Source organism: Rhyacophila brunnea, unplaced genomic scaffold, assembly GCF_057557595.1.
Source record: "Rhyacophila brunnea isolate RB1 unplaced genomic scaffold, BYU_Rbru_1.0 scaffold_9, whole genome shotgun sequence".
NCBI classification, from domain to species: Eukaryota; Metazoa; Arthropoda; class Insecta; order Trichoptera; family Rhyacophilidae; genus Rhyacophila; species Rhyacophila brunnea.
In genome coordinates this window covers 43,611,666-43,679,237 of record NW_028233361.1, presented here as the reverse complement: position 1 = coordinate 43,679,237, position 67,572 = coordinate 43,611,666, and the positions used below count along the sequence as shown (strand labels likewise).

Sequence of the window (67,572 nt, the reverse complement as noted above, 5' to 3'; positions counted from 1 at the left end):
CACTTTCGCGCCGATTCGGCTAATTAAACACGTGTTCCCATATAATGACTGTGCGATAGCTAAATCTAAGACTCCTGTGCAAGTGTAATTAATGATGTAATCCAACCAATGTCTGAAAAGTTAATGTAATTAAACGTCCCTGCGCAGGGAAATTGTCAAATCAAAGACGTGTTTTATCTTGAATTATATGTCCTGATGTCCACACAACCCTCAATCAAGGTGATGCTCGTGAAGAATGCTGCCAGCATACATGTGAGTTCTCCACCCATTCTTCCCGGTATCAGTATGTATAGTGATTTTTCGTATTTTCAATTAAATTCACTTGAATTATTGAGTTGTCGGCACTCGTCTACACTAAAGCACTAATCGTGACCCCCTTTTGTTGTATCATGGGATCTTTTGCTATATTGGATAAATAGCCGGTTTTCTTAGTCAAGAAAAACACTAAAAATAATTATAAAATGCACGTGAATTATTATTTAATTATACCAATCATCATATCACATCCAATTGAATCTCACAACCACATATTTTACAATTTTAATAGTCTAAGTAAAATTGTGCCGCAGGTGACTTTTTTTACTATTAGGGAAAATTTGTAGTGCATCTCACTTAACTGCTCGACCCGCCATACCAGTTCCCCAGGCTAGAGCCCTGTCAGTCCTCTGTGGTGCCGGAAACCATGACATTATTAACCGTAACCCATCATCCCTATTAATATTTTTAGGGTTTCTATGAAATGAAATAGTCTCAAAACATTATATAACTTAAGTTATCTATGCACTTGGATCCCTTTAATGGCTCCGTTCCTCAATAACACACTTTCCTGTAAATAGATAAAATTGCTTGAGAGCGCATACATGGTGGATAGTGTCAAGTTATACATGCCACACTGAGGCAATTCGAAGTTTTCAGGCAGGCAACACCGAAAAATGGACTGAGCAAGATGGCGGCGATGAGAAAAGGAAGTCAGACGTTTTTTTTTGTGATTGGCGTATCGAGCGAAGTTAATTAAAACATGATTAAGATGAAGACAGTTTTTTTGTGGGGGGGCTTACATGTTCAACTACGATAGAAGACAGACGTGCCTGAGGTCGGTTCGCAAATTTGCGACCGTTCCACAATGGTGGATCGTCGATTGAGTACCGTGTACACTAAATATCACCGGCGATTACTTTGGTCCACCGATGTAACAAAGGAAGAACCATAAGCTGTATCATTCCATTATTTATTAAAACCCTTCCGCAAGATTGCCGGGGCCGCATGTTTTTCTCTAGATAGTGTTTCATCCGCTCTTAAATTCTTTTGTTACGCCTGTGTAATACCATCTGTCAAAACATTCTATACGAAACAATATAACCTCTTTGTTGAACGTAAACTATCTTTTATTTGCTCCTAATTTCCTATATATATTATTACTCCAGATTTCGGAGTTGGCGCCCATCTTACTTGTTATATCTTTTGCTTCTCGATTATGGTCCACACAGGGTATGAATTCCACCGGAGGATGGAGATTTCGGGGTAAATGGCACTCGAGAAACCTTACGGCCCGAGTTATTAGTCTCTTATATGTGCTAGCTGGTATTTATACATTGTAACTTATCTTATTATATTCTTTACATACCCAGCTCACATCTTTACGTGACAATAGCAAGCATGCTGCTGTAATTCGGCCAGGCTTAGTTTGAGTGAATGGCCAACTAATTATTCTTTGTAAAAAATGTCTGCAACGATAACTCTTCACAGCTTTTCTTTATATGGGGTGGGTGGAAGTAAAAGGCGCACAAAATCATGATTGTATTTTATTAGAAAATATTTACAAATCATCACAAGAGAATTTTTCAATTATAGTTTCTTTAGTTTCTATAAATGAACATCACAGGCAGTTGTGAGTTAAACAAACAATTTTGGTCTAAAAAATTGGATAATGGGTGTTACACGTTCTTTCAGTTAATTCATTATAACTTTGCTTTACAAAAATACTACAACACACTATCGTAATATGGACACTCATATATGAATAACGTATTATTATATTGGTAAAATAATAATATTTAATAATTTTATTAATATTAAACATTTTTCTTTAAAAACCGTCTTCAACCGATATTGCCACACTAACACATGTACAGATTATAATATGTGACAAAATTTACAAGACTTGAGAATGTAACATTCCATATATTGAACATACATAACTCGAAAACACCTCAGATATATTACCAACTAGAAAAAATCACATTTGAAAAAAAATACGATGCTCGACGGGATTTGAACCTGTATATCCACTGGTATTGCACCAATATGCTTTAACCAATTAAGCTACGAGAGACGCCGGTCAGTAATTAAGGTAATTAATATTCCTTGATTTAAAACACAAAAACTGATAGTCAATAATAACGCAATTTGATAAGCATTTCATGCGATGATTTAAATTACTCGGGTACTGTATTATATTCAAAGCTCATAGATAAATAGTATATATTTTCATTCAAAGAGGAGTCTCCTTTAACACTGTTTGATTAAATCGTATACAAAGTCGAGATCCATTGAATTCCAGACAGACATAAGTCAAAGAAGTAAAACATCACTCAATATGGCATTAAATACAATGAATAATAAATGCAAATTATAATATGTTTGTATGTTAAGTATGGCAATATACTGGGTATCTTTATCAATTCTTAAAGTCAACACTAATAATATATTTACAGATAAAAATACATAATTACATTAGAGTTTCAAGCATCATTTATTTAATAACAATTAACTATTAAAATAAATCGCACCGTGAGTGTAAAACCAAGACATGTGCAAAAGACATATTTTGGAGATAGGGTTTGAAGTCTTCATTTTGTTAGAACAAATAGTTACTAAAAAAAAAATCAAAATATTTGGTTTATATCTACATTATATTGCATGTTCTTTCAGTTACTTCACTTTTACATTATCAAGTTCACGACTTTTGCAGTTGTTTTGCATTTAATCTCGAAATTGAAAAATTTGCAGATGCCTTGGTTTTACACTCACGGTGCGAAATGATTAAAAAAAAACAAAGGTAAAGAATTTTTTATGGATTGTAGGCATCTAAGAAAAAGGGCATTTATGTCATAAATTTGCTGTGATTTATATTATGCTGATGTACTTATTTTATAAAGAATAGTTACACTCATACCTTGATTTACATGGAAATTTTTATGTCATTTTGGTCTTATATGAGTTTGCAAAATAAAAATTGATCATAGGTAGTTCGTTCATTTCAAGCTAATATCAAGTGATCAAAACAAACTAGAATTACTATAAACATACCAAAAAATGTGACGTAGTTAGAGCGAAGTTGAGCGAGAGAAAACGATGCAATAAGCTAATAACGGTAACAATAATATCACACATCCGACCATGGCCGACCCTAATAAGATTATAATATGGGCCTCCAAAGCGTGGAGGTTTGTATTAACGGCCCACATGCTCGTCGTAGGTCAAAATTGAGTTTTTATTGTATTTTCAAACCATGATCCTGGACACTCCTTAAACGTTGTAGATAATCTATTTATATAATTTTGAAGCCTTATTATCCTTTATAGTTATTTTAAACATTTGATGATTGCATAAAGTAGTTTTGTTACATAAAATAGTATTCTTTTAAACCTCTCGCTCTAATGTTTTAGAATATAGTCATATTTCGGTACATAACTGTGCAGTGGTGTTAAGATTTTTTACATTTATTAATTTTTAAACGCATTTATAAAACCATTAGTATAATTTATTACGAGATAATTTTTGTAAAATATTCACGATAAAAAATTATATTGATAATCTCTGTGATCCCAAATTTGATAAGAATTAGGCATTTTATTATTCAAAAAATCGGCAAGATTAACACATTTGAAGATGATTCTAAAGATACTTATTATAAGCTATGTCTTTGACCATTCAAGTGTGATAAACATCTTATGAATAATGATTGCTTTATAATAATTATTGACCTAAGAATAAGGTAGTGTTTTTTTGAAATACGCCATTTCTTTTGTCATTCCCTAGAAACTCAATTTTGACCTTCGACGAGCATGTCCCCCCTTAACAGATTTTGTTTTTACGAGAAATGGATGTCAGCCACTTGCTCAACCTATTAGGTCCATACTGTGACTAATACACAAATTGAAAAACAATATGTGTACTTGCCAGACCCAGGATTCAAACCTGGGACGCGATAGAACGACGCTTGTGCAGATTGCGATTACTTTTACTGGGCATGAATTACATAGAGTAAATTTAATTATCGTTACTGCTTTTACATGAATCCTATTACACATAATTTTCTCTCGCTCAGCGTCGCTCTAACTACGTCATATTTTCTATCAAAACTATTAAACCTCACGCTGTGGTAAGTTTATAGAAAGCTTTGTATGATAATTTTAATATTTTTTTACTATGTAGTTGTCATTTATGCAGAACGTATCTCCGTCATAAATCAAGAAATGAGTGTATTCCAGTAATCTATCGGAAACGCTTTGTTTGACATACTTATTCATTAAAAACTAGTGTAATGAAAACTATAATGCCCTTTGATTCACAATAAATAAATTTATTAATAAAAAACAATTTAGTCTATTATATAAATACTATTCCAAAGTTCAAGTTGAGACATCTGCGTTATTTGATAATATTTCTGATTGAGTATTTTTCTTTCAAAGTTATCAAATTATTATTATTTTTTGATTAAAATGATCTAAGTACTATTCATTTACTCACAGCAACTAGTGACATATATAATTAGAAGTACAATGTTCAAAATTATATAATATACTCCAGTAAATCAAACAAAACAGAATATTCAAATTTATAAAACCTAAGGTAATTTCTATAAGCGCTTCGGTATCGAGAGGTATATAAAACCAAAAATCAAAAATTTGGTGACAATTGCATTCCTGCACTGAACTTTCAATCCCGGAACTTTGAGATTGGTATAACATTGATGAAAGAAACAAATTTAAATAGTAAACAATTACCGTTTCTATGGAGACCTACTTGTAAAGGTTTCAATACCTTTTGATATGCAATATGGGTGTCTTACAAGGAAAAAATAGATGAATTTTGTAGATATAAGTTGCGATTATATTGAGATGCACATCGCGTAGTGTCACGGCGACAAATTTATTCTATGGTTTCATCTTTTTGAACGAACACAATCTCTGTAAATTCAATAAAATTACAGAACCCAACCTGCAGACCATAGATAATAGACAACATTCTTATAGAAAATACATAGTGCCAACCGCTAATAACAAAAAACATGCGATTTTGACATGAGCCGAAAATATGTAGGCATGTAGAAAATGATAAAAACCATTCATTGAGTCATGCGGGTGTCGATACAGTGCCGTACGCGTGAGGTGACCTCGTTGTTATTCTGGTGATTTCGGCTGATTTTGCTAACTGACAATGTTCGTTTAAAGGTTCAAAATATGCTATGGGATGGGAGCATTAAACACCAAGAAAAGCGACATTACACTTTTTTTCTCCGTAGCAGCAGCTTATTGTGACAGTACGTGACGTGCATCAAAATATATTTGGCGCTATAGAATCGTCCGACCGACTGGTATCAATTAAAAAAATATATAAAACTATTAAAATTTACCTTTTAATACAGAATTACTCATTATATACAAATTAAATAATTCACCAGTAGACTAAGCGGTGACAAAAATGCAACATTCATAGGTAATTAAAAAATATATAGATATTTTATAATAATGACAGGTAAGTACTTACTTAATTAGTGTTATAATATTAATGCAGTATATTTAAATCGGTGGATAAAATCAGTGGTAGAAATGTACATAAACAAAAATTCTTAGTAATTATAGTACTATATTATAGTATATATTATACTATATTATATTATAGTACTAATTATGTACACAGTTACCGATACGTTGAGCTGTAACATCTTACCTTTACCACCTATCATTAAAATCATGCTAGTATATCGCATTAAGAGATCACACTTGTACAGACATTACATTGACAAGCAAGTCAGACGACTCCAATGTAAATAAAAAGCCTTCAAAGCAAAACAACGTGTCAACCAGATTAGGCCATAATGCCGGTATACTGTAGAGCGGAGGCTGGCAATCGTTTTTTAAATGGAGATATAAGGCACAATTCACTGCACCCTAAGTCATGCACGTATTGGCCCTATCATCTGACTTGCTCGTGAATAAAGTTCCTGCATTACACATACTGATAAATGAACCCTGAAGATTTTTGAAAGAAAAATTCCCTACCATATTTACGAGTCAATACGGGACGGCGACAATTGGAAGAAAGGATACAATGCTGAGCTATGGTATGAAAATTGTAACACAGTTAACTATGATTGGGAGACTGCGCTGCCTAGGTTATATACACCGTATGAAACGGCAAAAAGGGTAATAATGTTGAGGTATTCAATAGGGCGCAGAAAATTCACTGGCTAGATAAAACTACTAATGATTGCCTTATACCTGAGAGTATCAAATTGGAAAGTGGCCACTGTGGATAAAGACAGGTAGAGAGTTATAGGGATGGAAGCCAAGACCCACACTGGGTTATCGTGCTACTGATGGTGACTATGATGATTGAAGTGTTATGTCCATGAGTTATTAAATAAGTAGGCCTTCATGATTTTTAATATGTATAGGATAGTAATAGACCTTCCAAAACAATGATAATTTTTGTTTCGCCATTAAGAATTGAATTGATATTTGGACAGATTTATACTTATACTACTCATTTTAATAGAAATATGTTAATCTTTTCAATTTTATGATCTATTCTTCATTTGGTACAACCATAGAGTTTAGACTCGTAACTAGAAAGTGTTATACGAATTTGTTTATAAAACACTTCATGGTGATTTCACAATGTCTTTATTCTGGTGGAATTGGCAACCGTGAAAAATTTATGTTCTGTACATTGGCGTACAAAATTGGTTCACAATCGATTCATTACAAACTGGAGTTTCTGTGGGTTGGCAACATCTGCATATTATTTAATAATTTATGGGATTGACTGTAGGCCTAAATTTGTGTTGAAATGCAGAAGAGTTTGTGAATGCAGGTGAAAAACAGTGAAAAGTTTACTGCAAATGACTTGCAGCTATTTTAATCATAAACTTTAGTAACCAATTTTTCATCTTAACTTTCATAGTGCTACAAACTAGGAATTAGTAGTTTTGAGTAATGGCTGATCAAAGTTTTGACTCACCTATACTGACTTGTAGAAAAGTGATAAAAACATCGGCCATACACGGACAACTAGTAATTTTTTCGAGTTGTAATTTTGTGGAACTGAAGAGAAGCGATTAAACTTGAAATTTTTGACTTATTGTATTATGGAACTGACCCATTGATAAGTATATATGTTTCGTAAATAAATACAAATTGTATAAAACTCTCCCGTGCCCAATATTAATGTATGGATCAGAATGCTGGGCAGAACAGAAACAGAATGAGAGAAATATTGAGATATATTTGAGAGGATAGTTATCATCAGCCTGAATCTATCCACTGCTGGATGAAGGCCTCTCCAAGCTGAATTCACTTAATCATTTCATCCAGCGGCGAGAGGAGAGTATTGAGAAGAATATTTGGGGCTGTTCAAGAAATTGGAGATCAAGGTATAATGAGGAGCTGTACACAGCGGGGGCTTTATGGGGGCGATATGTCATATGCCACGTGCATAGAATGCCGGAAGAGATATCAGCAAGGCGGGCTATGTATGCAATCCACGAGGGCTAGAGGACCTGGACGGCCGAAACTGAGATGGCGAGACTGCGCCATAGATTTAAGAATGCTCAATTCAATTTATTTATTTTACATATTGTGGACATTACAAATTATAAGTTTAAGACTTTCACAACATGACATGAAACCGGCGCAGGATCGTCCAGGATGGAGGAAGTTTTCGAAAAGAGATCAAGACCTGCCAAGGGTTGTAGTGCAATAAATGATGATGATATAGGTTTTTTCTTGACACAAAAACAACCTGAAGTGCTACAGTTTTCATTATTTTTTAACGATTTACGCCAGTATCAAATACAAATAGGCCCTAAGGATGTTCATAATAAATTATTTCTCACAACAGCAATTTATTCAACCTAATTATCCGTAACTCCTATTTAAAGCTCATGCGGGCATGTAGAAAATTGAATTTCCGAAACAATTGAGCAACAAAAAAAACAACAGCAAAATGCAGAAGTTTTAGTGAACAAGGGATAGTCAAAATGGTATTTCTTGTTAATCATTGGAAGTTTTGATTTAAGTAATAATAACTTATCATTATCTTGGTGGTGAACCGATCTATTCCACATTTGAAAATTTTACGTCCTATTACACAATATTTTTCAAAAAAGATATTTGGTAAAATAAAATAATTTTTAAATACCTATGCAAATGTGAAGTGGTCAGTTCACCACCAAGGCAAACATGTATTCATTCCTTTTATGAAAATTTCTATTCACCAATAAGAGGTTTTATTTAGAATAACATTGAAATTTAACTACTTTACATAAAACATAATAATGTTGGCAAACCTATTTTGAGAGTATGTAGTGAGGGATACCAACATAGGAAATGTATGGTAAGAAATCGTCTTCAACATTATTAATTTTATAATGCCATGACCACTCGACCACACGTAAACTTTATCCTTTGTTTTTATGTGGACATATAGAAAATATATTAATAATTCATGCAAAACATTCAGGTTAATCTTAACCTTGTCTTATTGGAAAAAATGCCTTGTGCTTCCAACAAAATTGACAAAATCATGAAAGAAAAATAAAATGTTTTGTACATAGAAACATCTCATGTATCACTGACGGCAAATGTTTGTTGGACGGAACCAATGACATTATTAATGGACGACTCACTCAATACAGTAGCTAGCAAGTAAATTCGCACATGTATAGGTAGACGTCACGCAATTTCCATTATGCGATACCACGCATCGGGAATTTATAGCAATATCACCTTTATTGTAATGGCGTTAGAACAGTGTTTCTAGTGTCAATGTTCATTTGAGCGAACCGAACCATTCGGCAGGCCCGACAAAAAGCATCGGAAATTTATAGCAATACCACCTTTATTGTAATGGCGTTAGAACAGATTATGCCATTCGGCAGACCCGACAAAAAAGTGAGTGTCATTTTTTTTCCAGGTGCTTCGTCCATATTAATGTCATTGGACGGAACGAAAAGAATTATATATTTTGTGCACCAATTGACACAATATAGGTATAGGGTACCAGATGATGAATGCGTTTTGTACCTTCTATATGAGAATTTGGATTTTCACCAGGGAAATAATAGGAACTGAAATACCTAACGGGTAAGGAGAAGTAGGCAACCGATCTCGAGTACGAAAGAATACGGAATACGTCGAATACTGACAACTGCTCTCGGTTTATGCATTGACACTCATTTAATATTGGTGCATTACACATACTATTGCACGTCTATAATGCGTGGTTCATTTTCGTAGGCCACTCGCACATTAAAAACCCTGCATCAAAATTTACTGTATTGGAATATAGTCTATCGGAATTATATTTATTATCTGTTCTGTGATTTTCACATTGTAATTTTAATTAGATGGATACCAATGTCCCTTGCAGGTGTTGGTTTCAAAGTCGGTTACCTCTATATTCCGCCATTTTGAGACAATCGAAAAAAAGGGTGAATATCTGAATGTTTAAAGTTGGTTGTAAATTATAAAAAATGGCAGCTGATAAATATAACTGACTTTGTAATCAACTTCTGATGTTTAATTTTGTTTAACTAAGTAACAAATGGAGCTACATTTGATATTTTATGAATGTACATACATGATGGAATAGTACCTAGGTACTTACAGAATCAGAATTTAAAAAAAATGGAGGTAACAGACTTTGAAACCTATAACCTAAATTGAATGTTTCATTGACTTATGTGCGAGGCCATCAAAATGAGAAAGCTCTACCTGCGTGCTGATATAATATTATTGAAGGAAGCACATGAAATTGAGGAAACCAAAGAGATTGAACTAATATAATAGAGGACGTAAAAAAAACTAGTGATTCCAGAACACATTTAAGAAGAACGGTTGAATTGGTAACTATTTAATAATCTTTGCGTTGGTAGCATTAAACACAATATTGTTTATGAGCAGAAGGTGACATGCTGTCGATGTCTTACTTTGGTTGGTTACTAAGAGCGCGATGCAGAGTACAAAAGTTATACATCTAACTTAGGCAATGGAAAATGGCATCTAAGATTGCATCGCTTACCCCATAAATAAAAATCGTCCAGTAGTAGTAAATTTATGGTAAAGCGTCGGCCTATAGTGTCGTGGGTCCCAGGTTCGAATCCTGAGTCTGGCAAGTACACATATAATATTGTTTTTCAATTTGTGTATGAGTCAGAGTATGGACCTAATAGGTTGAGCAAGTGGCTGACATCCATTTCTCGTAAAAACAAAATCTGTTAATATAAATCTCCACTTTGTGGAGACATGGCCGGAAGAAGGAGAACTAGAAGGGACTGAGTCACTGGCAAATGAGATGACAAGTATACAAAAATTAATTCATTCATTCCTGCAAATATGAATGTGAATAATTTTGATGGAATGTTTTCCATTGTTAACATCGTAACTGTGTTATCAACATGCTATAGATGAAAATGTCAATAATTAATAGCAGTTTATAAAATAGTGTTGGCGTTAAAAAATATTTCACAATGCCTGCTGTGCATTTATTCTGTCAAATAATAATTGATAACACAGCAATAAAATTATTCAAATTAGGGTTATTGAACGTTTTTCATAATTTTGGCCACAATTTCTCAGTTAAAAATATATTAACGAAGTAATTACTTAATATGTAATCAAATTAAAGAAAATCCATTTTTTTAACATTTTCAATAAAAAAATGTATGAATCCTTGAGTACTTGAGTATCATTTAAACATTCTTAGTACCTATACAGTACAAGATTCTGAATGGTATTTTAAACTAAGTGTGAGCAAGTAGCGTGCGAAAAAATTAAGTTGATGTGCGATGGCTTGAAGAACTAGAATTCCCTCCTCTTGCGTTTCAGTATTCATTCCCCTCAGCATGAAAGCGTTTGACGTTTCTTATATCTGCGTGGTATCAGTCATTTACACGTGTTAATAATGGCAAAAGTTTTGAAAAGTGACAGCAGGAAGATTATAAGTCATCTTATCTCATACTGTGAAGAAGAAAAAGGGCAAAATCCTTTTTGCCTTCAACAATGTTATTGAAAGAGTTGCCGAGATGACAGGTACAAAACAGATTCGAAATTTTAATGTTACCATATAAAATTTATCTTAACCCATAGCTTACGGGCCGCACAAAATTAATTAAAAGGGCCCGTAAACATTGTGTTAAGTTATTTGGAAAAAATGTATGTTATCGTCTATGTAAGTTGAATACCGCATATGAGCCAATATGTTCAAAATAGGTATTTTTGGCGCTTTCGGTTAAACGGCACAAGCCGCATTGATTGGTGCACTCAAATTTTGAAATTGACCAATAGACTACTTGCATTCGCTTAAAATCAATACCACGTATGAATTATCCATACTAAAGAAGCAAGCAAGATTGCGTATATCCGTAGATCCAATACAGTGGACGAGCGGAGAGTTGCGGCAATACCGCATATTTACAAAATAATCCTATGGCAATTAATTTGCACAGACTCATACGATAGTAAAAATATAAAATATAAAACAGAAACAGACACAAAAAACTGTATGTAAATTTATTTTTTATCTTTTTTATTAATAAAATTGCAAGGTTTTTTGTCCCTCCTGAACATTTTGACAATGGTTCTTCCGCGGTATTGAACTTACATAGACGTTATTGTATTTGAAATTTGCGAAAATATATACCTATTTAAGGAAGTGGGAAATAATATCTTCCAATCCTGGCAATACTCTCACAATACTTCAATATCGAAAACAATACGAGCGCCGCCGCGAAGCATCACATTAAACTTTTCGGTCTCTAAGACTAGAAATCTATGCATCGCATTCTTACGTACATACTGTTATTTGCAATTTTACATAGCTACATAATCATTCATTGTATAAAAAACTTTTAGGCTTGTAATACAAATAATATAAGGCATTTTTATCAGCAAAAATAAAACTGAGCATAATTAGTGTGAATCGTATTAGTTATTAATCTGCAATGTGACTTGCAGCTGATTTAAGCTTTAGGAATCGTGCTTTCAGAATTACTGTCATATATTAAAATCCTATTTAGATAGATGAAGCCGTTTTGGTTCTTGTTTATTTAGTGAAAGCCAGCAGCAAAACAATTGTGAAAATAGTCGATATCCTGGATTACTTGTTGGATTAGATTATCGTTCTTGAATTTTGCTGAAATCGGCTTTGAAAATCGCCACTGTTCACACCTGGCTTCCAGGAAACAAATTTGAACCAGCGTTTCTTCAATATCTTCTTGATAAATGGTTAACATTGTGTTTGTCATAACTATACTCCATAATGTGCAGAATCGAGGAAGTATGTAAGACCAAATCTATCATATTAAATCTGTCATTTCTTTGTACTCATGTCTGTAAATATAATCTTTGTAATTACTTATTTATGGATGTCATACAACTTTTTGTAATGCTCGATTTTAAATTATGTAGGTACATCTATTGGCATTTTTTTTTAAATTATTATTAGTGACTGTAAAATATACTTATCATCGTATCAATGAGAACATACAAGACAGGACTATAAGTGAGCTGGTACTCCTGGACCACAGTAAATAATTGACAACAATAAGACTTAAAAATTATGCAACATTTACAGAATATCTATTAATATGTATATAATATAAAACACTAAGGAGAAAGAAAGGTGAAAAACCATTGAAAAGACATGCTCTCATTAGTAAAATATCTATTTATAAAATTAAAATACCTAAGAGATAAAATGACCTTGTCGGTTGGAAGATACTGAATATACAATGGAAAATTTTGCTGTTTCTATTATAACTAACATTAATTGATTTTGGCATAGCTGGCTCGTGTTAATGGAAGAACTCCTTGAACTTTAGAGTGATTAACTTGACAAGTTTGTTTTGACGAAGTTGATGTTGAATATTCATGAGGGTGTAGTGAAAACAGAAATTATTATAACGAAACCGTCCGTCCACCGGTCGACTGGCGAAATCTCGTCCCGTGGAAGCACATCTTGAGAAGTCTGGGGCGTCTTTTGGTAGACATTATTGAGATATATGCACAATAACTACACGACTTATCCACTGCCGCACCGTTCAATATCACAATGGTTAGCCCAAAACAAACAGTTCCCTACGCCACTGTAGCAAATTAAAAACACCGCCGCTATGAACAAGAAACTGCAAATCGCACACGGTTTTCTCTCGAGGAAGAAGCCGATTAGATACAGCACCATAAACATAACATGGGTGTGCATGAGAGCTGCGTTGACCGGTTTCGGTATCAGGAGGACGGGAATTAGCCATTGTAGGCAGTACATTGTGTTGAATGGCGAAAACACTGAATTTCACACTGTTCATATCATTGTATGTCGTCGTTTCGAATTCTACGGATGGCCAATAGTGTCGTATCTATGTTGGCAAACAACATTTTCAATATCAGCCGACACCTGAATTTACAATGACATCCGTCAGACAGCTAGGCAACCATTTACGCATAGATAATATACGTACATTTACGAACTTCAACTCAGTGTTGCCAAGTCAAAATTTTTAATTTCAGTAGAATGTGTAAAAAAAATTCAATAGCTTCGACAAAATATCAGTAGATTTCTGTTTTAGGAAAAAAATTTCGCCGCGAGCCGCAGGTTCCCTATTTTTCATGGTCGGCTCGTTTTTTAAGAAAAAAATTTCGCCGCGGGCCGCAGATTCCCAAGTTTTCAAAAATGGATAGTTTTTTTCCCGGCGGGTGGGAAAAATGTGAAATGAAGAAATATCAGTAGATTTCAGAAAATATCAGTAGATTCAAAATTGACAAAAATATCAGTAGATCTACTGAAATTTCAGTAGACATGGCAACGCTGCGAGTTCAATGACAAGTAAAACAAGGCCTTGCAGTAAATCATTGCCAGAAATATAATTTTTGAATAATTGTAAAATTGAAAAAAATACCTAGGCATACCTACCTATCTAAATAAAATGTTCAAATTACTCTTTAAAAATAAGCTTAAATTAACCTATTTAGATGACATATTATTTATAATATTTAGAAAATATATATTTTTTTTTCGACCATGTCCGATCCTAATAGGATCATATGGGCCTCCACAGAATAGAGGTTTGTATTAACAGATTTTGTTTTTTACGAGAAATGGATGTCAGCCACTTGCTCAACCTATTAGGTTCATACCCTGACTCACACACAAATTGAAAAACAATAATGTGTACTTGCCAGACCCAGGATTCGAACCTGAGACCCACGGCGTGATAGTCCAACGCTCAAGCCGCGCGACCACCGTGGGTGGATACCGGACATAAATTTCAATCGTGGCATAATCTTACTCCATTTTACGAAACGGTAATTTTCCATCCCTCATTTATGAGGTTTCTTTATTATCTAATATGGCAAGATTTCTATTGTAATCGTGAAAAACATAGACTAGTGAAAAACGAGTTTTGACGTTTCGGCGGTTGACGTATTGTGGATTGTCATTGTTCGGATGATTGTTCGGTGTGTGGTGTGTAGACAAAAACTTATTTATTTTGTTATGAATTTGTTGTCGTGTCGTCCGGTGGCTGCCGACATACAGTTATTATTCTTTAAAGTGACGCGACATTAAGAAGTTCAAGTGCCATGACGAATAATACACGAATTTTAATTAATGTTACTAACAATCAGTGATAATAAATGGATTCGAATTCTAGATGTAATGGTAGATAAATGTATTTAACCATTCTTTTATAATATTTAGAAACATATTGTATATGGCGTTTAATCCATTTTTTCTTTTCAAATTCGCTAATATTTATCGTATATGTATTATTAAAATGGATTTCAAATGCATATCATTTATTAGCTGATAAATGATGATTTCACTATTCCTGGTTTCGGATAAATACACCTACTTACTTATTAATTGTCAGAAATTGAGAAGCGTACTTTAGGTTAGTACTAAGTTAGGTACTTACAATTATTTTGTGCAATAATAAACCCCATTACAATTTATATAGTTTTGCTTAATCAGAAAATATAGATTAAGTAGTATTGTGATTTATTTTCATCTCTTGAGAATGGTCTCAGCAATGAGCCCGAAACATTGAGAAAAGAAGGATGAAGAAGACACGCCAACAACCCAAAAATCAAATACAATACCATATATGAGGCGTCTAATTACAAAAAGCGATAAGTCTACAATTAAATATTTTCAGGAAACAACGTTTTTATGTTTCTAGCTTCAATTATTTGTTTTAACGTGAGATTTTTTTTCCCGTTGTATTCTATGTCGAAATTAGAACCAAATGGCAATTTGTTTCAGCCGATAAACTCTTAAATGTAATAAATATAGGCAAAATAAAATTGGACTTAGCGCTACTTGTACTTCACTTTTTAATTTATCCCGCATAAGGCACATATTTCCGTGGCACTGTCATAAGTTTACCAGATGCTAGAGCATGGGAGACGCCCTTTTCAATATTGAACGTTCCCTTATTGGTTGACATAAACACGCGCGAAATCAACCAAGCTTTAAATAATATGAAAAACGGACTTGGCGCTTTTTGTAATAAATCGAGACTTAAAATATTTTTTTTCGTAGGGTTATGTCGCGTTTTGAAATTTATAGATCAATACATATTGTGTAAAATTATACAAAGAATACGTGCGTATTTTTTTCCTTATTTTGACCAAATGTGGACTTATCGCTTTTTGGAATTAGACGCCTCATATTATTTATGCTTGAAACAGAAACATGTATTTAACTGCTTTGTATGACAAGATATATGTACGAATGTTATTCCTAAGATCGGACTAATTATAACACCTGTCCATATATGGTGTATAAAATTTTGTCATTTTCATAATATTAGTAGTGTGTACCTATAATAAGTACCAACGAAACGTACCTTTTTGTCATCCAATTGCAGGTAATGATTTGCAACACACGAATTATTATTGAAATAATTCAACATACGAGCCGTATGTTATGCTAATACGATCATATATTTATGGGGCACCAAAAATATACATTTGGGCTGCATGGTTTAGATCAGTGCTTCCGAATAGTGGGCGATATCATCATGGTGTGATCCAGTGGCGAAGGGTGACTTTTGGAAAGAGGTAGGCTGTGGAGATCTGATAAAAAGAACATACTTGTCAAGTATACTTACGAGAAATAAGAAGATAATACGATATTACTAGTAATGAATAGGTACACACTAATGAAAACGACACACTAATTTAATGAAACTTCAAAAATTCACTGACGACATTAAATTAAGCAATCACTTTAAATTACGTATATTTTCAAAACATTTATACACATAAAAAATCATTAGATAAAAGTTCTTTTTATTTTTACAGTCTGTATTTATTAATATTCGATTAAACACAATAGAATTTTTTTTTTTAATTATGTAATTATGAATAACTTATTTAGTTTTAGGCTCCGCGATCGGAGCTTACCTTACTTTATATAATTCGATAGACTGGCCGGGGCTACGTGACGTAAAGTCCATATGAAAAAAATTGACAATTATTTGAAACATAATCTGACCTTTATTTACGTCAAGACAGATGGCGTGCTGTGGTTTATTTTTTAAAACCTTTGCAGACTGTTTTGTAATTATCTGTGTAATATGTACATTCCTACACATGCATCTCTCGTTGGCAAAATAAATTATTTTATAGAATATATGAATACGTGTATTAAATAAGGCTCTAAGTACCAAAAAGTAGTATTGCCTGTAGTTACAAAATACTGAGTCATTGCAGTAAAATTTCATGAAGCAGACCTTTTGAAAAATGTAGTTTTACAGTGTGAAGCAATCACGGCAGCTTCTATAATTTTAGGTATTAAGAACTCGCAAGTGTCAACACACCATCGTCAGCTATTTTATATTGAATGCCGTTGACCACTGCAGTGCTACTTACACCATTATAAATAAAACACGCCAATGGACTTACAACGTCGACAGGTTTAATTATGTTGCTGTATTTTTTTGACTTGCTTGAGGCACTTAGACTATAGTTGAAGTTATTGGCGTAGGTATGTAGAACATTTTTCTATAAAAATGTCAGTTTTTATGTTTTTGGTACTTAGCGCCTTAATTAATACACGTATTCATATTATAATCAAGTAATTATATAAATAAATCAATTTGCAATTAAAAAATATTTTTCTTAAGAAGGTAGGCTTCAAATAATCGCCTAGTATGGAGTCTTCGCCACTGGTGTGATCTAGAGGGAACTGTAGTAGCCCCAGAAGCATTTGGGAGGCTTTGAATAATGTTGGTAGTGAAAGCAAAAATAAAGTAGAAGAAAATTTTGAAAAACTGCATGTCAATTAAATTTGTAATTATTATAATATACACAAATGCTAATTTCTTATACAATACGCGCTCACGTCTACCGACAGGTCTTACCAAACAAATTGTTAGAAGGTGAACGTGTCGGCAGGATTATGTGCATGTTATTACTTGTGACACCATAAATAGATGATAATATGTATAAAATCTATTTTAGATTGTGTCCGAATTTTGTGACAAGCAGTTAACAATAGTAACAACAAGTGCAATAAATATTTATGATCTTTTATATATATTCGATACATTTGATCTTACGGATTAAGCATCGGGGCATCTTATTTATAACAGAATCTTTCTTTACCATATTCCGTAGGTAGAACAGTGGCGAAGAGTGGAGGTAGGCTATTGAGATCCGACAAATAGTGTACACTAAACGTCAGTCATATTTATTTGTTATCATTGAACTAGGACTGCAAATTGTAGATAGTGTTGGAGACTTTTTAAAAATCAATCAAACCCTGCCTAAACCAAGCCATAATAGATAATAGTAAAAAAATATTCATGTATCTATAAAATATCTAAAATTATGTCATTAAATCATATATAATTTATAGATAGAAGAATATTTTTTTATCTATTATGGTTTCGTTTAGGCAGAGGGATACTTCACATGAATTAAAAAAAATATCCAACACTATCTGCAATTTGAACTCTTAATTCAATGAAAACAAATAAGTATGACTGACAAAGTGTACCCCATTTTTGTCAGATCTTCACAGCCTACCTCCACTATGATAGTTTGGTTTAGGCAGGGTTTAATTGAATTTTAAAAACTAACCACCAACATCTGCAATTTGTATTCTTAGTTCAATGAAAACATATAAGTATGACTGACAAAGTTTAGTGTGCACTATGTATGTCGGATATCAACAGCCTGCCTCCACCCTTCGCCACTAGGTAGAAATATAGATACATAAAAGAGCGCAAATTTATCACTGCATTTTTCTGTTTATTTGCTTAAAGAAGGTAGGTTTCCAATTGAGTATTTTTTTTATTGAAAGAGGGGGTAGTGCACCAATATAAGTTTAGTAATCACTGCTGATGATAGTTTACCATTTGCATACTAATATTTCAGTATAAACATTAAACCATTCTGTGATACAATATAAAGTGTGAATTCTTCACTGCAATCATGATTCCTACTAGCAACGCAGAAAGTGATTTGACCGAAAGTGTCAATAGTGAGAGTGGTCATGTTCGACATGGTGTCTTAATCCGAAAACAGTTCATCTACGGGATGGGTCACATCCTGAACGACATGTGCGCATCTATGTGGTTCACGTACTTGTTGGTTTATTTCCATCTGGTGCTGGGCTTCGATGCCACACAGGCGGGGGCGGTACTGCTAGTCGGGCAGGTGGCAGACGCGCTGGCTACCCCCTTTGTCGGCTACTTCTCCGACACTTCGCAGCCAGGAGTCATGTGCGGTTACGGCAGAAGAAAAACGTGGCATCTTTTTGGTGAGAATTTAATTCTTAATCTTTTGAAGCAATTCAATGTTTACTTTGTTGTAATTATTAATGATATTCTGATATGTTTTTTAACTACACAAACCCTTAAAAGGTCGTTATATCACGTTTATCCATGATATTGTGATATGTTTATTAACTACACAAACCCTTAAAAGGTCATTATATCACGTTTATTCATGATATTGTGGTATGTTTTTCAACTTCACAAACCATTAAAAGGTCGTAATATCACGTTGATGTCACCACTTTGCTGTACTGCCACTTGTAGTTGCTGATGGAGATGGCGAGTTTATTGGATCGGCTGTTGGACAATCTACTGAAGACGGAAAATGGTCTACAGTAGCGAAGAAGAAGCGACCAGCGGCTGTCCGTGGCATCTTAGGCGGAGGAGTGAAGGGGAGCGATGTAGTTAAAAACTACCACTTCTACCCATTTCACCCAGAGACGTCTGCTGCGGATATGTCTAATTATTTAAAAAAACTTGCAAATTGTAACGCCGAATTTACAATTGCAAAGCTAAAGTCAAAAGGGGACTACGCATCTTTTAAGATAGGGATCCCTGTTAAACTGAGTACGTTGATTCTAAAGCCTGATAATTGGCCACGTTACTCATTCATTAAAGAATGGGTGTCAAAAATTGAAACACCACGGCTGCCAACCAGCTGACTTAACAATGAAAATAATAATTGCCCAAGGCAATTATTGTTCTACTACCAAAATGTACGTGGCTTAAAGACAAAAGCTGTCGATTTTTTGAGAAATGTTTTGGCTGACGACTATGATGTCATAGGGTTAACTGAAACATGGCTTAATGACAGTGTTTTTAATCGCGAATATTTTGGAAGTGAGTACTTAGTCTTTAGGAGGGATCGAGATTCCGGCGCAGGCCACAGGCAGGGTGGAGGCTGTCTTTTGGGGGTTAGAAGCATGGAGGGGTTGAAGGCCGAACGTGTCCATGCTTTAGAGACTCCAAATGAGGACCTTTGGGTGAAACTAACCTGTGATGGAGTCACTATTTACGTTTGTGTTCTATATTTTCCTCCAGCCAGTGACGTGGAGGTGTATAAATGTTTTGTTGAGAATATGCTATCTAGTGTCAACTTGATTGGAGACAGAAGTATTATTGTGTTGGGAGACTTTAATCTAACTTCAGCGCGCAACGGTGAAAGGGTCAATAGTGACCTGGAATTTATGTGCGCTGTTTTTGGATTTTCTCAGTACAATGATATTTCTAACTCTAGTAATGGGCTTCTGGATAGGGTATTCAGCAACATCAATTTGTCAGTTTCCCGATGCATGTCCCCTCTTGTACGGGAGGATGACTATCATCCTACTTTGGTTTTTGTGCTCAGGTTTCGGTCGATTCGCCCGCTGCGAACTGACATACCCTCACATGAAACTGATCGGTGCAGGGGATGGAAGTTTGAAGGTGGAAACTTCGAGCTACTTTACTCATTAATGAGTGAAGTAGATTGGAGTGAGTTGCTCGGGATTTGTGATGTAAATGAGGCGGTACAATTCTTTTATAATACTGTATATAATGTGTTTGATGAATGTTTTTCAAGGAAGTCGCCATGTCGTGGTGGAAGGCGATACCCGAGGTGGTTTTCTCGAGAGATTATTGGGGACATTCAGATCAAGCATTGCTAAGAGTGAGGCAAGCTGTTCGAATGGCCTATCGAACATATATGGAATCGGTAGAAGATTGCATTCGTGAAAATCCCAAATCGTTTTGGGATTATATTAAATCATTAAGAAGGGATGGCGGGTATGCCGATTCGATGAGTTGGAAAGGCGAAAAGGTGACCGGACATGGAGTGGCAGAAGCATTTGCTGGTCACTTCAGGTCTGTCTACGCAAGTAGTATTCCTTATTTGGATGTTGCCTCTGCGTCGAGACAGCCATCATGCGGTGCCCAGTCCATTGATATTTTTCCAGTTGATGAGAGTGATGTGTTAAAATTTATTAAAAAACTAAAAAATACTCACTCTTTGGGACCTGATAACGTCCCTACATTTTTTTTAAAGGGGTGTGTTGATTTTGTCAAAGGCCCACTTTCATATATTTATAATCTTACAATGGAGACAGGTATCTTTCCGGAAACGTGGAAGATGTCGAAGGTTACTCCAATCCATAAGAGTGGTACAGAGTCATCAGTGGAAAATTACAGGCCGGTAGCTGTTCTCTCTGCACCAGCAAAAGTTCTTGAGATGATCATGCACAACATGATTTCTCCAAAAATTGAGTCATTTATAATAAATGAACAGCATGGATTTAGAGCAGGCCGATCAACGGAAACTAACCTGATGGTATTTACCAATTATGTGTCATCGGCCCTGGATAGAGGTCACCAGGTTGACTGTTCTTACAATGACTTCTCGAAAGCATTTGACAAAGTCGATCATGATGTCCTGATGGAAAAACTCCAACTTATTGGATTGTCTGATCGATTTTTGAAGCTATTCGGGAGTTATTTTAGGAACCGTCAACAATACGTATCGTACGGCCTTTATCAGTCACAGACCTTTAACACATTTTCTGGTGTCCCTCAGGGCTCAAACTTAGGGCCGTTGCTGTTCACGATTTTTATAAATGACATAGCATTGGTAATAAAAAAATAAAAAATGCTATGTTTTTGTTGTTCGCTGATGACTTGAAACTCTTTTTGGAAGTTGTCACCTTGGACGATTGTCGTCAGCTCCAACTTGATATAGATAATATATTAGATTGGGGCAGGCGTAACAAACTAGAATTCAATATTGATAAATGCAATCTTTTGTCGTTTACCAGAGCCTCAAAAGTGTTGTTTTTCCAATACTCGATGCATGGCAGAGTTCTGTCACGAATATCATCTGTAAGGGATCTTGGCATTACGTTTGAGAGTAAACTGACATTTATTAGCCATATAGTTACCATTTGTAACAAGGCGCTTAAAATGTTGGGCTTCGTCATGCGTACTTCCCGGGTCTTTTCAGATGTTACGGTATTAAAACTTTTATTTAATTCTTTAGTTCGAAGCAGACTTGAGAGTGGGTCTATTGTTTGGGCACCGCATCAGTTGAAGTATGGCCTTATGGTGGAGAGGGTTCAGAAGAAATTCTTGAGACTCCTTTATTTGAGGTTGTACGGATACTATCCGTGGCTTTATCCAACTGACTTTCTCTTAGGCATGCTTACATACTGCAGTTTGCAATTTAGAAGAAATCTTTATTTAGCTATGTATTTTTTTCGACTTATACGAGGTATAAATGAGAACTCTGCCATTCTGGGCAGTGTTGACCTGTGTGTCCCTGATAACTATCTTAGAAATAGAGAACATCAGTTGTTTATTCTCCCAAGGTGCAGAACCAACCTGCCACTGGTAATGCCAATTGGGAGGGCGATAACTATGTTCAACGAAATTGCTTCGGGTGTTGATATATTCCACCTACGTGAAGATGAGTATAGGTGGACGTTATTTTATAATTTTTTAAAATAGGGTCTGCTTAACTCATCCGGTGTATTTCCATGTGCCTATATAATTAATATTTTTGTATGTACATATTTGTTTAATAACATATTATCTATCTCTTTTTTATGTCATGTTGTGAACGTCTTAAACTTATAATTTGTAATGTCCACAATATGTAAAAATAAATAAATTGAAATTGAAAATTGAAATTGAAATTGAAAAATTACTGATTGGCAAGTACAGTTTACACATGTACAATAAAGACAAGAATATAAGATATAAAAACGAGTGAGATATTTAACTCGAGGCTCGGCGATACTGAGTGACAATTATTCAATCGTGATAGGCTATTTATTGAATCCCTCACGATTAAATATTGCTGACACTGACTATCCCATGCCTTTCGGTGAAAAATGCATTTTAACATAATAAATATTACTGAGGTAAAAGTTCTTATTTGCAAGTGGTAACTAGATTCGTGTGAAATTTATATACTTACTAAGAAGATGTACGTAATAAACAATCTTATTTTTGCCGTCAGCGTTTCTCACTGAGTAAGCACTGACCGATACTACTGATGGCCTGTGAAAAATGTATATAAAAATTATTAAATAATATTTTCGCGATCGATTCGTATGTCACGGATTTTGCAGACAATGCTTGGTTCTCACATGACTCGTTGATCGCCACATAACTACTTATTATACTTAACTAATATACTGTAGGCCATCTCAAACAATTGTATTAAAAACTATGACACACACACTCTTTTATAACTTGAGAATATTACACAAAGTCTATAAAATTATTGAAATTTTAGTTAGACAAAGATCTAACTATTTTCCTGCTCTGCAATGAGCGTACCGTGCATGAGTAAGAGGAAACTAAACCTTAGTTTAAAGTGCGGGCATTTGCATCTTCTCTTTCTCTCACTCCTGTGGCAGGCTGTTAGTGATGCAATACAAATCAAGTGATATGACGAGTTCACATGGATAATTATAATAATGACCTTCACATAAGCTGCTCAAGTAAATAAAATAAGAAATGATTAATACTTCCCTTTCAATACTACAAAGAAATTATATTGCTTATATTACAACTGAATATACACAATTTCCACATTTTCACGACTTAATTTCTATAGGCTTGTATAGGGCAATCAACCAAAATCCATCCCACAATTGACGTGTTGGTTGCCTGGTATAAGAGCCGTTTCACACGAGACACTGCATATATACATAAATGAATAGGTGCATTCTCACGGAGCCACTAGTGTCTCGCATTCATTTATGTGTACATGCAGTGTCTCGTGTGAAATGTCTCTAAGTGTATATTTAGTTAAGTACATACATTATCTTCAACTTCAATTAGGTATTGAGTTTGTAATGTTAGTGTAAACTCCAGATAGTGATTATTGCAAATGTTTCCATTTCTTACTAAATGATTAATTATAGTATTGCACTTTTCCTGACCGTTATCAAATTGTCATTTGTAGATAAATAATTATGCAGTAATATTGTTTTAATAGTTTTATAATGATATAATAATATATAAGAACCTAAAGATGGGTACTTGATACAATCTTCGATTGAACAAAGAAATAGTTTGTTTATCTTTGTGTTCAATAAGAATGTCTTTTGCACTTATGATATTATGAAATACTTAGTGATTTTGCATTCATAATAATATAGATTGTTCTTCATTGGTAACAACTTATACATAGCTTTCTATGATTTCATCTCACATGGAATTTAGAAACAAATTGTTTTCTACCAGTGGCGAAGGGCAGTAAAAAACAGTGGCGAAGAGTGGAGGTAGGCATTTAAGATCTGCCATAAATGGTGCACATTAAACTTTGTTAGTCAAACATACTTGTTTTTATTAAACTAACACTACAATTTTCATAATATGGTGTTGGTTAGTTTTTAAAAATCAATTAAACCCTGCCTAGACCAACCCATAATAGTTTTGGTATATTTTGGGCGATACGACCAAATTTTGCACACTTTTTCATTCATACATATTTGTTTTCGTTGGATTAAGAATACATATTACACATATTGTTGGTTCATTTTTTTAAATTAATAGATTAAAATATTAATCTATCTATAGAATATTCAAAGTTATGTATGATTTAATTGCATAATTTTAGATATTCTATAGATATACGAGTATTTTTTGTCCATTATTTATTATGGCTTGGTTTTCGCAGGGTGTAATTGTATTTTAAAAACTAATCAACACCTTCTGTAAATTGTAGTCTTATTTCAATGAAAACAAATACGTATGACTGACAAAGTTTGGTGTGCACTATTTATGGCAGATCTTAACAGCCTACCTCCACTCTTCGCCCCTCTTTTCTACTATAACTAAACAACATAATGAACTTCAAAAATGACATTTTTGAAGTTTGGGTGTGTTGGCAAGTTTTCGGTCAGTTACGAAAACGGCAGCCCATATTACACGTAGCAAATCGTTAACATTACTTTCAATATGAATTATTAGATTACTAACAATATTAATCGCGCATTACTATGTCATCTCATCTGATTCACTGTTCTGTTCTGAAAATAATAATCATCGCTGTCATCCGACTCCTCACCAATGTTTATCATCGGGTTTTTCATAATGTGTGTTTATCCCTATAGCACTTATCTGTATATCGTGCCCACAGTATTTTTTTCCATTTATTCGGAGAGATTAAGGAATAACCGATCAAAAATTCTATGTTATGTCGTATTTATCGATTTTTTGCCTTCCCATATTACTCACTGAATGGTGCTAATAGGTACGTCAGTTGCTTCGTTTGCCGATTTAACAATATTATAATTCAAATTGTACTATTTTTTCATAACATTACAAACAGTGATTTCTCGTGCTTGCCTTTGTAAAGGTTTTTTGTAATACCCCGATCAAGATTGGGTATTCATTGTAAAACTGTAAATATCCTATTGTATTGTGTAAAACAGATTTTTAACACGCAGACGCAGCATTTACACACCTACTCTATGCGCAGGTCTAAAAGCGAAATTCGTGATGTAAGTGTACCATAATCTGCTTATCTTGGACCTGTGATTCCCATCTGGGGCTCCGCAAGTAGTGTTAGTAGTTCTGCGATAATATCATCATCATCATCATCCTAAATCTATCCACTGCTAAATGAAGGCCTCTCCAAGCTGATTCTACTTCTCTTGGTCCTGTGCGTTGCGTTGCCACTTACTTCTTCAGAATTTTATCATTTCATCGATCCAGCGACCTCTAGGTCTGCTTTGCGGACGTTTTGTACCTCTTGGGTACCACTCGATGACTAGATTTGTCTAAGGATTGTTCCTTCTTCAAGCTATGTGTCCAGTCCATTTCCATTTGAGGCCATTAGCGAACTCTATTACATCGCAAACTCTGTCTAACTTTGCACTCCGGCTTTATAATGAAAATAATGTAACATATTCTTAAATATATTTTTTACATAGGTATATTATCTACTTATTATATACAAGTGGATATCCTTTGATCTAATTTTATGCGGCAAAGAGGCATATTAGCATAGTAAAAAGTGCAAAGCATGACAGTAATAGAATGACATCATTTCAGCTTAAACATTATAATTTGGATATTCCCCATTATCCTAAAAAAAATGACAAATCACGAAATATAACATGGTAAATGAGATGTATAACTGCTCCTTAGGTGGATTGTGTGGGTATAATGTGATATAGGATTAGGGATTCCAATCCCGGGATCCCGAGCTATTTTCGATCCCTATGAATCCCGGGATTGATAAACATAATCCCGGGATTTCGGGATTGATTTTTTTTATCAATTTTTATGGAAAATTAAATAAAAGCGAAAATATAACAGAAAAAATACTTTTAATAAAAAATAACTACATTAGAAATAAACTGAGTCTGAATGAAGTTTGATTTATAACCCATGTGTAGGTTGCCAATTCATTTTATTTTTTCACATGAATTATTAAAAATTGAAAGATTGGAAAAAAACAATGCTTCGCACTATTAACAAAGTTATTCCACCATGATATCATACGTTTTACGGCAGTTTCAGATTTGGCTGACTAATTAGATTTATGAAGCGGAAAGGCCATAAGTACGCCATGATTATTTGCTATACTATTTTAAATCTCGCTAATCCATTCATTAAGTCTTTACTATCAGAAACAGTAATCTCCTATTAAATTCACATTATTATTTATATTACAATATTATTTACTCCGTTAAACTTGTGTATTTGATTGGATTGAATGTATACAATATCAAAAATAAATGTCTTAAATACTATAAATTATACTAGATTTATTTTTGACCGATTTTATCAATGTTATTTGTAAATATAAAATTTTTATATAAACAATGGAAAAAATGCCAATCCCGGGACCAGTCCCGGGATCCCGGTATTGTCAAATTGTAATCCCGAAATCCCGCGATCAGAATTTTGGCTCGGGATTGGATTCCCTATATAGGTGATTTTTATTTATTTATAACACAGAAACACTTCGGGCCCACGTTGGTCGCCAGTTATAGTATGTTATAGTTATATATAAAATAGAAACACTTTCGGTTTTAGTGTTTATTCAGAGTTCACAGAGATTAATCAACTATAACAGAGAATACTTCAAACAGTACACGAAAACAGATTAACAATATAAGATGACTCGCTCGACCAAATAACCAGATGAACTTGCCAAAGGATTAGTTCAGTTCAGGTAGGTATCACATTTGACAACTAGATACCCCACTTATCTCTAGAAATGAATCTCGATAGTGTAAAGTGCCTTAGTCTCAATATAGAGGACATGTATGATCAAAAGGGTCAGAGCTAATCAGACTAAACTGACTGGCTGTAAGGCTGTGAGAAATCTGAGAGATCTACAGAGTCAACATAGAATTAAATCCTAATCTGTCTACATAGCGCTTGCGGCATCCAGTTAATGGGCCGTGCCATCTATGGGTCTCTTTTCGTCATGCTATAGTGACTAATTTAAGCTACTTGTTTACTAGTCTTTTTGCGTCTTCCACGTCATGTCGTAGTTCTGTTTTATATATTCTGTACATGGTAATTTGGTAGAGGATGCCGGAATCAGATTTATTTGAAGAAATGATAGGCTGGGTTGAAACTCTATCTCTCTCTCTTTCTCTCTCGGAATTCGCAGGTCTAACATTGAATCATTACCTGATGAGAGGCTGCATGATCCATATCAGTAGCGAAGGGTGGAGGTAAGCTGTTAAGATCCGCCATAAATAGTGCACATTAAAATTTGTCAGTCATACGTATTTGTTTTTATTGAACTAAGACTACAATTTATTTTTTAAAAATCAGTAAATGTACCAATTATCGGCACCAGTAGGAAAATGTGGTCATGGGATTAAAATAATAGGCTCAGCTTAAATATATTTGTATATTTCTTTTTTTTTGTATTTATATTTACAAATATTGTTAACAATAAAAAAGTTCAATATCAACAATATTTTAAGTTTAATATTATTTTTTTTATGTTTTAACAACATAAAATTGGTCCTATTATCGGCACCTGAATTAAATTTAGGTACTAATTTCCGGCAGCCTATGTTCGTATTATCGGCACAACTAAACTTATACAAGGAAATTTCTATAAAGTAAGTTTTTTAAACTTAACTTAAAACTTAAGTTTAAAAAATATAGGTACAACAATTACTTTGTAAGTAACATTTATATTTTTCTTCATTCATACTTTGCTACAATATTTAAAACAGGACTATACCCTACTAAGTATATTATACTTAGTAGGGTATAGTCCTGTTTTAAATCCGTTTTTGATGTTTTCCTTCTTTGTTTGATCCAAACAAGTTTTGAGTAATGGAGCAAAATCTTCTCGCAGCAGTTTTGAATTGTTATTTTGTATCTTCCAATTGAGGATCGAAGTTTTCCATAAGCTTTTAATGGGATGAAGAAATGTTGGGAGACCCTTGTTGTTATAGTTGGATGCCTCTTCAAAAATAGTTTGCACCAATGTCTTCCAGGTATGCCACCAGTGAAGCAATTTGCCTTTTGTAGTTCTTTCACTAATAATGCTACACTCTCTATTAGTTGGGGTTATTTCGTTACTGGAAAGCCAATTTTTCCCATATGGTGATCCATTCAACAATCAGTTGCTGCTCTTTTGCGGTCAATATTGTTGGTGGTCCACTCTTTTTGTCCAATGATGATTTGCCTAGAACCTTATCCTGGATTGTGGATCTGGGCACTCCGAATTTTTTGGTAGCTGCCATTGTGGCCATTCCTCCTTTAACAGCTTCAATTGCATCTTGAAGCGACTGCCGGCTGTATAATTTTCGCACCTTCTTCATCCTTAAAATAAAAATGTTTCAATTATCGGCACCCTTCGTGCTTATAATCGGCATGCATTGTAATCGTATTTTATAAAGTAAACTATAATTTATATCTTATTTTAAAAAGTTTTAAATTAAGAAGGAACAGTATTTCTTCCTAAAATCTCTGCTACTTGTGTAATTAAAAATAATTTAATAACAGTATTTAATATTTTTGCATAATGATCGATATCTCTTATTACCGGCACATTATGTGCTAATTATCGGCACACCGAATTTTCAAAGTTATTATTCAATTTTAAAAGATTATTTCTGATTCTCCTGATATAATTAGCCAGGAGGTTAATTAATATTTAAATAATTTAAAAAGATTTTAAAATATTAAATTATTTAATTTCTATCCAACAATATCGCGCTTTTAAAAGTTTGTTTGCTTGTACCTATTATCGGCTTTTTGCCGATAATAAGAACAAGTGCAAATCGTATCGGTGCCAATTACCGGCAGCAAAATTTACTTGATTTTTAGATAAACTAACCAAAAAACACGCAAAATATTTTACACTTTAGGCAGAAAAACAAATTAAATATTAAAATTTAACCTTACATCTAATACTTCAGTTTAAAAAACGTTTGAAAATGCTTAACGGCCCACGTGCTCGTCGTAGGTCAAAATTGAGTTTTTATTGTATTCTTTATTATTTATTATAGTTTGTCAATTTATGGCTACGGCCGTATGTTGTAGCTTAACTACTAGGGAATGACAAAAGAAATGGCGTATTTCAAAAAAACACTACCTTATTCTTAGGTCAATAATTATTATAAAGCAATCATTATTCATAAGATGTTTATCACACTTGAATGGTCAAAAACATAGCTTATAATAAATATCTTTAGAATCATCTTCAAATGTGTTAATCTTGCCGATTTTTTGAATAATAAAATGCCTAATTCTTGTCAAATTTGGGATCACAGTGTCCAGGATCATGGTTTGAAAATACAATAAAAACTCAATTTTGACCATCGACGAGCATGTCCCCCCTTAACACTAGATATTCGAAATGTTTACTTACTTGTCAAGCTTTTGCCTCAAATATTCCAGTACATCTAAATCACTCGACGTGTGGCAGGAAACAATTGAATTTCAGAAAGTACTTAAGTACAAGCATGAAGCAAAAACTTTATCTCTTTCTATCGCAAAAGAAATGTGGATTTCGGATAACACATTCTTACAGCCATAGAAGTCCTGCCATTCTTATTTTTTGGAATTTCTTCTAAAATTGCCGATAATTAGAGCAGTGACGGAAATTGGTACATTTACTTATTGGTTAATTTTTTAAAATTCATTAATCCCTGCCTAAACCAAAATATAATATATAAAAATATTATGATATCTATAAAATATCCAACTTAATTGCATAATGTTGGATATTTCATAGATATACGAGTATTTTTTTGACTAGTAGATATATGGCTCGGATTTCGCAGGGTTTAATTGAATTTAAAAAAAACTCACTGGCCTCATTAGTAAATTGTAGTACTATTTCAATGAAAACAAAGATCTACGCGTGACTGACAAAATTTTATGTGCACTATTTATGGCGGATCTTAACAGCCTACCTCCACCCTTCGCCACTGATCCATACACAATTGTTAATTCGTGCAGTCAAACAGGCACCTCTCATTAGTGAATACTATTTGTAGATTAAATAAATTCATTTCTTATAATATTATGTTCTCCGACACTTATGAAAAACATTTTTGTTTCTCTTTAGGGACCATCTTCGTGCTATGCGCTTTCCCGTTTATATTTTCTCCGTGCGTTGGCTGTGAGAATGCCCACCCTTGGGCGCAGTTGTTCTACTACAGTGCGTTCGTGGTGGTATTCCAGATCGGGTGGGCTGCCGTGCAGGTTAGCCATCTGTCACTTATTCCAGAGCTATCAGCTGACGAACATGAGAGAACTCATCTCACCGCAATAAGGTTTGTTTATTAATTAATTTATGACTTCTTAGTATTTCAATTCAGTGACAATATATTCCAATTTGCACAACTCCACATTGTAGGAAAGTAATACGAGGGTGGGTCAATAATTCCTTAGAAAAAAGCATTAAAACAGTTTTTATTTTTGTATTTTTTTTTTATTTCTCAACATAATCTCCTTGGAGCTCAATACACTTGGTTAGACGTTTCTCAATTTTTTTTAAACCGTCAGAAAAATAAGTTTTCGGAAGGTCCTCAAAATAAGCATTTGTCCGATCGATGACTTCTTCATTTGAAAAAAAACATTGTCCACTTAGCCATTTTTTTAAGTTTGGGAAAAGGAAAAAGTCACTGGAGGCTAAATCTGGCGAATACGGTGGGTGGTCGACCAATTCGAACTTCAATTCTTCAATTTTAGCCATTGATCGTAAACATGTGTGAACACGGGCATTGTCCTGATGAAAGAGGATTTTTTTCCTGTTTAAATGAGGCCGTTTTTCTTCAATTTCGTTTTTTAGCTGGTCCAATAAAAATGCATAATAATCCCCTGTTATTGTTTTTCCTTTTTCCAAATAGTCAACGAAAATAATTCCACGTGCATCCCAAAATACAGTAGCCATAACCTTACCAGCTGATTTTACGGTTTTCGCCTTCTTTGGACATGGTTCGCCTTTCGCAATCCACTGCTTTGACTGTTCTTTCGTCTCGGGAGTATAGTGGTGTATCCATGTTTCATCTACAGTCACAAAGCGACGAAAAAATTCATCCGGATTGCGTTGCATGAGCGACAACAGGGCTTTAGTGGCCACCACCCTATTGCGTTTATTGTCGACTGTGAGCAAACGCGGCACCCATCTTGCAGAAACTTTTTTCATGCCCAATTTGTCATGTAAAATAGAAATGACGCTACCTTTTGAGATCCCTGTAACCTCAATTATCTCACTCAACCTTAATCTTCCAACTTTCACCATATCGTGGATTTTATTGATCATTTCTGGTGTAGTCACCTCTACAGGACGTCCTGAGCGTGGTTCATCCTTTGTTGATGTACGACCACGTTTAAATTCATTTAACCAGTTATAAATAGTTGCAAGTGAAGGAGCAGATATGCCGTGAACTAAATCCAACTCATTTTTTATTTCCTTTGCTGTTAACCCTTTTATATTAAAATGTTTAATAACAGCTCTAAACTCAATTTTCTCCATTTTTGTAAACAAGCAAATTTTTTTTTTAAATGTACGAAAATAAAAAACAACAACCCGACCAATCTGATTGAAACTTCGCAGCATACTGAATCGGTAGTGCCGCTGCATGAAAACAAACCGCTTACAGTACTAGTCGCGCCACCTGTCGGCTTTTCTAAGGACTTATTGACCCACCCTCGTAGCTATTCCATACGAACAACAGAACAAGAACATAACCTTGTCTGACTCCAATCATCACACCAAACTATTTTGTAAGTGTCAGCAATTCTGGCATAGCAATCACCACCTTATGCAGGGGTTTATTGTGACGATTTTAGGAAGGATACTGTATCCGCTACGACCTAGAGTAGACCGACAACGTTGTCATCACAGAACAGATAATATATAGAATACCGATAAGCTATATTCAATACGCCGCATATTGATGCAGGGTTTTGAATATGTGAGTGTCCTACGAAAATGAAGCACGCATTATGTACGTGCAATAGTGTGTGTAATACACCAACATTAAATGAGCGTAAATGCATAAATCGAGAGCAGTTTTTAGTATTCGACGTAAAACGTATTCTTAACACGTGTGTAACCCGGATTCTTCCTTACTCGAGTTGGTTACCTGCTTCGCCTTACCCGTTATGTATTTCAGTTCCCATTATTTCTGAGTTCCCTGGTTGTCATATTCAACAATTCTTACATGGGACATTCAAGAAACAATTATTGACAGGCTGCATAATAATTTATCTTGCGAATATAACTAACGTTATATGCAATCACACTAATTCCTGTATGGTATACTCATGGGCGCCGGCAGCGTGGTGCAAGGTGGTTCAATTACACCACCTTTGATTCATTTTTTTCCCAGATAATTATCTAAATTTTAGTTTCTCATTTCATTGATAATACTCACACACATACCTTCATAATATACTCCATATGTAGACAACGTTGCCGGCGCCTATGCGTAGGTAGCAAAAATAATGTGCATAATTTTGTCAATGTAAAAGGTACCGACTGTGATGAACGAAATATTCTTGGTTGCTATAGTTTAGGTATAAATTCATCATCATCATCAGCCTGAATCTATTCACTGCTGGATGAAGGCCTCTTCAAGTTGCTTTCACTTCTCTCGGTCCTAAGCATTGCGTTGCCACGTACTTCCGCAGAACTTTATCATTTCATCGATCCACCGGCCTCTAGGTCTACCTTGCGGACGTTTTGTACTTCTTGGATGACTAGATTTGTCCAACGATTGTCTCTTCTTCGAGCTATGTGTCCAGCCCGTCTCCATTTAAGGCTTTTAATAAACTCTATTACATCGCATACCCTTGTCTGCTTCTTTATCCACTCATTCCTCTGGTTGTCCTTTCGCGTTATGCCCAGAATGCACCTCTCCATACCACGTTGTGCTACTCTAAGTTTCTGGATCTCTCTTTTACTTAGGGTCCATGTTTCACACGCATATGTGATCACGGAAAGCACAAACTGGTTGAACATTTTGCGCTTTAGGCACAGTGGAAGGTCACTTTTGAAGACATTATTCAGGCGGCCAACAGCACTCCTGCCTAGCTTTATTCTGCGAACAATTTCATCAAATATACATCCATCTATAGATACTTGTTGTCCCAGATAGATGTAGCTTTTCACCTGTTCGAGCTGGGTGCCATTGATGAGGATCTCTTTTTCGCCCGCAAAGCAGTTGAACATGATTTTCGTCTTTGTTACATTTATTTTCAAACCTACTTTGTTGCTTACTTCAGCGAGTTCCTACATTCTGCTTTGGAAGTCTTGCGAGAAAATTACTATGTCATCGGCAAATCGCAGATGACTCAGGTATTCTCCATTTATGGGGATCCCTTTGTCATTCCAGTCGAGTTGCCTGAATAAGTCTTCAAGGGTAGCTGTAAATAGGTATAAATTACTAGCCGTTTAAGCGGTACCGTTATAGTAAGGTGTTTAAGTTAGTGAATGTCAAAGGGACAGGGGACTATAGGGGTGGCTGCAAAATATAAACTGCGACGCCAACGCAAAATATCCACCATTTGGTGGAATAAGATTATGAGTTTTTGTACATGCACCACCTTATACAAAATACTGCCGGCGCCCGTGGGTATACTTACTTACCCTTTGGTTATCATTGGTCAACAGTTTCAGGTGTCTCGGGATTCACACCATATAACATGGCATTCTCTAAACTCTAAAGTGAACTAGCTATCTGAACGAAATGGCTAGAGCAACATTCAACTTAATGTTGAGTTTCTGATATTCATGTAATCGTTGAGTCGTAATGTGTACTTAGAACCAATTGCTCAACATGTTCAACGGTTGTATTCCGAAAGTAGCACTTTATGCTGCAATTACATTATGATCACGTCACATGCTGTCACATGCTGCATGCATGCAAATTTAGTCTATGGTTTCGTCATACCGCAGAATATTTTGAATGATCACTAACTCTATAAATTCAATGATGGAGAGTGCCAACTCTAATGTAATAGTATTTTGAATTATTCGTATGTTAATTTCTAAATAAATATAATAAATATAAATTCTACTAAATACATGTCTGTCTATGTCACACCACGAGAAGTCGCACCAAAGTTAGATATTGGTGCATACAAGTTTGATACGGTCGACAGTTTCATATACCTTGGATCTCTTGTAACTCGACATAATGATATTACAGAAGAAATCAACAAGAGAATCATGTCTGCGAATAAATGCTACTTTGGTCTGTTAAGACATTTTAAGTCCCGCTTACTATCTCGCCGAACTAAAAGCACTCTTTACAAGACACTTGTAAAGCCAGTGCTCACCTACGCATCGGAAACCTGGACATTAACTCTGCGAAATGAACGAGCCCTGAACATCTTTGAAAGAAAAATTCTCCGCCGTATATATGGACCGATCAGGGATGGCACCGATTGGAGGAGAAGATATAATGCTGAGCTCTACGGGCTGTACGAAGATTGCAGCGCAGTTCAATCAATTAAGATTGGGAGACTGCGATGGATAGGTCATGTGCACCGTATGAATGACAATGAACCGGCAAAGAGAGTGATGTCCAGCAATCCAATAGGACGTAGAAGAGGGAGGTCAAAGATTCGCTGGTTAGATGGAGCTGCCAATGACTGCCGTATTCTGGGGGTACCAAATTGGAAAGCGGCCACACTGGATAGGGACAGGTGGAGGGAGCTGTTGGAGGAGGCCAGGACCCACACCGGGTTGTTGCGCCCCTGATGATGATGATGATGATGATGATAATTTCAATTAATTTTAACAGTTTCTACCTGTGTGTGTGCGTACGTTAAAATTACTTGCGATATTGCATCCATAAATAATATTTTGAACAGAACCGAACAAACAGACCATAGATAATAGGCGTAAACACCAGACATAGCTAATAATTAATAGAAAATCCACAGAGAAAACAACTAAAAACAAACAACATGCGATTTTGACGTGAGTCGAAAATGTGTAGGCCTGCAGAAAATAAAAATAAAACATTCTCTAACTAGTGCGGTTCATGATGTAGCTTGTAGCACGATACCCTTGAGGTGACCTCATTGTTGTTCGATTTTGGCAGATTTTGCTAACTGACAATGTTTATTTCATTGTTCAAAATGTGGTACGGGATAGCATCAGTCTGATAACATTTTAAATACCAAGAAAAATGACATTACACACTTTTTTCCTTTAGCGACAGCTTACTGTGACAGCACATAATGTGATAAAAATGTATTTGACGCTTTATAGTAGTGAGTCATGACATTACACACTTTTTTCCTGTAGCGGCAGCTTACTGTGACAGCACATAATGTGATAATATTGTATTTGACACTTTATAGTAGTGAGTCATGACATTTTACTAAGAAGATATAACGGTATCAGAAATAAATAGAAACGAAAGCAGATCATGCAACGTCTCGTTATATCTTAGGTGAAAACATTAGTCCTGGCTTGACCACCGGCTACGAATGCTTAAAGAGAGAAATCTCATATGAAATGTGGTGACGATTCGTTAGTCAACATTTATGACGATACATCAGTGAAACTGCAAATAATTTTCAACTATAGGCACGACGAAATTTTGGACTCGCTGGCATTCGGAGAGTGAACGTCGAGGTGTGAATACGTCAATTTGTTTCGTGATGGCGACGGGGGTATTAATTCTTAAATCGTGTAAAGGTGACTAAAAACTTTACCCATTTACTTGAAAAAGAAAACATGTCAATGAATATATTATTATTGTTACTAATAGAACAATAAACAACATTAAACGGACGCATGTTGGATTTATATGACAAATTATATTTCGTTCGGCATGCGTCATTTGCACTCGCGACTCGGAATCCGCGCATCGCCTAGCCACGATCTTTTTAGACCATGCCTCAACTGAGGTATAGCCTTAAACAATTCTGCTTGACATAAAGCATTTGAAGATGTCGAATTATTTTAATATTAAAGCCTTGTTATAATTGAAAGAAAAATAATAATAATTACAAGATAAAAAGAACTTTTTATATACAACATTTTTAAATTTTCTGTTGAATCATATTAATTTGACTTGACTAGCTTAAACGATCAAACAAATTTGTACTTGATAGAAATACTGAATAATGAAATGTCATTTCATATTGATTTCCATAGTAACGCACGTATATATTTTTATTAAAAATATAATTTAGTTGCAAGGACCCCTAGCAACCAATAGAAAATAGTATAGAAATAACTTTTCATACAATACAGAATTAACTGAAAATGAATTAAATTCTACTTATAGATGGCTAAAAGTATTAAAAAAATGCATTGGCATCGTGTTCTGATATATTCTAAAAGTTTCAAATGTCTAGCTAGTCGGGAAGTTAGTTAAAAATCGATTGCAAGATTTGTACCGGACAAACAACCACCGGACAAATAAGAATATGAGCTAAGAAAAACATTGTAAAAAATATGTCTTATTAGTTAAGTTTTGTCATAAACTGTAAAAGTTTCAAACATTTGGGGTGAGGTAGATAAGTATTTTAGTAATCGTAAAAATAATCTTTACCAAATATATATTAATATTTAATATAACACTCGATGTTTAAATGGATTTTATTGTGTATACTTGATTTGATACTCGCAATCCAATATGTAATGAGAATGCTGGTAATGTTTTGAATTTTGTTATAGGAATTTGAATTATTCAAAACATGTCATGCTAAATATAAATATTTATAAATGTATATACCCATCCTATCTCGGTATGGTACTTATAGTGTTTTGCATAACTGATCTGTCAAATTATTAATTAAGGTTTGTTATGATAAGATAACTTATGTAGTTTAATTTATTTCTTTATTTATTTATTTAGAGAAAAAGGGTATTATGGCATTACAGCGATTGGCCAATGTGCGATAGTAAATACAAAATATAAAAATTACTTTATTACAAATAGCAAACCAATATAACAAGATAGTAGAAGAGAAAGTATCTTCTTATGTAATTAAAATGATAAAAACAATTACAAATATAACCTATTTCACACATCCACGAATATTACGAAGTTCAAAAAAAATAAATCAACCTTTTATGGTGCCATCAAACAGGTTAATCGCACGATAAAAAGCACCATGAAACATCACATCCGTCCTGAAATTTAATAAAATGTAATACAGGGGTTCTCATTATTTTGAGTATTTGTTATTTGAGACCCTGCAGTTACGAATTTGCAGGAAAATTAAAAAAAAACTATAAAAACACATAATAAACACGATCACAATAGCGCACAATCGTCAACTGTCACTTCTTCCAATCCCACACTCCTACGCTATTTCTGTCTTGCTCACGTGTCTTTTGCTTTTCTAAATGTGTCCCAATTAAACCGATTTTCTAAGTAATTTTGGTAATTTGGCAAATAATATTTATAATAGCAATTAATTATGATGAAAACCAGTTTTGTTTTGTCTGGTGAGAGGAGCAAATTTGTTTATGCATAGTAATTAAAATCAATTGTTATTACAAAAACAAACGTAATGAAATTTAAAACCAAAATAATAAAACTGTTTGATTCTAAAATTAAACGATTATTGGTTGACCTTGCACAAGATGTAGGGATAGTGTTGAGTTGGATTTAAAGACCTTGGGTGTCCTGAACTGAAGTGAAGCGGCTTTAGACAGATCTGGATGGTGACGGATGACACGAGGCCAAGACCCACTTACGCTTGTAGCGCCTGAAAGAACAAGATATAGCTTGTATGCGTTAAATCCTCGGCCCCTCAATTATTACTAAAATTCATTTTCATTGATAGTATTGAGTGAATTACTCACATAAATATTATCTAATTATATAATTTAATAGACATTTATGTTAATAGGAATGTAGTTTGTATTTTTTTAATTGTAATCAGTGGTGGATAGTGTTTCCATGATATTTAAAAAAATAATATCTAAACTTGTTTGTTGTTACCAAATCTGGAAATGATACCTTGATTTTATTAATGATTTTTTTTTTACAGATATTCCTTTACAGTATTTTCAAATGTGGTAGTCTATGTGGTTACGTGGCTTGTCTTGCATTTAACGGATGAAGCCGATCAGCAGGTAAATTACATTCTTTGAAACAGTACTTCTCAAACTTCAAAAACCGTATATTACATTTAATTAAACAATTTCAGAGTATTAATACTAGATTTTTTTAGATACAAACGTCTTGCATTAATTAGTGTAACCAATATGAAATGGACCGTCTAGCAAATAGCAGTATGTCATATTGTGTACATTATAACATATCGTCAACACAGGCGACCTCTTTCAATGTGCCAAAGTACAAGATATGTTTTTTGCATAGCTACCGATTCAACCACACTAAAAACATTGTGAAAACAATTTTTCTTAACCTTAGTAAAGTTCTGGAGGCAATATATTATAGTAATTGTGATTGTTTTTCAGATTGGAAGGACTGATGTAAAAAAATTTCAAGAAGTGGTGGTCGTTGGAGTGTCCATCGGAGGATTCACTTCCTTGCTCTTCCACCACTTTCTGCGGGAGCCTCAGCCGGCTTCTGAGTTAGGATATACTTCCTTGACTATTAACTCGCAGACAGAATCCACTGTATCACATCGCTCCATGCTGGGAAAGCCATCTTTTTATAAGGTTATTTATTTTATTTATGTACTAATAATAGAGCTGAACCCAGAAGCATGAAATCAAGGCGTGTGTTTTAACAATTGAGGACACGGGTGGAAGAACGACTTAACGTCCATTAGGTCGTACATCCGGCCAATGCATTATTAGTATACTGCATGCGTTAGCTATCACTAAACAAAAAATAGTCACTCCACGTTGTCACTGCATGCGAAAATATCAACATGCCTCTCAAGTTGTTATTCCATTCGTATTCCTTGCTATAGTGGTTGACAACCATTTCTCGTAAAAACAAAATCTGTTCTCTGTGGAGGCCCATATGATCTTATTAGGATCGGACATGGTCGAATATATATATATATATATATATATATATATATATATATATATATACATATTTCCCTTGCTATAAACAAATCCCGATGTTGCCGCCATTACCGCTATTCTATTCTCACTTTCATCTGCCAGATTGCCTTTCGTTAAAAGAATGCATTTCGGTTACAGCTTATAAGATGTTATTCATTATTAATTTGATTATGTTGTATAGTGAAACAAGAATATCAATGTTGATTCCGATTTAAGGAGTGATTTTACTTTAAATAATGATTCTTCGTCTGACTGCGATTTAACATATAATAATAAAACACCCAATGTAGGAGTAAAACGTCGACAGCGTAAAGAAAACTCGAAGAAAGAAATTTCTAGGAAGAAAAGAAATAGTGGAAAATCATATAGATCGTCCACAGAAAAGGTTGTCCCTGGAAAAGAATTCAAATGTGTGATCAAATGCTGTCCTAAGAAATGTCATAAATTTCGAGTGTGTACGACAATGAGAATTTTTTGATTACTTTTGGGGTGTTGGCAGTAAAAATATTCTAGATAATATCATTTTAGGCCTTGTGGGTAAAGTGGATTTATCAAGGATATATCACATTAATAAATACCTGAGCATACTGATATACTTAATCATATATATTTTTGGTCTTAGTTTGTTTAATTTCTTTTTTTATTATCTTTTTTCATTTAACATATTATATTGTTCAATATGTTTTTTTATCTTATATTTATTAATCACAGCAAACATTTTTGATAATCCATTGATTTTGGTAAAGAAAATTGATACCATGACTCATTTTTACCCTTCAGATGGAAGAACGATTTATGATATTGACTCATTCAAAAAGCGGTATTAATGTGTGCAGATAACTCATTTTTTTGACCTGATATGTAGCAATAGCAAATAAAACTTTTATAGAAAACAGAATATTTAAAAAAAAATTCAAACATACCTACAAAACTCTCTTTTGTGGGTTGTTTTTCTACCTGTGTCCTCAATTTCACTAATCATGCTGAAATTTCCTGACGATATGAGTCTGAGGTATAATTTTAAATTCAGTTCATATTAACAATCGTTTTTTGTAATTCTTAATCAAAGCATTAATAGGTGTTCAAATTGGTTCATAGATAGATATATATGATAGGTATCAGAATCTATCAAAATTCTAGCATTGGCGATTATTAGCTCCAATTAATATGATAGTTTCGGATTTATATCCCATTTGGTAGAATTATTTTAAAAATTCAGTCATCGTGAAATTAAAGCTATCCATCTCTTTCACCATTATTCACGTTGTCATGTAGTTTGTCACAGTGTCAATCATGCATTTGCTAGTTCGACGCCATGGCCTACTATGAGCATTATTTGTTTTTCAAATTTGAATTGACTATGACAGTATTTCATTACAAACCCGGATTCACTCTAATGGCGAAATTGCTTTACTGTGTGTAAAATGTGTCATTTAAAAAATCATAACTGAAATAGCTGTGTATTGAGTAAAGAAACCGCCCACGATAGCCGAGTGGCTTACGCGTCTGTCTACAATGTCGAGGGTCCCAGGTTTGAATTCTGGGTCTGGCAAATACACATATGTATTGTTTTTCAATTTATGTTTGGACTCAGAGTATGGACCTAATAGGTTGAGCAAATGGCTAACATCCATTTCTCGTAGAAAGAAAAATCTGTTAATACAAACCTCCAATCTGTGGAGGGGGTGCCGGACGAAATGCCGGAAGCAATGCAACGGGTGGCGTCTAGATGTATCTATAGTCTAAGGGTTTTTGTCTCTCTTGTAAAAATTGCGCAATTATTGATGTTTGTATTTTTTTATTTTTCGGGATTTCGGCCTTCGGGATTCCGGCCATTCGATATTTCGGCCATTCGGGATTTCAGCGTTCGGTATTCGGGATTTCGGCTTTCGGGATTTCGGCTTTTGGGATTTAGGCTTTCGGGATTTAGGCCATTCGGGATTTCGGCCATTCGGGATTTCAGCCATTCGGGATTTCAGCATTCGGGATTTCGACCCAAACCCCTGTGGAGGCCCGTATGATCCTATTAGGATCAGATATGGTCAAAAGAAGAAAAGAAGAAGGAAACCATTTTTTTAGAAATCATTAGAATAATATTACACTCATATGAAAAATAATTACAATGTTATCCAAATATTATAATATGAAATTAATTACTTTATTAGTGACATTACTATAGATCTACCATCATAAATTGGCATTTCAGCGAGGGCGCTAGTATGACATTGAGAATATTACCATAACTAACAAAAAAATGGTAATTTATAATTTTTTATTGGTAGTAGATTTCTGTACAAATATTATGCAATCCATAATTCGAGAAACATGTTGTAAAATTAAATGGCATTTGTAACAAATTTATCCTCGATAGACAATTTTAGTTTCAAATTCGACCGGCTGCCAACTTACGATGGTAGATCTTTAGTGAATTCATCATGATTGTATACAATTTCAGATTGGAGTAGTTTACACCGGAACAAGACTGTTTGTCAACTTGAGTCAAGTTCTCATACCGCTCTACTTGCACAGAACTCTTCACTTGCCCGGAGCGACTCTGGCTTCGATTCCTCTCACCATGTACCTGGCCTCCTTTGTCGCAAGTCTTGCGGTAAGACCGCTCAACAGGCATCTCGGCAGGAAGGTAATGTTCAGAATATCATTATGATTTAGACTATATTTATTTTTATATTTTAGCATGCATGATATATAAATGGCAGAATATCCGCTTCGGAAGGCTCTTCGCAGTTTATTATTTGTGTAATATTTGAATTTAATTATCTCCTAAAGTAGATCAACGGCATATTTTTTTGAAAATATATTTCGATAAGATCAATTAGTGAAGATTTCTGACCGATAAAACAAAAGATAGGCGTGTGGCATGTGTGGTGCTGTCATTTAATCCAACCTCTAGCAGCACAAATCAAGTGACCCATGTGACCCTTATAACCTACAACACTTAGTCGGTTCTGCAGTATTAAATTACATTATATTTTGGTTGATTAGTCATTCCATTAATGGATTAACCGAATGGCGAGATGCCTGGGTCATGTACACAGGATGGGACGAGTTATCATGACAAAGAAACTAATATTTGGGAAGCTGGAAAACAAACAAAGGTCTGGTTGACCTTACACAAGATGGAGGAATAGTATCGAGATGGATTTAAAGAACTTGGCTGTCCTAAACAAGACCCATATAGGGTTGAAGTGCCAGGAGGAGGAAGGTTAAATAAAATGTTCATATCCAATTTTCGACTTTGTGGCAGTCTGCCAAGTTCCACATCAAATTGGATTGTGGAGCCAATGATGATAATAATGTGCTGTCTAAGGCACATATTGCATTTGAGAAACTGAAAAAGTGAATCAAACGTAAAAAGGATCCAAATGACTACAAAAAGAATTTTACTCTTAGAACTTTCAGAAAATATTTGGTTTTAGTTCGCAAAAGACATGTCATTGTAATTATATAGGGGTGATTGTTTTAATTGCGGTATGTTAAATTTATAATTACTAACTCGGCAAGGAAAAATGTCCCAATGTAAATGTGACCTTGTTGATCTTGTCAATTTCTCATTTGTTCCTTTTTCAAAAATATATTTTCGTAAAATGTGCCTTAAAACCAAAAATACTTAAAACTTAAGGGGGGACATGCTCGTCGAAGGTCAAAATTGAGTTTTTATTGTATTTTCAAACCATGATCCTGGACACTACTTAAACGTTGTAGATGATCTATTTATATAATTTTAAAGCCTTATTATCCTTTATAGTTATTTTAAACATTTGATGACTGCATGAAGTATTTTTGTTACATAAAATAGTATTCTTTTAAACCTCTCGCTCTAATGTTTTAGAATATAGTCATATTTCGGTACATAACTGTGCCGTGGTGTTAAGATTTTTTACATTTATTAATTTTTAAACGCATTTATAAAACCATTAGCATAATTTATTACGAGATAATTTTTGTAAAATATTCACGATAAAAAATTATATTGATAATCTCTGTGATCCCAAATTTGACAAGAATTAGGCATTTTATTATTCAAAAAATCGGCAAGATCAACACATTTGAAGATGATTCTAAAGATATTTATTATAAACTATGTCTTTGACCATTCAAGTGTGATAAAAATCTTATGAATAATGATTGCTTTATAATAATTATTGACCTAAGAATAAGGTAGTGTTTTTTTGAAATACGCCATTTCTTTTGTCATTCCCCAGTGGTTAAGCTACAACATACGGCCGTAGCCATAAATTGACAAACTATAATTGAAGTAGGGAGTAAAATGATATTGACGCGCGTGTTTGAACATGTACCGTTTAAAAAAAAATAAAAAAAAATTCGGTTAGGTACATGTTCAAACACGCGCGTTAACATAATTTTACTCCCTACTTTAATTATAGTTTGTCATTTTATGGCTACGGCCGTATATTGTAGCTTAACCACTAGGGAATGACAAAAGAAATGGCGTATTTCAAAAAAACACTACCTTATTCTTAGGTCAATAATTATTATAAAGCGATCATTATTCATAAGATGTTTATCACACTTGAATGGTCAAAGACATAGCTTATAATAAATATCTTTAGAATCATCTTCAAATGTGTTAATATTGCCGATTTTTTGAATAATAAAATGCCTAATTCTTGTCAAATTTGGGATCACAGAGATTATCAAAATAATTTTTTATCGTGAATATTTTACAAAAATTATCTCGTAATAAATTATACTAATGGTTTTATAAATGCGTTTAAAAATTAATAAATGTAAAAAATCTTAATACCACTGCACAGTTATGTACCGAAATATGACTATATTCTGAAACATTAGAGCGAGAGGTTTAAAAGAATACTATTTTATGTAACAAAAAAACTTCATGCAGTCATCAAATGTTTAAAATAACTATAAAAGATAATAAGGCTTCAAAATTATATAAATAGATTATCTACAACGTTTAAGGAGTGTCCAGGATCATGGTTTGAAAATACAATAAAAACTCAATTTTGACCTTCGACGAGCATGTCCCCCCTTAAAAGCAATAATTTTCTTAGTGAATTCACTTCACTGTGTTGTTTGTATGCAATGCAATTATCTGATTTGAATTATCTTCAGTTAATATTGCTTGCAAAGTTGCGGACGTAACATGTGTTTAAACCAGTTTCTTATCATTCGTAGTGTAATATGATTAGCGTGACTTGAGCGTTTACTTCGACTTAATTATTATATTATCAACACTGGCGTAATTTGTGACGTATAATATTTATTGTAACATATTTTATGGACCAAAGGTTACGTCAACACTATTAACCTAAATTTATATTAATTTATTAGTAAATACATAATTATAATCAGTGGTGTGTGGAGGGTGATTCGCTATGGGCGCGCTGCACTCCTTGACTTTTTTGAGTATACATTTTCAAATATTCTATAAAATCTACATCTTAATTTTATATCCTATAAACCGTAAAAATTCAAAAGAGAGTTATTTCTAGTGATAATAGAGCAATTTATAAACACTCTTACAGGTGTCATATTGAAACAAAAACTATGTATCGATATTGGTACACATTGTTATTTTATTGAAGGAACGTATCGAAACCAAAGTATCTAACTATCGGTATCTAATGATCTAATTGTCCTTGAGAGCAGTTTTTTGTATCGATATAAAGTAACAATGCTGGTATTGTATCAAAGTCAAAAATTATCAATACTTTTTTTCTATGGAGGGGTGTACACCCCTCTTGTGTTGATTCCCTTTTCCAGTGAAAGCCAACCAAACGATTAATACATTGTTTTGAAACAATTACAATAAAATTTACCCCTCTTGTGTTGATTCCCTTTTCCAGTGAAAGCCAACCAAACGATTAAAATATTGTTTTGAAATAATTACAATAAAATTTTTTGAATTTATTAAATTACTTTGAGGAAATTATACATGAATAATAGCTTATTAGCATTTTACCATCGAAATACTCATCGGAACCAGCATTCCAAAGCTCAATTCTTTCTCATCATCTTTGGCACTACAATCCAATATGAGTCTTGGCTCTTTCCAGCAAATGTCTTCACACCCCTCTTTCTACCACAAGCTCCCTTTGCTATACAGTCCAGCTACCTAAGCTTAGGTCTCCCTCCTTTTCCGTTCTGAAATATTGAAGAGGTATCTTGGGTGTCATGCATTCATAAAACATGGCTTACCCAATGGAGTCAACTCAAAAAAAAATTGAAGCGATAGAATAACAGAGATTTGTCGAAGAGTTTAGGTGATTTTTTTTCAATATTTTTTCATCGGTATGACAGGGGGCATATGCAGTTGGCGCCGTGACGGGTTGCGGAGGGTGTATTTGGATGTTCCTGGGATCTGGGGAATCCTACGCCGTCTACCAGATCTATTGCGTCGCCGTGTTGTTTGGTATGAACCTTTGATCTCTATTATTTGTAAAGCCAGGATATTATTTTAACTAATTTCGTATAGGTTTTACGCATTCATAGTTTTTGACATTTTTAAGAATGATTTTCATATTTTTCTTTTTGAAAATCAGGGCTGTCCATTAACATATTGATTAGTTTGAGGTGGTATGCAGTTAATGGGGTAGTCAAAACTAACTGTTTTGGCACATATAGGTATCTGCATAAGCAACTGTGTCATCATTTCAAATCTCCTCATCATTAACATAGTAAATAGTGACACAATTATAATTATAACATAACACATTTAAGTCAAATTAATGATTCAATAGAATAACAATATCTCTACATGATAATATTGAACAATACATGCATACATAATAGGTTAACTTCAATATTTTTTATTGTTTCTGTATTTGTACATTCCAAAGCATTTTGTATAGTATATGTAACCTTTTGACTCATTCATCCAATGAGCAGAATTATATTTTGTTTAAACAGATGTCCATTTAGATTCAATAAAAAACTGTAACAAATACCCTATGCCATATGGAATTATATAAGTTTACCAATGTATGTCTCATCACTAAAATAAAATTCTTCAATGACGCATGTACTAGAAATGATGCATCCATTGATTTCTCATGAAGTATATGATAAGCGTATACATAATGATTTTTATTTTGTGTTAAAAGTATTAATGACTTTTTTTATGAGAAATTATTGTTAGGTTGGTATGAGATTATAAAAAATATCTTTTGTGAAGAATATTTTATAAAATATTTTACAGTGTAATATTTTATAAAGTATGTCTTTTATAAAAAGGTAATTGCATAATACTGCCTTTTATCAATGATTAAGGGGGATCCTATATGCCAAGAGAGAACCTGGCGGAAAAATACGAAGCTTGCAATTTGAGATTTTTTTTTGATTATTTACAATTTCAACTGTATTAATTAATAAATATGTATCTGAAAACATTAAAAATATATATTTTTTTTTAATTCAAAGATAAACTTACAATTGTAAAAAAATGTGAATTCGTTGCAGGGTCACATCTTATTATTACATTATATTTTATGGTCATATTTATTATGAAAATTTAGTTTATTAAGTTTTCAATTTTTTAACGTTTAGATTTTTGACTAACTCAGTTTTAATATTTTTTATATTTATTTTAAAAAACATAGATTTTTATAAAAAATATAAATGTGTATAATTTGAAATCCTTTTTATTTATATGGGGGTTTGATTCACACTAAAATTACCTACTTAGCTTCTCTGGAAACATAACAATGGAGATTGGCTTCTCATTCACTTTAAGCAGGTCCTCTACATTGCATTTGACCCCAATACGAGAATAGACCAACATAAGATTGGAGTCTTGCACCATGACATCCATGACACAAGAGACATCCTGAGATGCCTTACATCTCAGGACACCGACTCATAGCCTATTCAATGCCTTGCAGACATCGAAAGGCAGTTCAGGTTCTGGCGAAATTTCTTCCGTTGGCACTATCCACTCACGCAATAATTGTGTTTGTTTCACACTAAAACTCTTGTTAGAAGGTATCGCATTGAGATTATCAAAGGCAAGGGATAAATATTTTTTTCTGCATTTTCAGGCATCGGAGGTGCGGTGATGTTGGTAACGAGCCTTGGATTGACGGCAGACCTGATCGGCTCGGCCACCAACACTGCGGCCTTTGTCTACGGCACCATGAGCTTTTCCGATAAACTCACCAATGGCATAGTCATCGTTCTTATACAGCATTTGTGAGTTTCATTTTATTATATTATCTTACTTAGTTATGTCTACAGTACAGGGTGTCCTCATTATCCTAGGGTAATTGGAACCAAAAAAATACCTCTTAAAATCACCTACTTCGTAATATATGGATTATATATATACCTACTTCGTAATATATGGATAATTGGGTTATGTTTAGAAAAGAAAAAGACACAGGACCAAGATAGAAATAGATTGGAGTGTGGGATTGGATGATTGAAATTGACAGTTGACGCACTTGTGTATTTTATGTGTTTTTATGGTTTTTTTGCACTGTCATACAAATTGGTAACTGCGGGGACTCGGATAACGAATACTCGGATAATGAGGACCTCCTGTAGTTTGTTAAAGATAACTGATTTATTCATGCCAAAATCAAGGCGCCAAAAAGCTGAGCTTTTGGTTTTGTTTATAACTATTAATTTTAGCCTTCGACTGGCCTTAGCTCTACAGGATGATCCAGTTTTGTGTCCCCATTTGACATTAAAATAAAACATTAAAAATTATAACCCACTTTGATTTTTGTAAATCAATCTTTTCGATGCATTCTTATCATTTAATCATTCTCTTTATAATAGTTTGTCTATTGACATGTTTAATATTACTATCATTGGGCATGTGATACTTAAAGAGTTTATATATGTAATAATTTGTTCTATCCAACACTCCCAATTTTACTTGATCGGAAACGAATCCTATCTGTTCAATGCTTTTATACTGACGGTGCTGACATTATGATTGCGAGTCTTGGCACCTTACGAAAACATGGAGTAACCGTATACTGACCTTCAAGAACAGATGTTTATGGTATGAATTTGTCAGAAACGAGGAGATAAGCAAGCTAACCATGCAGCATCTTAATACATCTAAGGATATGAAATACAAGAAAAAAAGGAGAAGAATTTGTTGCTTGTACTCTTTGAGTCTTCAACCCCTATTGCAGAGATTTCCAAACTGGGAGGCGCGCCTCCCTGGAGAGCCGCAGACTAGTCCAAAAGGAGGCGCGAACAAGATGATGAATTTGGATTGACTACTATTGAAACAGAAAATTTGATAGAATTATCATGCGATACTTCATTGAAACAAAAATTTCAAAGTGAAACCCTAGTTCAATTTTGGGTGAATCGAATTAAAGAATATAATATTTTGTCAAGCAAAAAAAATGCAAGGACTGATGCCATTCGGAACATCATATTTATCATATTTGTGTCACTAGATTTCAAAATCAGCCAAGTCCATAATAGATGAATAGGAGAAAAACAGTTTTTTATTTTCACATTTACTCAGTCATAATGGTGAAAGTTTATATTATTTCGAGTATAGAATATTTAAAATTAATAAGTTCCACATTTCGATAATGCAGAAATGTTAGAAAGCAGTAGTAGTTCTTCAGCAAGTCAAAAAAAGTCAAAAATACCTAAAGGTGCGCTACATTTATGCGAAATGTGATTTTCTGCCTTAGTTGCAATGAAATCCAAATATCGAGCCCATTTAGTATTAGAAAAAGAGCTATATGAGTAGCACTCTTCTCGATGACACCTAGTTTTGATAAACTTTGTGCTAATAAACAAGCACATCCTTGTTGTTAATCTGTCAATTAAGTTTTTTTCATTTTTTTGTATTAATACATTTTTTACCATTTAAAAAAATATTTTATGAAATAAAGGGGAGGCGTCAAGATTTAATTTTATTTAAAGGAAGGCATAGTAACATAAAGTTTGGAAACCAATGGAAACCAATTTGGCCATTTTACCAATAGTAAAATAAAAGTAAAATGGCCAATTATCTAATCTAATATATAAAAATTAATATTTGTGTGTTTGTTTGTTCGTATTTAATGCGCAGCCATACCGTTCATCCGATTGCGATAAAACTTTGTAAACTTATTGCTTGCACTTGCGGGAAGAGTATAGGCTATACTGATATATAAAAATGAATGTCTGTCTGTCTGTATGTCTTTCTGTCTGTGTGTCTGTCCCGTATGCGTTCCTATACCATTCATCCGATTGCAATGAAATTTTGGAAAGTGGTTGTATGCACACCCATGAAGGTTTCTGAATTAGAAAAATCATCATCTTCTTCTTCTTCTTCATTCTATTTTCTTTTATTCGTATGGTTCCTATACCATTCATCCGATTGCAATGAAATTTTGGTAAGTGGTTGTATGCACATTCATGAAGGTTTCTGAATTAGAAAAATCATCATTTTCTTCTTTTTCTTCATTCTATCTTCTTTTATTCGTATGGTTCCTATACCGTTCATCCGATTGCGATGAAACCTTCGTCAGTTATTGTGTTAACACCCGCAAAGGTTTCTAAAATAGTACAACCATCTTCTTCTTCTTCTTCTTCTTCATTTTATCTTCTTTTATTCGTATGGTCCCTATACCATTCATCCGATTGCAATAAAACCTTCGTCAGTTGTTGTGGTAACACCCGCAATGGTTTTTGAATTAGTACAAGTATCTTCTTCTTCTTCCTTGGTTCCTATACCATTCATCCGATTGCAATGAAAATTTGGTAAATGGTTGTATGCACATTCATGAAGGTTTCTGAATTAGAAAAATCATCATCTTCTTCTTCTTCTTCATTCTATCTTCTTCTATTTGTATGCGTTCTTATACCATTCATCCAATTGCGATGAAAATTTGACCAGTTGTTGTGCGTAAGCCCGCGAAGGTTTCTGAATTAGTACAACCATCTTCTTCTATTCGTATGCGTTCCTATACCATTCATCCGATTGCAATGAAACTTTGGTGAGTTGTCGTGCGCACGCCTACAAAGGTTTCTGAATTAGTAAAACCATCATCTTCTTCTTCTATTCGAATTCGTACCTACACCATTCATCCGATTGCAATGAAACTTTGGTGAGTTGTCGTGCGCATGCCCACAAAGATTTCTGAATTAGAAAATCATCTTCTACTTCTATTCTTATGCGTTCCTATACCATTCATCCAATTGCAATGACATTTTGATCAAGTGTTGTGCCCTTGCCCGCAAAGGTTTCTCAATTAGTACAATCATCTTTTTCTTCTTCTATTTGTATGCGTTCTTATGCCATTCATCCGATTATGATGAAATTTTGACCAGTTGTTGTGCGCACGCCTGCGAAGGTTTTTGAATTAGTACAACCATCTTCTTCTCCTTCTATTCGTATGCGTTCCTATACTATTAATCCGATTGCAATGAAACTTTGGTGAGTTGTCATGCGCATGCCCACAAAGATTTCTGATTTAGAAAATCATCTTCTTCTACTATTCGTATGCGCTCCTATACCATTCATCCGATTGCGATGAAACTTTTGTCAGTTGTTGTGCGCACACCTGCGAAGGTTTCTAAATTATTATTATATAAAATACAAAGTTTGTTGTTTGTTTTTTCCATCCAATTTTGTTTTTTTTTTTACTACATATTAATAACATTAATAACGTTTTCATATTTTGGATTCGATTTTAATTTAGTGTTCTTATGTTTGACCTTTACTCCTATTAGAATTATTTTCATATTGCCATATTGTATTACACAGATATTTTAATATTAAAAAAATAATTACCTCTTATTATTTTTCAAATATCTAAGATAAATATAACCACGAAGCGACCCTGTGCGAAGCCGGGTACTTCAGCTAGTACTGTATAAATTTGACTTTTCTAGTTACTATAGATATCATTTTTTACAGATCGGAGGGCTACAGCGAGGAGTTCTACCAGTGGGCTTTGCCTCTTGGCTGCGGATGCTCAGCGCTGATGGCGACGGCAGCCGCCTTCGTCACCCGTTCAAACAGTCAGTTTATACTTAAGCACTCTGTATGGAAGATCGGCAATACAATCACAAGACTAACGCGTAGATGCGCTTTGTGATTGTTATATTATCTTGTTTTGTAAACTGGCATGATTATAACTGTGTGGGAAAGGAAAAGTGAGATAAGTCTAAATTCACTACAAAAATTTTGTACGCTATGGGAAATTGTTTTTCTTTGTGAAATTTATTGATTCAATATTATTTCGATTCGTCCCTTTTATTCTTTATGCATATAATTGATTAATTTGGCATACTGAACTAATTTTTCAATTATATGACTTATCTCCTTTTTTACCTTTTGCATACAGAGATATTATATATTACACACAGTTATTCCTGTTTTTAACTTCTTAGGTATAAATATCAGGAGAGCTGGGATAAGTTAGTATAATGACAGGACTACATGTGCGTCACATTGGTGTGACACTAACAAGAATACAATGCAAAATGTTCGACTTTAATTTCTATGGCTGTAATGTTATAGTACTTACTGTCAGTCAAACTTTAGTAGCACTGCGTAGTTGCTATTCAATAAATAAGACATTCTCAGCGTGCATATATATTCCTATGTGCAAAAATAAAACGGAGATAAGTCTAAAATTTCTACTTTTCAGGAGAGCTAAAAAAATTGAGTTTTGGATAACTCTATTATTTATTGTGTTTTTGTGAATCACTTCAGAATAAAATTGAATTTAGATAATATGACAGTTTTACCGTTGGATAGAGGATTGAATAGTGATAAAAGTTGTATAATTTACTCAAAGCTGCATTTTTTCGAGATATTACAGTCTAGTTCCAGGGCGGCAATATGTTTCTGTGTAAAATTGATTGTATCAGCACTGTTCATTCAATTCATCCCCTTTACGCATATTTGCATAATGGTTAATTTGGCATATTCAACAAAGGTTTAAATTTACAGACTTATCTCTCTTTTCCCTTTGCATGGAAATTTCATCTTATTCTTTTGTACATATTGATTTTATGACAATGTGCATTCATTGATCATGCATAGAAAAAAAGATGATAAATTCTATTTATTGAATTTGAATTAGTGCAAAGAATGTCGGCAATTGTTTATATTGGAGATATTTTTCTTATCCTATACTAGACCAATATGGCTACCACAATGATGGTGGAAAGATGTGGTCAGCTACAAGAAAAATCAGTTTTTTGTCTTATCTATAATTTTTATAAATTTTACTCTGACTAACTAAATATTTGTATATTATTGCCTAGGTGATGAACCAACCTATTCGACATTCGTAAATTTTAGAGATATGGGTGTTATAAATTTGTTGTATTCCTAAACGCATGTTTTTACACAATAACTGCCATAGATAATATTTTTCACCACTAAGCGTATATAAGTGTATAAATTTGATTAACCTAGGTATGGGTAGAATTACAATATCCAAAGACACACGTCTTAAATTTTGAATAAATAAGTACAACAATTGCCTATTAATAATATTCCTCAAAATGCAATTTGTTAAATAAGAGAGTTATGACTGTCTTATTTTAATACATAATACAATCGACACCAAAGCCAAAAATGACAACATTCAATTTAATATTTGAAACATATATGTAATATTCTTTCTTTTATTATTATGACATATGTTTTTACTGTTCATGGATTACAGTTGAAGACACCATAGTGCCAAACAAGACGGAACCATAGACAACGAAATAATTTCAACTAATGTTACTTAATACCGTTGTTCTATTTTATAAACAGCTTTTTTTCACAAGAAAGTAAAGCTGTTGTCTAATTTTCGTTTTGAATTGAATTTCGAAATTCAAAAAATGAAGAGAAAAAGAACAAACTCTATACAAATGGGAAATGTTGCCCTTGTGCGGACATGGGCTTTTCGTGGATTGATTTTTGACATGATTAAATGTCTTATGAGTGCAAGAAGGTAGATAATATTAGCATATTCAATAAAACTATAATTTATAACTGAATAATGAGATTTCCAATGAGTTTTACAAGATAGACTGACAATATGCTTTTTCAAATATTCATTTGTCTTCTTTTGTTCATTTTAATGACTGAATTTGTACCGTCTGCCTGTAAATGTGATGTTATTGATTTTAATCAAAAATTGTTCAATGGTTCAACGGATAATAGAACCTGTACACGTGCATAGATTTACTGCTGACAGTAAGTATTATCGCGGCCATAACAAAAAATGTACGTGTAAACATGTATTATCCTGCAGATACTGGATTGTATGCATGGATCAAAAAAGTTCGGAAGCTTCTGAATTACTGTCAGTAGTAAATCCATGCACATGTAAACGGGGTATTATACCCCCTTTACACGTATTCGTTTGATTGTCAGTATCTCATTTGAAAGCCATTAACTCGACCCACTGGGGCCAAACACACATCGACAAAAAAATCTGAATTCGGTTCAGCCACGAGATATTGACTACTGCGCTAGTGTTCACCACTATTCCACTTACTGAAAACTCACCTTGTAATAAATAAATACTGGATTTGTACAGAACGATATTCTTTTTGATTTTGCTAGTAGTCATGTTTATGTATAGTTTGTCTGTGAAAATCGATTATTATAACCTGCCATTGGTTATATCCATATTGTCTTATTTTCACGGTGTTACTTTATCTATTAAGAGTATTTTTTTTTCTGACTTGTAATAAATTGTACACACAATATTTGCATATTATGGTATACTTTTTCAACATTTTTTCGAATTTGGAATGTTGATGGTAAAAATATTTTTAAATATTTCTTGCATGTAAATTTATTATGTTTTGCATTGCCGTGTTTAATGCCTTAAGGGGAAGCTTACCATTTGTACTTAAATCATGTATAGATAAGCTATATTTGACGCATATACACACTTGTGTGTCAATTAACAACTTTTATTATTAATTTTCTCAGGCCTTTTATTTAGTTTTATAAATAAACAATATAAATAAGTAATTAAACTATATAAATAAGTTAGAAACAAGAACTATCTCATTTAGGGATTGCAATCCTGTACAAAATTTCTCATCCTGGAATTAAAATCGATTTAATTCTGGAATTAGACAAAAATATATACCTACCTAGGTATGAAAGTTTTTTATTATGAGATTGTAATATTTTTATCTATAAACTAATAATTTTCTATAAATTATACTGCTTCTTAAGAAAACTGTGTAATTTTCTCAAAATTCGTATAAAAACTATTCCTGTAATCCTGGGATTTGACCATTTTTAATCCTGGAATTTCGAAATCAAGCGGGATCCCGGAATTAAAAAGCATTATCGCAATATTAGAATTATTGGTTGTGCTTGTATTTAGCTTTGCATGTATGTTTGTTTTGTGTCTCAATTTCGGCATTGCGTTCAATCTTCGCACGCTTAAAACGCAGCATTAATTTGTATGGAATAACGCATGTGGCCTCATTGCTAAAAACAATTCCATATAGTACAATATATATTATATTGAAACATGTTACGTGTGCGTAGTTTGCATGCATTTAACGCAGTTACAAAATTGGGACTTATAGTTTTACTATATTCTATTTTTTTTAGGCTGATTTTCTAACGCTTACTTTATATTTAGTAATAAATTAGATATCTCATTGTTGTGTAAATAATTTAATATTGTAAGGTTGTTATGGCTGCATGCTAATTTTTTTAACAAGTTGAGGAAATACAATCAAAAATTAACTAATAACATCACTCACCATTACCTAATTTTAACAATTCGAATCCCATTCATTAAATTAACCATCTAAAACTCTATGATTACCTAAATAGTCTATGATTACCTAAATAGTCTATGATTAAAAATCAAAGTTGTCAGTCTAGATTGTCTATTGTTTCAGGCCTACAAGAAACAGATGCCGAGACACAGCCAGTCATCGCCGACATTGATACATGATTTTTACCAGAAAATTTATTAGCCAATTTTTTTTTATAAGTATAGCAACATTATAAAGAATATTCAGCTGAATTTTGGTCGAGTTGGTAACTTGACATAGGTACTTGCTTTAGTAAGTAGAAATGTTTCAGTTGAAATGAAACACTGCAATGATTTGACAATTATCTCGAATAGACACATTCGTGATGGAAATACATTCCTTAATATCTTCTTAAACATAATCCAACTATTATACAAAACTAATATATACATTCAATAATATCCACTAGAAAATAAAACAATAATTCTCACATTTTTTCTTCCGAAAACTTATACAAATGAAATGGGTTGGCTTTTTTATCTATGAGAGTTTGAACTGAAAGCAATAATATAAGATTGCTGATAAATGCATGCGTATTATAAAGATTTCATTTGTTAATTATTATTCAATATGATTTGCATGGATTTGGTTGCTACGACTGAAATATTTCCATTTTCTAATCTATAGCACCTTCTGCCAAGCAGCACTATCAACTTCAATTATTCGAATTATCGGATGCAAAAATTTAATACTCAAATGTCCAAATTATGGAAAGACGCGTCTTTTTAAGATGTCATCCTATTTCCCTTATGAATTCTGTTAAAAACTCATATTTTCTTACACTTTTCCAATCAATTTGTTTCGTATATAGTAAAATAAAGTTATCTGTGGCGCAATTTTGTATGGTTCAGGGGGTCCTCGTTATCCGAGGGTAGAGTATAACCATCATAACTTTGCACTCCGGCTCTAGGATGAAAATTAAGTAATTTACATATACTATAAATATTTTTTTTACATAATATATTAATACAAATGAATCATTTGATCTAATTTTATGCGAGGTAATCAGGCAAAGAGGCATTCAGTGTAGTAAAAAAAGTGCAAAGTTATGAAACGTATACTCTAATAAAATTGGGATTGAAAAAATACCTCTTAAAGCTCCGCTTAAAACAGGGACCAACATTACTTAGTAAATGGGTTTAATTGGGACATGTTTAGAACAAGACACGTGAGCAAGACAGAAATTGCGTAGGAGTGTGGGATTGAAAGTGACAGTTAACGACTGTGAGCTATTGCGCTTGGGTGTTTATGTGTTTTTTTTTTTACTTTTTTTGTATTATCCTGCAAATTCGTAGCTGCGTGGACTCGGTTAATGAGAACCCCTATATTTAAAAAAAATTTGCTTCGACAATACTATATAATATTTTTAATTTTTCGATCATCATCACAGCATGATTTATCAATTTTGACATAAATAAGTAATGTCGATACAATACGCCTTAATGATTGCGCCGGCAGAGGAGCCGAAATACCGACGTGATAACTAGCAATATGCAGTAATTGATGCACTACGAAAACTAATTTAAACGTTACATTAATATTTTTAATACTTATTAATTTACTGTAATATCCAGTTTTGTATGTTTTAAGAATATCAACTTTAAATGATTCGGATTGATTGAAAATTGTAGGTAAAATGGAAATAATATTATTACGTATTTGAATGAGACAATATCGTAAAGTAATTTATTTTGAAATACCTACAATATTTTTAAAGCATAAAGTTATGATGTATTTATCTATAATAATTACATTTTGGGACATTAATCTATAAATTTTCAAGTATTTTATGCACCCATGCAACAATGTTACCAATCTTTGTTGTATAGTATTTATATAGCTGGAAATAGGAAAAAGTATATTAATATTTAAATTTCAAATTTTTTTTATTCCTTTCCATGGGCTCTTTTTTGTTTCCACGTAAAATTTAACTCTAACAGTAATTTGACCGAAATTCAGCTGATTAGAATAATATATTTCCTCATTTTCAAAGTATTACTTTTATATTCCTGACATCTCAAAGAGATATTTTAATTATATGTAATAAGCATTGTCCTATAGTATGAAATTTTAAGTTAGAGATTTTATTTAAATTTACATTTTATAAAATGACATTTGGTAAGTAGGTATAACAAGTAAAAATAGTAACCAAAACATTTTTTTTTTGGAGGTTGGTGGAGCAGACATCTGTGACAGTATATCTGTCTGTGACACTTGTCGATTTTTGGTAATTCGTGGGGTTACTGCCAAAAGATGGTAAGTATTGAAGTCATGTAATGCGCCGGCTAAACGGCAGTTACTTGCCTGCGCGGTATAGCGACTTGCCTGCGCAGTATAGATTTTTTCAGCGCTTTTCGGTTGGCTTAGCGTGAACTTCAGTTTTCCCATCCATACACACGGGCTTCCTGATGCAAACCGGTTGGTGCAGGTTAGCTTGTCGTAAAGCATGAGCGTCTAGCCGGCGCTTTATGGAGTAATTGCAATTGAAAGTTTTACATGCCCTATAAAATTAGGCATAATGGTAATTTCTGTGTGCTTTATGTGCGTGTTCTATATATCGGATGGCCTTCATTTTTTGCATCCGTTGTTAACTCTAAATACCTAAATTATCGACTAACAACTTATGGCAGCAACCCCACACGGTCACAAGTATACCAACCGATCAATAAATTATTTTCGCACAAAACATCCGCTATTGATTTGGCTCAAAAACATTGCAGATTCTCTAAATGGCAAAATTTTTAGTGTTATATTATTTTACATTAAAAGTATATGTTTATATAGCTAATTATTATAGTTTTATAATGTTTATAATTTAGTTGGTTTTGGCTGTTATTGCAATATACTGGTTTCATCTCATTTATTTAGTCTCCATTATCGAAATTAGATAATATCGTAGTTGTAAATAAACTCAACCCATAATTACATTGAGTATTAGTACCATAGATTTGTATTCTTATATCTTTCATTCCAAATTATTAGTATTCCACATTGCAAGTTTAAAGGGAAAATTCATTAATTGTCTGAAGTTTTAGACTGAAAGTAATAGTGATTCTCTTCTATATAATAAAAAAATAAATATATGTACTTATTGAGTTTTACCTTTGAACTTAGAATGTCACTTAGTGAATTCTATCCTTCCTTACACGTTTTGGTCATGTATTTGCTACATTCAATAATATTATTAATTATTGAAAAATTATTACCTACTCTGGTCAAAGGAATAGATTAATATATAATATAATATATACTTAGGTACTAGATATAAGTGAGACATACTTATTTTTGTATGTAATGGTTACTATTTAGTTCAATATTGACCTAAAAATGCTCTCAAACTATTAACTATATTAGTATAACCTCTTGCGTCCTGAGGTACACATATGTGGACGTTATTTAAATATTTTTTAGTAATGATTTGAATGGATACTTGAACCGCATTTGACTACAGTGGTATAGATAGTATATTTTTCTACCACTAGAGCCAAACACTAGCCTATGTAGTTTTAAAATAAATTGCTATTTTGACTTTGAAGTTATGGATATTTGCACAAGACAAAAATGGCGGCTAAAAAGTCAACTCTGACAAGTAAGTGCTTTTAATTAAATATTAATATTTATTTATATTAAAAACCAATGATGTATTTAGTTTCACAATGAATCATAGTAATATTCCGTATACTTTAAATTATCTTTACACTTTTGTAAAATATTATAATCATAGTTTCAAAATTCGGTACACACATGAGTAACTCAGGTCTAGAGTGATATATTTTGACATTAGTATATCTGATTTATTGAGGTTATGTTTTTTGTTTACATTTAGACGAATCCTTGAATAGCCAGCATATTGGTGATATTTTGAATGATAATGATGTCGAAGTTGGTGGAGGATATAACCCTGACGACAGTAATGATGTTCACATTCATCTCCTGGGCCCAGATGATGACTTTATTCTGGAGAACCAGTGAACTTTACTCACTGCTAGAGGCTGAGATACATCCTTCAAAATCACAATCCAGGATCCTATCCTGGCTTATGAAACCATAAGGTATCAATGCTCATATTATATTACTTTATCATTTAGTCATAAATATCAAACTTATCATTTTATTAGGCAAGTGCATGCACTGCTAAAAAATCAATTAAGTACCAATTAAATTGATACAGTTTGTGATGAAAGGGCTTTGTGATCTCCATATTGAGGATTCGATGGACAGAATAATTAATATACTTAATATACCTAGTGATTAATACTATTGGCCATTAGTATTTATATTCCTGGTGTTGAATACTTAATAAATAGGAATAAATGTATCGATTAATTCATAGTATTGTATTTTCTATTGTTTCAGTACGCTGAGCCTAATAAGACGAATGATGCTGAGCTGAAGAGTTCAGTTCATGGCCATATATGGTTTATTGGGTGCTGGACTCCAATTGCTCTATAAATTATTCTCCATGTGGGGAAGTGAATCCTACCTATCTGATGAAGATACGATACAATCTCAATGCAACGCTGTGATGTTACTTTGGCTTCACAACAACTGCCTTTGTACGTCTACACATATGACTTTTTTACCAGCTTCAACCTCACCGATTCGTTATTTCAGGCCAATACGTGTTATGATTCAAAGAAGACGAAGAACGATATGCATCACTCAGTCAGCTGTTGTAAAATACTGATTACAAGTCGATGAGCCGCATTAATCTTCACAGTGGTGTGTTTGCTTTCACAGGACATCAAGCATGTAAACTGTGAGGATCTTTGACCACTGTGGACATGGACTTGTTGGACATGGACATGAAATAGTTTGCTCATTGTACATGCAAACTTATAGGCAAGAAAATATTCACTGTGATTGGAATACTTCATAGTCATGGAAAATCAGACTTGCAAACCCTACGATTTGGTATGAAAGTCATTTAGCCATCATTATCATCATCGATACAAGGTCATCCAAGAAACTCTTCACCATTAGCTTCCATAACACACCGAGTAAACACAGATCTACTTCTAAAGCAAAGAATGGTTGTCCCTAAACCTATTCCCTGAAGTGCGCGTTAATTAATGTGTAGTATTTTAGGGTTTTGACCGTTATTGTACTATATTTTTAATCTAAATAAATATAATTATCCAATCACCATTATATTATTATGATTACTGTATTATTTTTCTAATAAAATTGTATCATTATATGGATATCACATTGTTTTTCTTTCATTTCATTGTTTGTACTGTATCCAATATTGTGCTCTATTGTGACCTGAGATGCACTCATGTGCACGTAGTGGATTTTAGTTAATATATAGTAAAAAAAATATTTTAATTTTTTTTTGTGATCTTAATAATATTTATTGAACAGAAAAATGCACAAATATTTTTTCTCATGACTGGTTCTATCTCGGGTCTCAAGAGGATAATAATTTATGCCCTTTTAAAATTAATAAAAAAAAAATGCAATTAAAATTTTATTAATAATTCAAAATTTATCAATGCATCAATGAGCGTATAAAAATGTATTTAATAGACAATATTTGTTTTATAAGCAAGCTATTGTATTTAATTTATACATACCGAAGATAAAAACAATTACGTATATAATTTAATATTTTTGTATGCAACACTGAAAATACATACATACTAGAATAATTAAAAAAAAAAGAATATTGTAAGAATTTTAGTATTTCTTTTACATATTTTTTCCGATATTCAAAATTATAGTATTTTGGGCGTCCTATACTTGTTTTATATCGTACATAGTACGCGGACCAAAATTATAGGACAAATACTATAATTATAGTAATGTTGGCAATACTGGATACCTACATACATATTTATGTTTCTGAAACTGTTACAATATAATATGCTTTCAAATAAACTATTCTTAACCGGTTCTATGCCTTCAGCGAGTTTTCTCGTTCTATGAGGCTGTAGTCGACAGGCCGCACATACAAATTTCGCGAGTTATCTCATCCGAGTTTAAACTCAAATTACTAGCAACTGTCAATTATTGATTTGCATAATCTAAAAAATTAAACACACAGTGACATCTGTTTGAATGATTATGAAATACTAAGACATGAAGTACAGTAATTTTGGTAAGAGCTTTGCTCTACATTCAACGTGTGCCGTTATTACAGTTTTATCACACTATTTAGAATAAATGGAGGGATTCCCCTTTGAACATTTTTCATCGCGGTGTATCTTATAGTACTTGACATATTTTGTAGTTGGAATATTGTAATTTTATTGATTTTAGAGTATCGGGATGAAGACAGTGTTAAACATTTGACTTACACAAAAAAGTTTGCGTGAAGTTTTGTAACAACCCTGACGTTTTTAAATGTATTTTTCTGCGCAACTGGTGGTGCAAACGATACATTGTGTATCCATTCGGTAAATCCTTATGACATACGTTCAATATATTTCCAAAAAATATAACTAAGTATATTAAGTTTTATTTTTGCGAAAAAATCTGCGGCCTGTCAGATACTGCCATAGTAATATCGTGAGGCATAGAAAATGTTAATAGCATGTGGAATTAGGGTTTTTTCGGGTCTTTTTGGGCAGGATGTAATACCTCACTTGTTTTAGGCTTAGTATAATTATATACCTAATTAATATTATCATTTTTATTTATATTACCAAATAATTAATATATCAAATTTAATATACTTATTTTTTTATTTCTACATTCGTAAAAACTTTAAAATATCTCATATAGCCAGTATTATCACTCAGGAGTATTTTTATAATAATTTAACCACATATAGGTATAGTAAATTTATTATTATTGTTAATTATTACTGTTCTGGCAGAAGACACTAATTCGAAAAAATTACATATTGAGTTAGTTATACCAAAATGTTCCTTCAATCTTTACCGTCTGGAAACTTTAACTTAATAAATAAATGGTCTTTATTTTAAAGTCATCCTTTTTATGATTACTTAATAAACTCACATGATAGACCATTTCAAACATTTTAACAACTTCAAAGTCAAATTACTCAAAACTAGTATTCTCCAGCTAGTGTGTTCTGCCAGAACAGAGACGATATTCATATTTATTAAATGAATTCAGTAGTTTTATATTTCCTAAATAATAATATTATAATGATTACTATAAACTATTTATAACTTACATAATAAAATATCATTGTTTTCTTTTATTTACATAGTTTGATTGTTTATACAAATTGTTTAGTCTCCAGTGAATCTGACAATATCATTAAATCACTTTAATTGTAAAATTATATTTTTATCTTTTTAATGTTGTCAACTGTAAAATCTCTGTGGAAAACTTTGTTATCAAGTAAAATGAAACACTATATTATAATACTCTTTGGGCTGTTAAAACCTATGATGTGACAAAAAGAAAATTTTACAGGAGACAAAAAAATATTTTATAAGCTCAAAAATTTTATAGGTAGCGGTGGCATATCATTATTGAGTGTAAAGACTCTGATGTGGCGACATTTGAGGTATTATTAAAATGAGATACGTTACATTGGAGGTTTACATAATTAATTTTGGTGGTATATATGTTATGCCGAATGTGCGAAATTGACTATTACATGAAATGGGCAAAATTTTTCCTAAATCATGAAAAATGCAAGCCCGTTGCCTTATTCATGAATTAGACAAAATATCTGGCGAGTGCGTGAATTCGGCAGTAATTTTTCTGCCTAGTTCATGCATTGGACAAATTAGATAGTAGCGCTATGGTGGTATTTTTTGCAACTAAACAAAATGTGTCAAATGCTCATGCATTGGTCAAAATGTACGTATATTATCTATGGTCAAAATAGATGATCGCGCTCCGGTGGTGTTTTTTGCAACTAATCAAACTAACCAAATGTGTCAAATGTCATTGATTATAATATAAAAATATACCAATCAATAACTACAATGACGTTCATATCCATTTACTATGCGCAAAAAAAATCTAGAACTATAATATGATAACGGAAGAATTTTATTGAAAGGTATTTTCGCGATTTGATTCGTGCTTGGGTATCAATTGTGCAATGGTCGATTGTATGTTTGTGATAGTTTGTTGACACTTGTTAGCTAAACTCAAAATGGACATACAGTTGAATAATTTAATTCAGAATTACAAAACCTAACCTAACCTAATAATAATAATATTATATTATGTCCAATTATAACTAATAAAACCATCCGTATTAAATTTACTTTTTCTTCTGTCATGTTGACAGTTTAAGAATTCCATACCCTGGCGAATTCATGTACTCGGCAGAAAATTTACGTAATTCATGAATAAGGCAACAGGCTTGACTATTACATGAATTAGCCAAAATTTTGCCCATTTCATGTAATAGTCAATTTCGCACATTCGGCATAACATATAGACCATTGGAAGTTTTAATAAACCATGCGGTCTAATATAAACAAACAAAAAATAATATAAAAAATATTTTGACAAAATTGTCACCTCTGAGGTTTTAACAGCATAACAGTGATTTATTGGGTACTTAATCCATATAATTTAGTAACGAAGGTATCCCTGTCAAATCTAATATATGTTTACCAGGCAGGGGTTCCATGAGATTCTACATAATATGTCAAGAGGTCTTACAAACAAAAAAATATTGGAAATGATTGCAATAAGTTAGTGATTCTCAACTAGGGTTCTGCGATTCGTGTCAGGGATTCCGCAAAAGCTTGCGAAAAAGGTACAACCTGAAACCCTTCAGGTTAAAATCTATTAAAAATGTTTAATGTATTTTGAAATGATGGAGCATTTAGAAAGTTTAGCTATCGCGTCATAGTATTGAAATACCTAGTGAAAGTTTTACTTGGGAGGGGAATTTTTGAGGAATTAAGGAATACAAAGTATGTAATTCAGTTATCAGTTATCGCTATTGCTTACCATGCACTGTTTGCAGGTAGACAAGTCCTGCATTGCTTAAGGTAGCACATTTTAAGGGGCAGCAAATTAAGGAAGAAATGCGAATAATATATTTTTTGAGTAGTTTTCGTTGAAGATACAGATTTTTTGCCTACCACGCTAATAAACTACATATCGACACCTCCTACGTGAAAGGTCGAAACTGCGTTTTTGACTTAATTGCCCTTTAATAAATAATTTTAAAGATTCAATCAGTATAATAATATATCAATCAACTAAAAAATTACGATCCCAGCATTAAAAATTAAAATTGTGGTGTCATTGAAATTTATTAAAATCGTACTACTGAAAAGTACCATTTTGCAGTTCTGACCTTATACGTAGGGGGTGTCGAAATATATATTGTGTTTTGCAGATGCATATATCTATATAGAGATATTTTCTCTGCATGTGTCCATTTAAGATGGCCATGCAGAAATAACAAAATGTGGAAGATAATAAATTTAAACTAAAAATAGTATGGGGCAAAATTTTAGGACTGCTTAAACTTAAAGTGCTTTACACGTTCCTTTTATAATTCTCTAGGCTTTATTGTGAGTCAGCCAAATAGACGTTCCCTGAGATTTTACAAAATGCTTCAAGGGTTCCATCAAACGAAAAAGGTTGGGAATCACTGTATGGTATGAAAATTTATATCTTAGAAAAGGGCTTTACTGAATATGAGATCCGGTAAATGTACTGTGATAATAATATGTAATTATTATTGTTAAGTTTCCATCCTGATTTTGTAAACATTCCAATGAAGTGCAATTTATTGTTATAGAAATTTAATTTTTTTGTAAATAAATTATGGTATATCTTAATTATATAATTGTTTAGTTTTAATTAAAATATTTATTTGTATTAATATATTTTCGACCTTGGCCTTATAGAACAGCCCACATGTGTTTGTTGCTGACCACATCCTCTGCGAATGTCCTGAAAGGGAAGATCTACTGAAGTTGGTCAAACCAGCGATTTGGGGCATCGAACTTGTCTGTATTGGTTGCCACAAGGGCCTACATTAATGAGTACATCTCCCCACTTACTTGGGCATGACCGCTTTTGAATATTTTCCCTCTTTAATTCTGTATCATTGAGAATCAAAACCTATTCAAATGCATTTTTTTTTTGAGATCTCAATTTACCATTAGGTTGAATTAAAAAACTTGCTAATTCTAAAGATATTGCTTTTGAAAAATGGGTATTAGTCTCAAAATCACCAAGTTTAAAAATGTAGCTAAATCCATATTATGGGTAATAAGAGCCAGATATTTTAAACCGGCCATCCAATGACAGTACGGCTATAATATAAAATCGCCAAGTATATTTATCACTGATTATTTTCAAAACATCAGTAAATCCAATTTCTATAATAAACGTTTCACATGCAAAACATTATTACATTAAGTAAAATCTTCATAAACATACCTACTTTAAATCGGTTTTTTTCAATTTGTCAAAAATACATTTCTTGGATATGTATGGTTTTGAAAGTCATCACACTTCAGTGTGTGGGTGACCTAAGTGCTCAGTGTCTACTCGTGAGACATTTCCATACCTATAAATTAATATTATGTATTCAAAGGCTTCGGATTTCATTAGAATATTTTGATAGCTGGAATGTTATTGTATGTATGAAAATCAACTAAACGTAATGTAATGTTAACTAGAGATTCCAATCCCGGGATCCCGAGCTATTTTCAATACCTATGAATCCCGGGATTGATAAACATAATCCCGGGATTTCGGGATTGATTTTTTTATCAATTTTTATGGAACATAAAATAAAAGCGAAAATATAACAGAAAAAATACTTTTAATAAAAAATAACTACATTAGAAATAAACTGAGTTTGAGTGAAGTTTGATTTATACCCATGTGTAAGTTGTCGATTCATTTTATTTTTTCACATAAATTATTAAAAATGAGAAAGATTGGAAAAAAGCAATGCTTCGCACTTTTAACAAAGTAATTCCACCGTGACCTCATACGTTTTACGGCAATTTCATATTTGGCTGACTAATTAGATTTATGAAGCGGAAAGGCCATAAGTACGCCATGCTTATTTGCTTTCTATTTTAAATCTCGCTAATCCATTCGTTAAGTCTTTACTATCAGAAACAGCAATCTCGTATTAAATTCACATTATTATTTATATATATATATATATATTTAATATTATTTACTCCATTAAACTTCTGTATTTCCAAAATTGAACGTAGATATACAATATTAACAATAAATGTCTTAAATATTATAAATTATACTAGATTTATTTTTGACCGATTTTATCAATGTTATGTGTAAATATAAAAATTAATATACAATGGAAAAAATGCCAATCCCGGGATTGTCAAATTGTAATCCCGAAATCCCGGGATCAGAATTTCGGCTCGGGATTGGATTCCCTAATGTTAACATTGTAATTTTTGAATTCATTACATACCTACGTAAGATATATCTACTAATCCGTTTTTCTCATTAATACTTTTTAAGTGTTTTCCTTTTGGTTATGCTCAAATTTCTTTATATCGATTATGTGTATTCTTATAATGTATTTGTTACATTAGTGAATTAGTCGGTAATGTCGGTAAGTGAAAAATGACTCAAATTATTATAAATGGTAGCATTTCTAGCAAGGATTTTAAAAAACATCATAGCAGCCAAAGGGTTTAATAAACAATGTAAACGTGAAGCAGAAAGCTAGTAAGCATTAAAAAAATAGTCTAATCTCTTTGTACCACTCTTGTAAATAGTTTAATAAAAGGCAAAATATATATTTTTATAACATTTACTTGATTGTTTTTTTATCTTACTTTACACATAATATCGTCTCTGTTCTGGCAGAACACACTAACTGGAGAATACTAGTTTTGAGTAATTTGACTTTAAAGTTGTTAAAATGTTTGAAATGGTCTATCATGTGAGATTATTAAATAATCGTAAAAAGGATGACTTTAAAATAAAGACTGTTTATTTATTAAGAAGGTTTCCAGACGGTAAGTTTGAAATAAGGAACATTTTGGTATAACTAACTCAATATGTCATTTTTTCGAATTAGTGTCTTCTGCCAGAACAGTGACGATATTATGTAAATTTATTGTATATTATGCGTTTTTGTCATTGCCATGACAAAAATGCATAATACCCCGTTTACACGTGCATGAATTCACTGCTGAAAGTACGTATATCGCTGCCATAACAAGAAAATGTACGTGTAAACATGTATTATCCTGCAGTTGCAAGATTGCATGCATGCAGTGATGTCCCTAGACAAAATCCCGCTCCTAGGCAGCGCCAAAATGCCGCCCCATACAGTATTTTTTTATCATCCTTTCATAACTATCTAAGAAATGTGTTTTATAGTTACTAATAA

At 33.1% G+C, this 67,572-nt stretch overlaps 2 protein-coding genes across 11 annotated transcripts; one reads left to right on the top strand and one right to left on the bottom strand.

Moving 5' to 3' along the window:
* Positions 1-13,164: 13,164 nt before the first annotated feature.
* Positions 13,165-13,691, bottom strand: bc10 (BLCAP apoptosis inducing factor bc10). The gene has a single exon (XM_085959868.1). It carries the CDS (start codon positions 13,549-13,551, stop codon positions 13,309-13,311), a length of 243 nt encoding a protein of 80 aa, XP_085815994.1. The 5' UTR covers positions 13,552-13,691; the 3' UTR covers positions 13,165-13,308.
* A 1,027-nt stretch (positions 13,692-14,718) lies between these two features.
* LOC147063691 (major facilitator superfamily domain-containing protein 12-like) lies at positions 14,719-55,732 on the top strand. Of its 10 annotated transcripts, none has more exons than XM_085959849.1 (10): positions 14,719-14,953; positions 18,669-19,053; positions 30,612-30,819; positions 38,519-38,603; positions 38,952-39,155; positions 41,968-42,153; positions 45,816-45,927; positions 47,552-47,702; positions 51,394-51,497; positions 55,362-55,732. In XM_085959849.1, the coding sequence occupies exons 2-10, from the start codon at positions 18,726-18,728 to the stop codon at positions 55,415-55,417; spliced, it is 1,434 nt and encodes a 477-aa protein (XP_085815975.1). In that variant the 5' UTR covers positions 14,719-14,953; positions 18,669-18,725; the 3' UTR covers positions 55,418-55,732. The 10 variants fall into 10 exon arrangements, with proteins under 10 accessions (XP_085815975.1, XP_085815979.1, XP_085815977.1 ...); XM_085959853.1 differs by having other exon boundaries at positions 14,719-14,748; positions 55,362-55,686; XM_085959851.1 differs by having other exon boundaries at positions 14,719-14,937; positions 55,362-55,686.
* The last annotated feature ends 11,840 nt before the right edge of the window (positions 55,733-67,572 follow it).

Bases quoted from the DNA above. Each gene is read 5' to 3' on its own strand.
- LOC147063691 (XM_085959847.1), top strand. From the start codon at position 18,726: ATGATTCCTACTAGCAACGCAGAAAGTGATTTGACCGAAAGTGTCAAT. The intron at 30,820-38,518 runs GTTTGTTTATTA...TTTTTTTTACAG, and splicing joins ACTCATCTCACCGCAATAAG to ATATTCCTTTACAGTATTTT. The intron at 45,928-47,551 runs GTATGAACCTTT...CTGCATTTTCAG, and splicing joins TTGCGTCGCCGTGTTGTTTG to GCATCGGAGGTGCGGTGATG.
- bc10 (XM_085959868.1), bottom strand. From the start codon at position 13,551: ATGTACTGCCTACAATGGCTAATTCCCGTCCTCCTGATACCGAAACCG.